Consider the following 72,089-nt stretch of genomic DNA (forward strand, 5'->3'; position numbering starts at 1 on the left):
GTTCATATGCATGAATAAAAGAGTCACCTTGATTTGTTCGCACAAACGGAGCGAGGTTGAAAAATGTTCAAATGCTTAAAGACGGGGTGCCGTGATTTTCAGTGATCCCCCCCCCCCCCCTAAAACATAATCAGGTATTATGGAGGAAGATTTTTTTCAAAAAAGTGTACAGAAAGTGTTCAAATTATTTTTTTATGTGGACACACCTCCAGTTCATTAAGTATACCTGGTTCTCACCTTAGCACCTCCTCCACCACCTTAGCACCACCCACCTTTCCTAGTCCCTCCTCCTCCTCATGCCCACATCTGTTGTGTTATGATAATGAGGGGAGGGTATATTTTTACTATGTCAGGGCTGTTTTTCTATTGGCACGTTTGACCCTCAAGGTTTCAGCCTCCAGGTAGAAACTCAAAATAGTCAGAGAAGACATAAAACACCATAAAAACACCACCAGGGGGCTTAATGAAGTTCTATCAACCTCATAGACACATGAAAAACAGAAAAAGTGCAAAACCATGGCACCACCTCTTTAATTTGTGCTCCATCGCACGCGTTGTGAGCTTGTAGATCGACTGTTTTCAGCTCATGACACCGTGACTCTTTGGTCTGAACTAGGCTTCCTAATCTGTGGGCCGGGGCCCACTGGTTTGCCATGAGAGCATTGCAAGTGGGCCCCCCAAAAGTCATTGTCAAACACTAAGATATGAATGAAATATAAGAACAATATCTTAACTTACTAAAATCTTAACCCTTTGAACTCCAACATCCAAAAATATCAGATTTACAGGCTCACAATGCGTCACAATGCGACACATTGAGAGCTTGTAGATCAGCTATTTTTATCGAAGAGATTTGATGTAGACGGAAAATGTGTCACCCTTGATGTCTTACTGTAAACATGTAAACATGTGATGTTTACATTTCTGACGAATAAAGTATTTAATCAATCTATCAATCAATCAATTGTTGTTGTCACCGTAATTAAAATAAACACATTCTAAAAAAGAAAAAAAAAAGCCTAGGAGATCATGGGCAAGTTCAAAGGAGTTCTGGAGCTAAATTCTGGAGCTTTTTGCATCTACCAGTGTGCAGACTTTATTCTTTTTCATTATACTTTGTTTGTCTAAGCACCTGGACTAACGGATGTGCGCGCACTATTCTTCATACAAGTTCAAAGGAGACACAGAGGCCCATAGAGGAAGAGGGGACAATGTTTGAGATGAAATCCGTGCCACGGGTATTGATCACATCATCAATCATGGCCTTTCACATGTGAGAGGCAGGGTAGCCGGGCCAGCCCAATCTCAGGGGATCAACTATGGCATCAATAGTAAGAAAATTCAGGAATGAAAATCGATGCTATATACCTTACTGTATTTCACTGCTAATATCAGTGATATTAGTTTTTTGTACACAGGCACGCACACACGCGCGCACACACGCACACACACACACGCACGCGTGCATCGTTTTATCTGCTCTGTTTTATTCCTCCTTTCGCTGCAGCGATACAGTATCTTCTTTATGGGTCACACATGCCATGCCATAATCTCATTTTCTATCCAATAATTTGTTTTCACGTTGATTCTTTGAAATAATAATAATGAAAGAAATATAATCCATAGTTGCAGCCCCACTGGACACTATTTGGAACATGAATGTTGTTAAATGTTAGTCTTCAACTCTAGAATCAAGTGTGTGTGTGTGCGTGTGTGTGTGTGTGTGTGTGTGTGTGTGTGTGTGTGTGTGCGTGCGTGCGTGCGTGCGTGCGTGCGTGCGTGCGTGCGTGCGTGCGTGCGTGCGTGCGTGCGTGTGTGTGTGTGTGTGTGATTTTAATTCCATAAGGTGGCTGTATGGTTGTATGCTACAGATCATGTGGGTCAGAACCATGGACAAAGCTCACCTGTCCACTGTACTACTCAGCACCATGGACAGCTCACAGCTCATGTGCTTTAGAACAGTGGTCCTTGGGGGGGTTCCCCAACTAAAGTAGTTAAAATAGCATCACAATCATTTTAACCACCATATATGGATATCTAGGTGCTACTGCTAATCACATGAAGTCCCGTAGTAATAGAAGGACCTTTGGTGAGCACTTTAGGGCCATGCAGCTGGCAACTTGTTATTGTTGGCAGAGTTTTTCTGGCATTAGTTATGCTGTGTCCACACACAGTGTGTGTGTGTGTGTGTGTGTGTGTGTGTGTGTGTGTGTGTGTGTGTGTGTGTGTGTGTGTGTGTGTGTGTGTGTGTGTGTGTGGTGTGCACGCTAAGTGTATAGGTTTCATTGGTGCACACAGTAGGGCGCAAAATCAGGGGCAAATTGGCTATATACACAGTATACTTTATATACATAGTGCATAGTGCATAGATATAGGCTGTTTCCACTAAGCAGCCCTCAAATCTAGAGTTCGGGCCACTACGGCCAAACACGTTGCACAGCCATTCCGATATGCGCGCGCACACACACACACACACACACACACACACACACACACACACACACACACACACACACACACACACACACACACACACACACACACACACACACACACACTATGTCCTACCGTATATACAGTACTGTCTGCCTATCTCTCTCACTCTGCTATATTTAGGGCCCCGGGGCCAACATGATTACTGTAAGACCAGATTAATGACTGGCTCTCCTCTCTGGTTCAATTGTGCTCTCTCTGGTTCTCTTTTCTCCTCTCCCCTGTTTCATCTTCTCTCCTCCTCCTCCTCCTCCACCTAACCCCCTTCTCCACCCTCTCTCTCTCTCTCTCTCTCTCTCTCTCTCTCTCTCTCTCTCTCTCTCTCTCTCTCTCTCTCTCTCTCTCTCTAGATGTAGGTCACCAGCAGGCATGCAATGCTCATTTGGTATGTTCTTGCACTCTATTTCAATGGCGTGACGCGCACGTCGCTTAAAGGAGAATTCCGGACAAATTAAGTGTTATCTTTGATGTCTCGTTACTCACCTAGCGACGTGAAAAGTGGCGTTCTTTTTTTCCATATATTCCCCTGTCGTCATTTTTTAAACCCCCTCCGTTGTCATAATGGGAGCGCGTGGGTAAGGGAAATTCGTCTATTATAACCGACGCAAAGTTGTTTTTTTCTCTACTAGTATTCATAGTAGAGTCTCATGATAGTCAAACATGCGTTGAAACTATCTGCGAGGCTGCCGTCAATGGCGAACGATTTAACACTGGTTGCTTGTTTCCAGATTCTGGCAACACGAGTTGCCAGGTTCTGGAAAGAAACAAGCATCCAGTGTTAAATCGTTCGGCAGTAGCGCTAGCCTCTCAGGCTAGCTACTCTCATGTTTGACTATCATGAGACTCTACTATGAATACTAGTAGAGAAAAAAACAACTTTGCGTCGGTTATAATAGACGAATTTCCCTTACCCACGCGCTCCCATTATGACAACGGAGGGGGTTTAAAAAATGACGACAGGGGAATATATGGAAAAAAAGAACGCCACTTTTCACGTCGCTAGGTGAGTAACGAGACATGAAAGATAACACTTAATTTGTCCGGAATTCTCCTTTAACACCTCCACTGCAAGTCACACAATGGACAATTGATATGCATCTAGGCTTATTCCCATGTTAATTCGCTAGGTGTGAGTCGGGAGCCTTTGAAAACTTTGTTGAGGTGCGAATTTAAAGTAGTTTTAAATCTATGCGTGTGCCTGCGTGTGCTCCTGGTCAAATAAGTTCCGGCACGGCGTGCAAGGCCGTCCAGTGAGCATTGCACCCCTGGTCACCAGTAGGCAATCATGAACATCTACTGTACTTTCACACAGATGGGGAGGGAGATTTTCTTTTCCATTTGTTATGTCTAAATAGACATACATATTATGTCAGTAAGACCCCGGGTTTGTGGCCACACACGGATTCTACTGTGCACACAACACACCCTTCTAATCCTCCACCTGACTGTCAAAGAGCTCCAGGCTGACCTCAAGAGGTCAGCACCACAAACTGCAGCCTTTCTGCCAGGCGGTTTATTGCTTTTCCCCCTTTATTGTTTTCCCTGAGGAGCCACGTGGAACACTTAAGGTCAGGAATATTCAGATGCCTCTGGGCCAGCTAGAAAATTAGGTTTTTGGGTTACAGGCACATTAATAATTGGAAATTATGCATCCATAAATTGGGACAGACACTCACTAGAAATGGATTGATGATGGGATTTAAAGTGGTCGTTCTCTCTTATTGATCAGTGTCCGGGGGGTTCGATCATGTCACCACACATGCATACACACACGCGCACGGGCGCACGCACGCACGCATACACACACACGCATGCGCAGGCACGCAGGTATATGCACACACGCAGGCAAGCACACACAGAAAACAACCATTTGTCTTGTGAGGATAATGTTGGTCCTCACAATACCTATGTCTTTCAGTGTGCTATACTTTTTCGGTTATTTGGCCCTTACAAAATACATGTACACACACACACACGCACACGCACACGCACACGCACACGCACACGCCCACACACACAAACAAACAGGGGAAATTTGTCCGGTTGGGCTGGCTACAAACTACATTATGATATCATCCAGAGGTTCGGGCGGCCGGTCTCAGAACTCATTAATGGTGTTCCGGGTCTCGGTATTCCGGGTGTTCCGGGTCTCCTGGTGTTCCGGGTCTCCTGGTGTTCCGGGTCTCAGAGACCTGGAACAATAGTTCCGGTGTTACGCACGCACGCACGCACACACAAACATACACACACACACACACACACACACACACACACACACACACACACACACACACACACACACACACACACACACACACACACACACACGTTTCACCAATGAAGGTGATATTGAGCAACGCATTTAATCCCTACAGTCCGTCACTATGTGGCTGAGCTGCTCATTGGTCAGCATTAGAAGACTGTGGTTGTACCGGTCTGCTCCCATGTGTGCATGTATATGAATACCACAATATGAAGAGTATATAGGGCTGCTATAGAAGCTGATCTGTGATCAGTCAGGTTAGAATGTATTACGCTGAGAATCAACCTCATGGAGGCCGCTTCCTGAGGGAGCTTGTTATTGAAAAGGCCTGTCTGCGCCGACGACATAGCCTTCTTTATTGGCGCTGTCGGGTGGAAACCTTGTATGTCCAAAACCGTTCCTTTTTAATTACTATTTAAAAAGATATATACAAAATAGTGAAAATAGCTGATCTACAAGCTCACAAGCTCGTTGTGGCTATTTTCGCTGCTTTTGTGCAGCGCTCGTGTATGATGAAGTAGGGCATTCATTTATGAGAAGAATATATAATAAGTTGAAATATGGAGATGCGAGATTTCTGAACCGACAGCAAGGATATGAAAGAAAGAACCTTGTTGCTTTTGATGGATGACTCTCCCTAGTCTTTCATATTTCCCCCTGGTCTGCTGAGGCAGATCTACATTCAGGTCAAAGCCGCCGCATGCTGTGCAGGTGAATTATAGAGCATACATATCTGTTCTGTGCTATATACGGTGGTCGAGGGTCTGCATTTAGATGTTAATGGTTGCCTTTAAGGCAAGGCATACGATAAGGTAAGACCTTTATTGATCCCGCCGGGGAAATTCAGGTGCCAAAGATAGTACAGCAGTTAAAAACAGGTTAAAGGGCCAGAGGGGGAAAAGGTAATGTACACAAAGCATGATGGAGAGACACACGGTCAAGGCAACACCATCATTAAGGTGGCAAAAGAAAAGGAAAAGTATATATATGTATAGAAATAAGATATGCAACTTGCAATATACAATATAGAACACTGTAGTGCAGTGCTACTCAACCCGCCGCCCGGGTTGAGTAGCAGACGGACTGCATACACACAAAATAAACAGGTACAGTGAAAATAATATGATGTCAAAATGTACATTTTCGAGTGGCCCCTGACCCATCTTAAGTTGAGTAGCCCTGCTGTAGTGCATAGTGCAAGACAAGTAAAAGTGAACACGCAGAAGCATACCATACCATACTGAAGTGCTTGTTTCTGAGCAATTAGTCCGCTGAGCGAGATGAGCGACCAGAGTGTGCCTCGTTGAGCCCCAACTTGGGGGTCCATCAAAGATCACATGGGGCATGAGGCCTTGGGCCCTATTTTCGCCAGTGCCTTACCCATTATTCCTTAACTTCTTTGGCATTTTTTACTATTTTTAAAAACATTTTCAAATAGTTCAAATAGCCAATCTACAAGCTCACAACGTGTTGATGTAGATCGGCTAGTTGAGCTATTTGAAAATGTTTTAAAAATAGTACAAAAAATGGCAAAGAAGTTTAGGGATAATGGGTAAGGCACCGTCAAAAATATGTCCCCCCCCCCCCCCCATGTTAGGGCACGGTGGCGCAGTCGGTAGCGCTGTCGCCTCACAGCTAGAAGGTCCTGGGTTCGATTCTTGCCGGGGACGCTGGGGGCGTGTCTTCTCCTCTGCGTCATCAGCACCCATACCCTAGGTGGGGTTGGCGAAAGGGCCTACTCTGTGTGGAGTTTGCATGTTCTCCCCGTGTCTCCTAGGGTAGTTAATACCCTCACAAAAACATGTAGTAATCCTGGTCGCTATACCGCCTCCCCCATGACGGCCGGGGCGCCTGATGGAGGGGAAGGGAACTGGTTGCATTAACGTGTTCCTTCCACGCGCTACGTCCTACCGGGGAAACTCCCCCGTCAGGTGATAAGAAGGTCAGTTGGCTGTCATGCATTGAAGGAGGCATGAGCTCGGCCCTGGGCTCCCTAGGCTGTGGGGGGAGTGTAGTGCCTAGGATCACTTAGAAAATTGGCACCGGGTGAAAAAAGGGTTACAAAATCAAAAAAAATATGTCCCCTTGTCTGTTTGCTGGTAGTCCCAAAAGTTTAAACATGTTGCATAAAATCATAGCTAACTCCCTCATGCAACATGGTTTTGGAGCACACTACATTGTTTATAAAGTGTTGCAAAATAGCAAAAACAGCCGCGTTGTGAGCTTGATCAGCTATTTTTGCTATTTGTCATATAGCCAAAGTGGTTAAAATGTAAAAAAAAAAATACAATTGTGGTAGGCGGGTTGTAGTGTCCACAGCCCTCCTATAAGACACATACTGAGTAGAAAAAAGGTACCATTTTGTCATGAGCATTAGTGAGGACCAATTATATGAAGATAGGTTGAAAAGGGGTGAAGTCGTCCTCTAATATTGCGTTGTTGCTAGCTTATGGTGAAGGGCTTTTCCCATGGGGTATAGTGCTATTTCTAGAAGCGGGGGAGCAGCGCTCAGGTGTCACAGTGGTAAAAGTGTCTGCCCACCACCACGGAAGGTCGTGGGTTCAAATCCACCTCGGTGCATCCGGCTTTGTCGAGCGTCTCTACACGAACACATAATTGGCCCGTGTTCAGCAGAGGGAAGCCGGGCGGGGAGGGCGATAATTGTAAATGCACGTAATCCTACGGGTTGGGGGGCGGTACCTGTCAGCAGGGAGTGTTGGGCCGGAGGAGTAGGACGAAGGCTAACGAAGACTAAATTGGGGAGAAAAGGGGAGCAGAAAAAAAGAAGTGGGGGAGCGAATGACCATTTGAGTGCACGCTCAATAAACAATTATTGACAGTGCACCTTGACAAATATGAAAACACTGCTTAAAGTGCCTCAAATTGCAAATAAGTACATTACATGAGTAAATTGTGAATGTAATACATTGGACCAGTGCTCTCTGAAGTGTTCACAGATTGATGTGTGCGCAGATGACAGCGCATGCTGTGGCAGGGTGCTGTGGAATCTCCCCTGCTGTAAGAGCACTCAGCCTCCACACTGCATGCACTCCATCTCTAACGTAACCTCGCTGTCGGGCACAAACCTTCTATGTTTCTTTCTTTCTTTCTTTCTTTTCTATCTTTCTTTCTTTCTTTCTTTCTTTCTTTCTTTCTTTCTTTCTTTTCTTTCTTTTCTTTCTTTCTTTCTTTCTTTCTTTCTTTCTTTCTTTCTTTTTGGTTGCCACATTTCAGCCAAACAGGAGAGAGTACCCATTTATCAGCTTCAGTGTTATAGTGTTCCACTTTTGTGTGCTCATTTTGTGTCATCACTTCCATTTGTACTTGTTTGTCACGTATGAGTTCCCTCTCCTGATTGGATACGATCGGTATCTCGACCTGAAAATGTATATTCTGTTAAAGAGCTGAAAAGACAAGGAAGGACAGACCCCTTTTACTGAAAAAAACACACTATAGCAATAATTACCGTCAATATAGACATATTTAACACTTGTTTTAGCAAGATAAAACCAAAACAAATCACATACTGCACCTTTAATGCCCTACTTTGTTGTTCAAGAGTCAGAACAGTATAGCAAAAAATAGCAGATCTACAAGCCAGGAACACCAGGTTGAAAGTGGTTAAGACTGTCTGTGGGTTTAACCAATGAAAAGTATTTACAAGAGATTATGACTAAATAACTACATTGGATCCATTGGAACACAGGTTCTTTTTTTTGTATTTATTGAAAAGTAATAGTTTTGGACTTGGAACAGGAACGATTATGCTAAAGAGCAGTGGTGTAAAGTAACTAAGTACATTTACTCAAGTACTGTACTTAAGTACAATTTTGAGGTATTTTTACTTTACTGGAGTATTTCCAATTGTCTATACTTTTACTTCTACTCCACTACATCTCAGAGGCAAATATTGTACTTTTACTCCACTACAATTATTTAAAAAATGTAGCTACTAGTTACTTTGCAGATATAAATCATTACATTATGAACATACATTAACCACTTTAGCCTTATTTTATACCTAGGCTATTTGAAAATAGCAGATCTACAAGCTCACAACGCGTCGCGATGCGACGCGTTGTGAGCTTGTAGATCTGCTATTTTCAAACATTTTAGTACTTTTACTTTTGCTACTTTAAGTACATTTTGATGCCAATACTTTTGTATTTTTACTGAAGTAAATTTTTGAATTCCTGACTTTTACAGAATACTTCTACATTGCAGTAAACATTTGAGTACTTTTTCCACCACTGCTAAAGAGTTATGGAAAAGAAAAGGTCTGTCTTTATTCATTTATTCAACACATCAGTCTTGGACATTATCCTGCACAATCTCCTTGCATAAATTGTACATTTCTAGATTATATATAAGGCCGATCTGTTACAGTTCACCACATGATACTATTTGAATGAATGTATTATGTATATTATTCATTTTTGGCTGCAACATTATAGCTTATACAAAACATCAATAACCAAGGAAGGTGCACATCTGAACTGTTCTGTATATCATCGGCCCCATTGGGAGGCTGCAACATTGTATATATTAAAACCTAGTCTACGGTTATTCAGAAAACTTCTTAGGTTTAGTTTTTACTCTTTATGAATTGAGTTGTCCTGGAATTGTATTAATCGTAATGATAGTAATGGTAATTATGCCCATTGTTATCAAGTATTATCAAGTATATGACATTAAACTTAAACTTTACTCAGAAAAGCACATCTGTACATGATGTTTTTACCAGGTTGCAACCTGGTCTACCTCTACACTCGCTAGTCGTGACTTTTGCGGCACTTTTTCCTCATTGGCTGGTCCTTTAGCCAATGAGGGCTCAATGTCCTCTCAGAATATAGGATCTAAAGACAACCCACAATACTGTGTTGTATCTCTATGGTCTGTGGTGCTGTTGCGTGAAAAAACAGTGTGGTCGTGGCCACCAAACAAACTATTGACTTGACTCCTCATACACACACCACACACACACACAGCGCCTCCTCCAACAGCGACCCAGAAAAAACAAGACAACGCACACAAGCCCTACTGAGGCACAAAAACTCATTTAGCTCCGTTCGTAAACTATTTACCATTTACCGCCATTTTGGCCATTTTTATTAGTCCGCGAGCGAATGGGTACAGGACCACGGGTCCATTTGGTTCCGTGCGGGGACGCTGGAGAGAGCAACCTGGTATAATATGACTGGGTCATATCTTGTTTTTTATATATGAAGAATGAATAATTGGTTCCTGGGTGTAAAAACGTGTCTATATTGTTGTGCCTGGCATGAAGCTGTGCGTCTGCTGTAATTGACACTTTCAGGTGAAACAGAGTTTTAAATAAAGAAGAGAATGTTCTGTCTCAGAGTCACACTGATACAGGAAGTCATCAGGAAGATTGATGCAATCTGGTCAGTGTGGTGAAGCTGTCTCTTAATTAGGACAAACTCCAGCACCCAGCATTGTCTAAACCAGCCTTTCTCAACTGGTGGGCCACATCCCACTGATGGGCCTCAGAGCACTTCCCAGTGGGCCGCGGAGGTGTTGGCCAAATAGAATTAAACTATTAATTAAAGGAGTAGTTCACCCAAAACAAATCTTTCTATCAATTAAACACCCAGCCTTGAATTAATGGATATTATTTTGTTTGTGTCGCATTCCTATGCCAATAATGTGATGACCGGCGGAGACCAAAATAGTCTCCTATTGAGCAGCCAGGCGGTCAACACATTATTTGGAATGTGACAAAAACAAAGAAAAATCTCCATGAATTCAAGGCTTCATGGCATGTGTAATTGATTGACAATAAGTAATGTTTTGGGTGAACTACTCCTTTAAAATATAGATTTCTTCATTGAGACATTTATTTTTGTCTTGCAGACACATTGCCATCATACTGTATGTTAATAAAATGTTGCTTTGAACAGGCACAAATACATGCCAATTAAATAGTATTGTGTACAAGGGTGATTTGCAGACCTATCACAACAATTTGCGCACTGTGGGCCAACTTCCCAATGTATTAGAAACACTCAGACAATATGGACAAACCTCATCAGAAAAAAAGATCAAGAGCATACATAATCAAACCATTGAATGACTAAATATAATATTCAAATAACACAATCTTAATTTAAAGGCACTGGAGAAATTTAGTTCATTTTGCAACCATGAATTATGCAAACAACATGACATTTTCTTGCTTTCTTTCCTACAAATGTAAAGGAAAATGACATTATTTTAATATTGTATTAAGAATTTCAAATGCCTTTTATATACTCTCAAATTTTCTTTGGCCTTATACACTAGATCCGTTTTCTGTTTCGCCTTTATATTACTTTTATCTCGGTACTCGTATGGCCCTCACCATCTTGACACATACCCAGGTGGGTAAGTTGAGAACCCCAGGTGTAAACCACTTCAGCACAGCTCGTGTCAGCGAGGTCACTTGCTGCTCAGAGCTCTGTCTGGAATGGAAGGTTCATAGTCAGGAAACCCAGAGATGTCTGCAAAAAAGTGATCCCACACACTGTCTGAAACTTTAAAAACATACTTTATTCAATAACAATGTGTCAGTCCTTATGCCGCATTAACACTGTCTGGAATACAAAAGACACAAAGCCACGCGTATCTGTCGTAGACTTATATTCTGTCATCGAATCGCTGCTAAAGTGTTGATTAACGCGCTTGTTGATGTGCGAGCGAGAAAAAATATATAGCCTGGGGTTAAAAAGAACAGGGAGCTGGCGGACGGAAATAATGAGTTCCAAAGTAACAGTTTTGGACACCATGCAGCGACGAGTCATCCAGTCATCCAACCAGTTCTTCAATATCTGAAAACTTTTACACTGTAACAGTGTTGATTTTGACAGCAAATTTTGATTTAGTTTTAGCCATAGTCTTTTGAATAAAATTCCATTTAGTTTTAGTCATATTTTAGTCGCCTGAAATGTTTTAGTCTTTGTCTAGTTTTAGTCGACTAAATATCATAAGACTATAGTCGACTAAATCTACAGTTGATTTAGTCGACAAAAATGTATTTTGGCGGTGCTTTGATGGCGTCGTAATGGCTGATTTTACACTTAAACTAGCCGATCTACAAGCCCACAACGCGTCGCAGCGCGCACGTTGTGGGCTTGTAGATCTGCTATTTTCAGAGTGCAGCACCAGAGCGCAACCAAACATAAAATGACTTGTCTTTTAGTTCTACTGGATCTTTTCTCCACTATAGTCCCTCACTAACATATTAGTCTAGTTTTTATTTGTTGACGAAATTGTCAATATATTTAGTCTTTAGTTTAGTTTAGTTTCAGTCATCGTACCTTAGTTTTTCATTTAGTTTTCGTCTGTGAAAAAAGGTAGTCAACGTACATTTTTCGTCATAGTTTTAGTCGACGAGATCAACACTGCACTGTAAAGTGTAAACCTTATGGGATCCAAACCCTGCAGAGTGTCAGTTGAACGGGCATTTGTGTGAACACTTGTTCACACGCCGACACGTAGAAACATGATGTTCGGTTCTCGCTACACTGACACAACAAATACATTTCATTTATTTAAGAATGCAGCCGGCTGTCTCTGCATGTGTGAATCTGTCTGTGACTCTCTGAAGGATTGATGTTGGCCGTACAGAGTTCTGCTCTAGTCCAGTAACTCTGACTATAGTCTGACATGAGTATATCTCTGCGCCTATCTGTCTGACTGTCTGACTGTCCGACTCTGTCTGTATGTCTGTCTGTCTGTCTGTCTGCCTGCCTGCCTGTGTTCTGGTAAATGCAACAGCTCAACCCAGTGACAGAATAAAATTTTCTCTTTTTATTTTTCTTTCACCTGGACAGAGTCAGTCTCTGTTGTCATGGCGATGCAACAAGAGCAGGACAGAGCGGAGGAATAATACGGATGGAAGGACGGACAGACCTCACTTCCGTTTAATATTTAGCTGTAATTAATTTTGTTATAATTTAGGTCTGTTTTTAAATTCTCAAGTCTCAATATTCCAGGTGATTTTAGTTTGAATTGAAATATTACTTTCATATGAAAACGTGAAGAACAGCAAACTAACATAATTGCATGTGGCTTAACTGGGTTGTTCTGAAGAAAACCAGTGATGTGGAACTTCCTCTCCTCTCCTCTCCTCTCCTCTCCTCTCCTCTCCTCTCCTCTCCCGTCCCTTCCCCTCCCCTCCCCTCCCCTCCCCTTCCCCTCCTTAGATTTGACAAGGTCCATGAATTTTTAAATCATGGATTCTCACTCTCAAGTACTACAGTGAAGTGGCTCGCAGATAAATCTTTTAAATGGTTTTGATGGAAAGGGCAGTAGCTTTGACATTTTTCTGTAGTTATCCTGCAGTAGCTCAGGATAAGAACTGCTTTTCCTTTCAGAGGTTAGGTAGAGGTATCATTTCACTTTCATGGTCAAAGGTGAAAGGGGTAAAAAACATAATAAATAATAAAAAGTGACATTTGTCACTTGTGGCACGCAAAACCGTGAAATTCTTTTGGCTGTGCATTGTGGACGGTCCCTTCAAAATGTGATTCCAATTTGGACAATGCGTTCATGATTTTCTTTCTTTCTTTCTTTCTTATAAATATAACCCTCTCACAAATAATGGTAGCCAATTATAGCCAATCGGTATGGAATATCAAATAGCTGATACACGTATATCACGCTTCACAGTACAAAAGGGTATCGCAAAGCTGACAGGTCCCTTTATTGAACAGAGATGAGTTTTCTGAGGACTTAAACCACACCATGGGACACGATGACAAGGACACCAAGATCTGCTTTTTTCAGAGAAGCTGAACAGAAGCCACCTACACTAGCACTTTCAGGAGCACAGTCAGAGGAGAGGGACTCGATGACACAGGCAGAGACAGTGTCATGGAACTCTTCTATACTTAAGTAAACATTGTACTGTAGGTACTTTTACTTTACCTGAGTAGGTTAGACTTCTACTCCACTACATATGCAAATGTTTTGCTTTTTACTCTACTACAATTATTTGAAAACTTTAGTTGCAGATTTAGATTAATCCATTCAATCCGGGAACGCATCTGTGTCATTTTAAGATTTCTTTGGCGTTTCAAAAATAGCAGATAGACAAGCTCGTATGCGGCACCGAGCGCCGCACTACAAGCTTGTAGATCTGCTATTTTTGAAAAGGGTTAGATCAAAAATCTTTGAAAACATATATTTTTTATGCAAACATTTGTAACTCAAATATTTGCTTTTGGGGTCCCTGGAACTAAATATTTTGAGATGGGGGTCAGCGGCCAAATACGTATCATTTTGGTGGTCCTTAACATGAAAACGTTTTTTTTTTCATTTGGTACTTTTACTTTTTATTATTTGCATATTACATACTTTGATGCCAATACTTTGTACTTCTACTCAAATAAAATGTTGAATACAAGGCTTTTACTTGTAATAGAGTATTTCTACATTGTGGTATATTGATACTTTTACTCAAGTAAAACATGGGAGTACTTGTTCCACGACTGGGGGTGGGCATGTCAAGAGGAGCTGGCAGATATAATGGAAGCTGTGATTGGTTGTGATGGTGAAGGACAGGAGGGTAGAGATACGAATTGCTTTCATAAGAAGGTGTTAAAATGGCATCAAGTCTCATAAGGATGAGAGAATGGAGATCGTATCTCTATTATTGAGATGAAATGTGCAATAAAGCAAAATCACTTAAACAGTCAAGCCTGCTGAGGGTTTGGAGGTAATGAATCGCACGCACGCGCGCGCGGGCACATACACACACACACACACACACACACACACACACACACACACACACACACACACACACACACGCACGCACGCACACACACACACACACACACACACACACACACACACACACACACACACACACACACACGCACACACGCGCACACACACACACACACACACACACACACACACACACACACACACACACACACACATGCTAGCTCTCATGCATCAATGAAGAGACTTACAGAATATGATGGATGATCATGCGTGCTTGCGTGTGTGTGTGTGGTGGGGTTAACAATTGACAGTTCAAGCATATGTAGAGAAGACTCTGGAGCAGCTCGGACAATTGAAGGTGCTAAGTACAAAAAAAGTATTGACTGACTGACATTTCAATGCCACTGCATCTTCCACAGAGTCATAAATAGCAGCGGCTAGGAAGGCATTCATATATACAGAGGTAGCGAAGCCAGTGCTCTCAATAAGCCAATGTTGGCTCTCTTTAATAAGGTAAGCACCCTGTTCTGCACGTGGCAGTCTCTGGAATGCGTCAATCAATTATCATTAACACTAGGTAGGCTCTGAATACATGGACAAACAGGTAGAAATTGAATCAAAATACAATAGTTAGTCCATATTGACGTACAAATTAGATAAAAGAATGTGAACATACAAAAATAGGGGCCAAATACATCAGGCCAACATACAAAAATAGGGGCCAAATACATCAGGCCAATACACAGTTAAATATATACAGTGAGCTTTAAATATACAAGAGAACACATACAAGGGGACGCACTCAGTGTATTAAGAAAACCTCAGTGACCGTCTACAGGAAACATGCAAGGCTCAAGTCTTCATTTAGGCAATGGGTTCTGAAGTGTCATGTATCCTAAATACTTCTCTGCGGGGCAATTTATAAAAAAGCCTAAGCACTCACCACCCCGTCTCTGCTTCTCAATGCAGCATACACCAGCGGCAGGGATATTTAAGAACATCTTTCTCAAACACTGGCATATTCTGAAAAGTGATCCCAAACTTGCAAGTATCTGCGCTGATCCTGCTCTCTTTTCTTTCAGATGCTCCAGAAGCCTCAGAGACCATCTAGTCCACTCAAACATGAATGCACCCTAGCTCACCCCCCACTTGGCTCCCTAATCCCCCACAGGGTTTCGTTAAATGTGGCAACTGTGCCCAGTGCTGAAATTCCTCAAACACAAAATTATTCACCCACCCACGCACTGGTAAAAAAATGTCTTCATCAACTGTAACTCAACTTATGTGGTCTACATGCTTAAATGCCCTCGTGTGGCTTAGCCTACATTGGCCAAACCATTAGACTATACTTAATAAGTGCATTGGAGAGCATAAAACCTCTATCCGCATTCAATAGCCTTGATTATGCCATGGCCAGTCATTACAAACAAGCTAATCATGTTTTAATCTAATTTGTATGTCAGGACTAACTATTGCACTAACTATTTTGATTCAATTTCTACCTGTTTCTACCTGTTCACATGTCCATGTATTCAGAGCCTGCCTAGTGTTAATCATAATTGATTGATGCATTCCAGAGACTGCCACATGCAGAACAGGGTACTTACCTTATTACAGAGAGCCAACTACCATTGACTTATTGAGAGCACTGCCCTCGCTACCTCTGTATATGCCTGCCTAGCCGCTGCCATTTATGACTCTGGGCCGAGGAAGATGCAATAACATCGAAATGTCAGTCAATACTTTTTTTTACTTAATAGCACCTTTTGTACTCAGTCTGCAGACTGAAATGCACATACTCTTTTGAGTAGTACGGATATACTGGCAGGCTGCTGTAAATCTTCCTTCCTTTTTAGGTCAGACCTTCCTTATATCCTTAAACATTGTTTGAAGGTGCCTTGGAAGTAAATAGTTCCTTTAAAAACCATCTGCACGGATTTAAATTTGACAAGGTCCATGAATTTAAAAATCATGGATTCTCACTCTCAAGTACAGTACGGTGAAGTGGCTCGCAGATAAATCTTTTAAATGGTTTTGATATAAAGGGCAGTAGCTTTGACATTTTTCTGTAGTTATCCTGAGTAGCCCAGGATATGAGAATTGCTTTTCCTCTTCAGAGGTTAGGTAGAGGTATCATTTCACTTTCATGGTCAAAGGTGAAAGGGGTAAAAAACATAAAAACATAATAAATAATAAACAGTGACATTTGTTGCATTTGTGTCACGCAAAACCGTGAAATTGCTTTTGCCTGTTACCACACCATGGGACACGCTTTTTTTCAGCAAAGCTGAACAGAAGCGACCTACTAGCACTTTCAGGAGCACAGTCAGAGGAGAGGGACTCGATGTCACGGGCAGAGTAGTACTTTTACTTTGGTAATTTACATATTACACAATTTGATGCCAATACTTTGTACTTCTACTCAGATAACATTTTGAATAGGGCTACTTTTACTTTTACATAAGTAAAACATGTGAGTACTTCTTACACCACTGCCCCTGGTCTACCATTCACTAAATATCACGAGGCAATAAACACAGTTTGCCAGACAGTGATTGCATGGTTTCTATATGAGTGGGATTTAATGAGTGGCTGTAGAGGATACAATAATCCCTTCACATTAAATATCTGGTACAAGAAATCCTCTGGCAGAGCCCTGGGGATTCTGCGATCTCTAAAAGCCACTCTCCTTGCCTCTTCTCATGTGTGCACCTAAATCCATGGGATTTCACCCAGGACTGGTGAAACCTTTTCCTGCAGTCTACCAGCCATGGGGAAGTCCAATTTGACGGTGGCACAAGCCTGTTCAATGCAGTGACTCATCCTTGTGAGTTGACAAGACCCCCGTGTTCAAATCGGACTTTATTTATTTATTTATTTATGACTCATGTTGAAGTGTTAGCTGTCAGATCAAACTTAATATAAAGTATTATTAATGTAATTGTGATGTTTTACATTCTTTTTGCCTAATAAAATGTTCTTTCAATCAATCAAAACCTAATATATGACAATATGTTTAGTCATGTTGAAGCTCATTAAGGTGAATACAATAACATTGAAAAAAGAAAAAAGGAATTATGCATCTTCTTTTTTTTTTACCAAATAAACATGATCATTATTTTTACGAATTCAGATAAGCATTCCGTTGTTACGGGCCCCCCGACCCCCACAGACAAACAACACTGAAAACATAGACAAATTATAGTCACTCAACCCCTGTGTGGGTGCTAGAACCACTAGAGGCACAGCACATCTACACTTTATACAATAAATGAAGACAAGGAAGCCAGCAGGAGATTGTGGATTTACTCATTTACATGGGTCATAGTCATACAGAAAGCACAGTTTATGGACAGGTGTTTACGGGTCAAAAGACCCCAATAAGAGGCTTCTCCAATGGGCTTGAGGTGCTGAAGCACAGGGCACAAACCCTTGGGGGGGCACCAAATGGCGTGAAGAAAAACAAAAAACGGCAAAACTTAGGGTCCAAGCACCAGGCACCACGAAGGGTTAATCCGCCCCTGAGCGCTGGTTCTGCAGTTGCAATTCCTAGACATAAAGTTGGATTGTGTAAACAGAACAGATACCAAACCATAAGTTGAGTTGTACAGTATGCCTGGTTGGCCTTAGAAGGGTTGGAGCAAGCCAAAGTGTGTTTTTGATTTGTAGTCATTCCCAGTGGTGTAAAGTAACTAAGTACATTTACTCAAATACTGTACTTGAGTACAATTTTGAGGTATTTTTTACTTTACTGGAGTATTTCCAATTTGCAGTACTTTTACTTCTACTCCACTACACCTCAGAGGCAAATATTATACTTTTACTCCACTACAATTATTTCAAAACTTTAGTTACTAGTTACTTTGTAGATTTTATTATTATTACAAAAGATACATTTCCCACTTCAGCCCTATACACATTTCAACCATTTGAAAATAGTCGATCTACAAGCTCACAATGCGTCGCGATGCGACGCATTGTGAGCTTGTAGATCTGCTATTTTCAAAAGATTTGTTTACATGTATACAAAGATTTGTATACATGTATACAAAACGTGTGAAATGGGACATTTTACATAATGAGTACTTTCTACTTTGGTACTTTAAGTACATTTTGATACCAATATTTTTGTGCTTTTACTAAGTAAATTCTGAATTTCTGACTTTTACTTGTAACAGAGTATTTAACCAATATCTGCATAGTACTAGTAGCATTCTATAAATGACCTCAAATTCCAGCTATGCCTGGGGTACTAGTGGTCTGGCTGTTTTGCTGGGGATTTGATGCAGAGGAAGTTCCTTCTCTCCATGCAGTCCCTGGTCTCCCACTGGGTGGTGTGGTCTTTGGGTAGGGTTCCACAGCGCCTCCCCCAGGCCGGACAGAGTGGCAGGTTCTGGTACCGCTGTGGTTCCCCGTCCACCCAGAGCCACTCGCCCGCCAGGAAACGCAGAGCTGTCCACACCTGGGGACAACATGGAGAGTAAAGGAGGTCAAACATCTTCCCTCAAGTGTTACTGTGCTTTAATTAGGACTCTTAGATTAGGCTTAGATTTAGTCAACCTTACTATTATTTTCCAAGCTTATGCTGGCTTGTTCCTATGATATCTTTATGTTATTTAATTAGACATTGTTTTAGATTCTGAATGAAACACATTTTATTGCCAAGATTGCTGTTAGTGTTAGTGTTAAAGTTACCGTTCGGGTTAGGATTAGAGTTAATATTAGGGTGTTAGGGGTACAAGAAATTCACCTTAAATGGATAGTTCACTCCCAAAATGACTTGTTTTCCATCAATTACACACCCCATGGAGACTTGAATTCACAGCTTTTTTTTTGTTTTTGTCGCATTCCTAAGCCGATAATTTGATGACCGGTGGCAGCTCTGGTAGGAGAGACAAAGTGTCAACTTTGTGTCTCCTACCGGAATTATTAGCATCTTTCCGCTGACCATCAAATTATTGGCTTAGGATTGCGACCAGAAAAGGAGGTCAAACATTATAGATTTAGTCAACCTTGCTGCCATTTCCCCATGGCTGTTATTATGCTGGCCCGTTCCTATGACAACCTTAAGTTGTTTAACACATTGACTGCCAGAGTTTATTCATAATGTACTCACCCCTGTGCCAGCAATTTGCGTGTTTTTTAATTTTTTTGTTTTGTAATTTTTCATTCAAATACATTCTCTGATTGTGTTGTCAAGCACCTACGATTGTTCCACCAGTAGAGAGCAGCACATCCAAACATTGATCACCTCGCTCACCCCCTCCCAAACAGGCCCACGTCATATCCGGTCATTCAAAGGATGTGACGTTTTCGACAATTCCCGGCCCGCTGATCGGCCTGAAAACGACGTGATACACTACGACGATGGCTGTTAGTCACCCGGACCAAAGAAAATAGAAGTTGAGCTGTCCGTTTGTCTTTTCTACCGTGTGAAAAACCGTGTTTTTCCTTATTCTGGCCGAAAATCACCGGAGAAAAACAACGTGACCCGGAAATGATTTTTTTTTTTTACATCCGGCTCCGGGTGAGTGTGACGTAAGTGGAAAACGAAAGTGTTGATGAGAAATAAACACAGCCGTGCGATCACAGATTAAACAATGAAAATTCAAAAGAACGTGTAAACAGGCTCTTATGAATCCTGGCACTCAAGCGATGGATTTGAAAGAACGTGTAGACGGGATCTTGGCACTGTATGTGTTAATAAGACATCATTTTAAATTCAGATTGAGAAATGCTTAATTGCAGAGGATTGGTGTTAAGGTTACCATTATGGTTTGAGTTATCGTTAGGCTTAGGAGGTACAGTACAAGGGATTTGACTTAGCGTTTGCAATCCAACATAAGGCAGTTATGTTGTTATCCAGTATTTTGGAAAAACAACCCTCTCTCTATACCCACAATGTGATCCCTCAACCCAAATCCTCAAACCTCATTGGTCGTGGCCTCCTGGATCTTGTCCCTGGCGTTGCGGTGGTCGTCCTCAGACTGCAGGCTCACCAGGTCATACTGGTGGTCACGGTAATGATTATGTTGGGTGGGGTCGACGCTGCCGATGGCCCTGCAGTGATCCAGAGCCTCCTCCCATGTCTTGTTCTCCTTCACCAGGATCAGGTTGTCAACGACACAGACGAATGGAAGTAGTTCAGAGCAACGTGAACTGTACCACTGGTTAGTGTCAATGGAAAGGAAGCCACAGTCGTCATGGTTCGGCTCCCCCGGAGCCCATTTTCTGAAGTCTGAGTTGGTTCCAATCCACTGCCAGATGTCACTTCCAGATGTCCTAGGGGGCATATGCAGACCAATCCAACCATGAGTGAAAATGTTATTGTTGCTCTGTGTGACAGTGGCTAGGACCATGTACTTCTTCTTACAGCTCTCCTGGGCATCAAGCCAGGACATACTTCTCTGCTCATGATGGACACGTTCCCCATTAGTGCAGTAGGAGTGAACAGTAAGAGAACATTTATCATTGTACCACATTGTATTACGGATACCGGTACAGTTCCTCATTTCAGGCTCTCCCTTTGCCCAGTCTGTGTCACTTGAAGCATCGCCTCTGTTGAAAATAAAACAATAATCAGTATAGGCTAATCAAGCTTACATGACTGTTCCGCCTTGCATTCAGGAGTGTCAGTGTTGGCTATGTTATTTTGTGGTGTTATGAGCCAGGTTACTTCACTACACTAGCAAATACTTGTATGAGTTTCTAGAACTGTTTCACGACAACTAGCTTTCACCACTTGACCTATTTTATACTTATAAAGATTTTCAAAGATAGTAGAAATTCACAATGCATAAGCTTGTTTTGCTCTTAAAAACTACTTTGAACATCTTTGAGATCATTTTTGGAAAATCCTAGACTCATTTAGAAGATTTAGGAAAGTTTTAGAACATTTCGCCTATAATGGCATGCCTAAAATAGGGACACCAGGTTGACATAGGTTGAGAACAACACTAACCTTTCGCCTGTCCACCTCCAGACAGAAGCGTCCCCAGGGTCTCTGTACAGACCGATCCACACACTGTTGGCTTTACCCTTCACCAACTCAGTCACCAGGTCTTCTCTCTGACCCCTAACAGAAGCCAAGGCAGTGAACTTCTCCTTGCAGTGCTGTTGAGCGTCAGGCCAGCTTTTCTTCTCACGTACATAGTGAAATGTTTTCATCGAGACAGACGCCTCTAACTGAAGATCAGCAATGATGATGAGGAAGAGGGAGAGGGAGAGGGGGGTCTTAAATGGGCTCCTCTTCACCATTTTCACAAATTGTTTCTTCAGTTCAGTTGTTATAATGTCTAGATGAGTCCTCTGTGTGTCTTGGTTGGTTTGTTTGTTTGTTTGTTTGTTTGTTTGCTGATGACCTCCTCAATCAGTCAATAGAAAGTAGCAGGTATGATGTGGAATCAAACAGTGTTGAATGCAGGCAGCTGTTGTACAATCTCTATGAGACCGGGTGGTAGTCTAAGTAAAGCAGGACTCACAGAGCAGGATAGAGATGTGGTTAGTTGTCTGGTGAGGAGCAGGCTGTCACACTTGTCTTATGACAGCTACTTACCTGGACACACCCACCTACATGTACCTTGATACCAGAGGTGGGTAATAAGTACTTACAGTACATTTACTTTGGAATGTATTGTACTTGTAACAGTAGTTGTAATGCAACATTTTAGTCAAGTGAATTTGTGAATGTTACTTTTACTCCTTTTGATATGGGCCAATTGTAACAGTAGTTTTAATGCAACATACTTTTTACTCAAGTATATTTGTGAATGTTAATTTTACTCCTTTAGATATGTCCCAAATGTAAAGGAGTAAAAGTAATTTGACTACATTCTGATTATTCATTCATTCAAAAAGGCTGTTGGCTCTTGCATTCTCATTCACTCACATTGTCATCCAAAAGTTTGCCATTCAAAACAGATTCATTCAAAACTGTCCTGACCCCATGCTTGGGTTGGGTAAATCAGCATAATTCAAATGGAGCGATTAGAATTTACTTGGTCGCCAGATGTCAACAAGACAAGGCCTTGTGCTGCCATGCCTTTCTTAAGGTGCGTTCAGACCTGAAGATTGTTTGTTTGAGCGGCGCGATTACATACAGAGTCAATGCAAATTGTGCGGGATTGTCTGACAAACCAGGCAAGTGTGACCTCCAGGACTTGATTCAGACGCTCCATCCGCGCCATTGGACTGGGGATGAAAACCTGACGAGAGGCTGCCAGATGCTCTCAATGTGAACAGAAGGCCTTCCAGAAACGTGATGACAATCACAATTGCATGGGTTGCCCTGACAATGTCCAGAGGCAACCCATGATGCAACAGGAAGACATGGTAGATCATGATCAAGGGACAAAGTAGGCCATCTTAGAGAAATGATCCAAAACTATGCTAAGGATGACTGGTTTCAGTGGCGTAGCCAGAACGCTAGCCGAGGCTGGGCCTAGGGAGACGCAGGTGCGCGCGCGTGCATGTGCGCCCGGACCGTGCGCGAAAATGTGCGGTTATTAGCAAATCATCATGCTTTTTTGGCGGGTTTGTGACGGATTTCGGGTACCTATATATACTCTGTTATCAAAATGGCTGAATATGACATAAAACTAATTAAATTTAAAAAAAATATAATTTGGGGGTGGGCAGAAAAACAAAATGGGTGGTCCCAGGCCTACCTATGCCCACCCGTGGCTACGCCGCTGACTGGTTTGCTCTCTGAATCAGAATCAGAATCAGATTTATTGTCACATCACAAGTTAACAGAAGTAAAGAAGTGGGTTAAATTTGTTGTTGTGCATAATTCCCATTGTATCGTTATTTCCATAGAAGAAAGAAAGGGAAGAAGAGGGGGGGGGGGCAGGGGGGGAAAGGAGATCAAACAAGAGAAAACTAAAAGTAAGTAACAAATTATCTACATATTTACATATAAGATGTAAGGTGCGTGAGCATAGCAGCAGATTGTGCATGATATACTTATGGACGTTAGTTAAAGGGATATTTCACTTTTTTTTTTATTGGGTCATTTTATCCAATCCAATCCACTTTATTTATAGAGCACATTTAAAACAACAGTGTTGAACCAAAGTGCTGTACACTCAGTAACACAATACTAAAATAAACAATACAACACAATAAACATGACAACATTGGCTAGAGGAAACAACAGCTTCTCAATCTGAACTTTCAAACGCCAAAAACAAAAAGCAAGGAACAAATTATCTACATATTTACACAATGGTACCTGAGATAAGATGTAAGGTGCGTAATGGAGTTGGAAGTTACAATAGTTTGTATAGGAAGGGGGCATGTCTGATAAAATGTATATCAAATATCTATACTGTATCAAGCTACTTAAAAACTGTCTCACAAAAGCCTGAGTAGACGATAAAATGACCTACTTTTTTTCTAAGATCAGTGCATACATGGGATTAAGGTGCAAAATGTCATTGCGTGCCCTGAAGGAGGGCAAACATCATTCAAACATTTGTCATTCAAAACGGTCCTGTCGCCGTGCTTGGGTCGGGTAAATCAGAACAATGGAGGGATTTGTATGCACTTTGCATGCACTTGCATGCACTTTTTAACCAGACCTTGTGTCCTTATGCCTTTGCTACAAAAACACAAATGCTATGGACATCATGAAGACATGGGTAGTGATGCAAAACTCACTTTGTTTTTAGGTAATTTGGTGGAGAGTCCCTTGCCCAGAATGACTTAAAGGACCTTTAGAGCAGTGGTTCTCAACCTGTGGGCAGGGACATAATTTTGGGGGGTCCCCAGATGACAGTTTAAGGACTTTTAAGACCCTTTTAATACCTAAAAAAAGAGAAAAAAATACCACTACAGCAACAAAAGTAATCAACAAACTATACTATTACAATTGGTGAACATTGGCCAAATTGTAAAATAATATAAGAAAGAGGCAAACATTGTGAAAATAGCCTATCTACAGTAAAGCTCACAACACCTTGCAGTGCGAGGCGTGAGCTTGTAGATCTGCTATTTTCACAATATTTATCTGTGGAACGTAGTGAAACTAAATGTAATACCTACAATTCCAAGTGCTTGTCAGGGTGGGTGGGGGGTGGGGGGGGTTGAAAAGAATGATTATTTTGGGGGGTTGCGGCCTAAAAAGGTTGAAAACCACTGCTTTAGAGAGAATTGTAAAATTGGTTGTCAAGCCCTGCGAGCTAATAAAAAGTAAGGACTTGGGTACAGTGTGTGTGTGTGTGTGTGTGTGTGTGTGTGTGTGCGTGTGAATTTTAATACAGCTATATGCATATTTTTTGGCCAAATAATAACTCATTATTGTAACCTCCTGATCCCCATTCTGCTTCTGTTAATGAATTGCCAACTCTCACACTTTAGAAACTCTCACACTATAAGAAAATTGTTCTTCTTTGAACACAGGCATGCACACCTCCAAGGCATTTTTCTTCCGTCATTGACATTAAAAAGATTAATCCCGTGAGGTAAATTAAGCTTCAGCTTCACCCAGCTGATGGCTGGTCAGATGGCCATGATGAGCAGAATAAATATGTTCTACTCTTATGTACCTGCACACAAGATATACTGTAACAATAAAGAACACATCTCCTTGAGTCTGGCCTCCCTTACTTATTTGCGTTACTTGCGTATTATGTAAATATCCAGGGTTTACCATGAGTCTGTCTTGGCACAACCGGGAGTCAACTGGTGTTTATGGATGGATCAAATTGATGAAATATCTAAGTATTCAATCAAGCAGAATTGTTTTAAAGTTAAATATCATTTCAATTAAACTGGTATCTTAAAGGGATAGTTCACCCAAATAACGTATTTTCTATTTTCAAATTATTGGCTTAGGAATGCGACAAAAACGTAAAAATCTTCATGAATTCAAGACTCAGTGGGATGAGTAATCGACAGAAAAAAAGTCATTTTGGGGGTGAAATATCCCTTTAAGGGTCGCCTGCAGAGTTCAAGACAATGCATTATTCATGAGTTGCATTGCCACCTGCATAGAGACACACGGCCGGAAGCGGAAGGCCTACAAATTCACGCCCACTTTTGAGACAGCGCCGCTACTCGAGGTCCGTTAGAACGATGAACTGCACCTGCCAATGCATTCCCTATGAGAGGATATGAGAATTAGTCTACTTTTAAAATTATCCTGCATTAACTGAAGACAATATTGATTTAAATAAACATATGTATATATATATATATATATATATGTATATATATATATATATATATATATATATATATATATATATATATATATATATATATATATATATATATATATATATATATAAATATATATATATATATATATATATATATATATATATATATATATATATATATATATATATATATAGATGGATCGATGAAGGGATGAGGGTCTATAAAGGACAGCTGGTCAGCCTGGTGGATGGCACAAGTTTCCAGAGCTCATCCGGAGATCAGAGCACGTGAGGAGGGAGAATCCCACTCCACTCCACTCCACTCCACTCCACTCCACCGCTCAAACAGACTCCCTGATGCTCCTGCTGCCAGGGAATCTCTGCTGCCGGGGAAAGAGATACCCAGCGGCTAGGAAACCTCCCACCCTCGCTCCGCTCTCACCACATGTTACACATCAAAAACTCACACAGTGTGCGTGCGTGCGTGCGTGCGTGCGTGCGTGCGTGCAGTGGTGTAAAGTAACTAAGTACATTTACTCAAGTACTGTACTTACGTACAATTTTGAGGTAATTTTTCTTTACTGGAGTATTCCCAATTGTCTATACTTTTACTTCTACTCCACTACATCGCAGAGGCAAATATTGTACTTTTACTCCACTGCAATTATTTGAAAACTTTAGTTACTAGTTACTTTGCAGATTTAAATTATTACATTATAAAACATACATTAACCACTTTAGCCCTGTTTTATACATGGGCTATTTAAAAATAGCAGATCTACAAGCTCACAACGGGTCGCATCCCGGCGCGTTATGAGCTTGTAGATCGGCCATTTTCAAACATTTTAGTACTTTTACTTTTGTGCTTTAAGTACATTTTGATAGTAATACTTTTGTACTTTTACTCAAGCAAATTTTTAATTCCGGACTTTTACTTGTAACAGAGTCGCCTACTTCTTCATTGCAGTATTGATACTTTTACTTAAGTAAAACATTTGAGTACTTTTTCCACCACTGCGTGTGTGCTTCCTGGGAGCTGGTTGCTGTCATGTTTCTCTCAGCAGACTGGTTCTGCTGAATACATAAGGTGTGTTTGGGTTGTCACTCAGCTTGCTCCCTCCAGGGAGGAGGGTGGTGCAACTTGTATAAACTGACAGGATGTGGGCTTGGGTCCACAAAGCTTAGAGAGGCTGGGGTTGCTTGTTCAAACCCCTCGGTGTGTGGCTAATTGATGTGTGAAATTAAGTCAAATTTCCTGAAAACACAAAAGGATTCCGAGGTAATTATCCTCCTGGCTGGTAATGACACTTTTAACTGAGCCGGCATCCACAATGTAATGATGTCTTCATTAAGCCCTTGTGTTACGAAACTTTCTTCATTTGTTGAAGACACCACTGGTGTACTCAATAGGAATTATGTCTCACTCCCTTAGACTCCCACTGCTTGGACACCGTGGATGTAGAGAGCATTTACACTAATATTGATCATGAGGGTTTATTTGAAAAAGAGATGCGTTGCCTCCCATTGATTTTCTCTTACAACGTACAGATTGGATTATTCTTAACCACTCGAACCCCAGTGTCCATATTCTGGGGGGGAACATAAGCCAAGAATAGCGAATCTACAAGCTCTTTTTGACGAAGAGATTTAGTGTTGATGGAAAAAGTGCTCAAGGTCCAGTTCTCTAGACTACAACAGGGGTTTAAGTTTAATACTATTTGTATTACGTTTACTGATGAAATTTACTATTAGGATTAAGGATGAGATTTACAATAGATTTTTAAAGGGAATGGAGCTCAACTTAAATACCTCAATACAAAACTTTAGAATTCTTTGAATAGTGACATCTGACTATCTATAGCTACATGGGCAACTGGTGACCCTCACCTTCACTTAATGCGGCCCACAGGTTAATATCGGAATACTGATATATTATTGATTTCAGCTGTTACAATTCCAAACATGCAAACATGACCCGCTTTAATTACTTCAGTCTATATTAGTAGCTTAATGACTAGTATTAAAATTCTATGGTCTTTTTTATGTCCAATGTATTTGTATTTAGGTTCATAAAGTTAACATGAGTATAACATACAATGCATTTGAAATAAAATAAAAATTTTACTTTTCAGGATTCCAATAAAAAAATTGCAACAACAAAAACATCTGGATTCCAATTCAAAAATAGAAAAAATAGCAGATCTACAAACTCAAAACACGTCGCAGCCCGACACGTTTTGAGCTTGTAGATCGGCTATTTTTGCTACTTTTTTGTGTCATAGAATGGCCCGACAGTATATGCAATGTGGCCCTCTGGAGTGAGTGTGGAAATATAGTGGCCCTCTCCAGCATCAAAGTAGCCAAACCCTGATCTATAGAATCTTCCCGATAAAGTGTCAACTTTCTTGATTTAATTGTTTCAAAACATTCAGTTGGTAAGCTTCAACCCTTTGTAAATGTCATGCAATACCCTCCTTAGAGTGGACTAATTTCATCCTCCTCATATGAATATTCCTTTTAGCACATTTCAATGGTATGTGATAGTGATCCTGACTTTGACCAACAAGCAGTGGATATGATATGATTTAATAACAGAGCTTATAAACCAGATATGGTGACACGGACATGCGATAAGGTTATTAATCGTGAAAACAAGAAAACGGCCAGCCCGCAATAATGCAGTGGTGGAAAAAGTAGGCCTACTCACATTTCTTACTTAAATAAAAGTATCAATACTGCAATATAGAAATACTCCGTTACAAGTAAAAGTCCGGAATTCAAAATGTGCTTGAGTAAAAGTATAAAAGTATTGCCATCAAAATGTACTTAAAGTGTCAAAAGTAAAAGTACTCATTATGCAGAATGTCCCATTTCAAGTTTTCAAATGTATAACAATCTTTTGAAAATAGCAGATCTACAAGCTCACAATGCGTCGCATCGCGACGCATTGTGAGCTTGTAAATCGCCTATTTTAAAATGGCCGAAATATATATAGGGCTGAAGTTGTTAATGTATGTTTAGTAATGAGAATCAAAATCTACAAAGTAACTAGTAACTAAAGTTTTCAAATAATTGTAGTGGAGTAAAAGTACAATATTTGCCTTTGAGATGTAATGGAGTAGAAGTGAAAGTACAGAAAATTGGAAATACTCCATTAAAGTAAAACATACCTAAAACCTTCAGTAAATGTACTGAGCAGAGCATTACTTTACACCACTGCAATAATGTCCATTCATTGATGTTCACCCAGAAAGGCAACAGACAAGTTTTGACCTGATCGGTCTTCCTCAGCGTTGTCGTGTGCGTTAACAACCCATTAAAACCCAGGGTTACGTATGTAACCCCGGTTTTATTAGTAACGTAAGTAAGGTACTTACTATGAGATATCATCGCCCCCTGGTGATCACACAGAGCACACAAAGACTCCCGAATTCTGATGATCTGATGATCTTCTTCAACAAGGTCGACACGATTGGGACCTCGCAGACCGATCTACTCTGTCTGTGATGACAAGGAGGAAACCACAAGCTTCAAGTGCCAGAGGGAAGGAGCAGAGCATGCGTTTTCCACAGCAGAGCGTGCATGGTCACCAGCCATGAGAGAAGCACCAACAGTGTCGCCACTGTCACCATGCAGCAGCGGAGGTGACGAAATCGACACCATGCAAAACACCAAGAGACTTTGCCACAGCAGGAGGACCAAGCCACAAAGAGACATGCTGCACGTGAGAGCCACTGAACACTGGAACCACTAGCCAAGTGGAGATCGCTGTCAGAGACATAACCAAATGGACCCGTATGCCAAGTGAAGATGGAGGAAAGAGCCATGAAGACTGGAAAACTATATTCGATATCTAACTGAAAATATTTGATCGTACTGCCTAATCTCTGGCATATCAACGTCTAGAAGGGTGAGATACAAGTAATCGGTGAAAGGCCGTCCGTGGAATAACGGTAAATAATCTGTACTTCTGTACAAAATCGGTGAAATGCCGTCCGTAGTCAATCGGTAAATAATCTGTGCGTAACTGTACAAAATCCGTGGAAGGCGGAGAGTGAGAATCAATCCGCGAAAGACGGTCCGAATTGGTAAATGAAACCGTATGGGGCCCTCAGCCTTGAGAAACAGAGATTTAACATACAAACAGATATAGATTTGACATTATGAGTGAGAGGCTTTCAAAGCTTTCAAACCTAAAACTACCAGATCTATTATTCTGTAATTTCATGTGAGATGTTTGATATCTATCTGAATTAATTAATATAGGAATTTTAGATAAAAGCTGATATCTAAAAAAAAAAAAAAATTGTCAACTGGGCATTGGCCACTAATGTGGAAATATTTGTTTTGACTGCATAGTCTCTGGCCTTTCAACGTTTAGAAGGGAGAGAAGTATTGATACGCGTATCCACCCAAAACAATTAGCCGGCGTGCTAAAGGGCCCTTTGCCTTGAAAAACAGAGATTTAACGTCCAACCAGATAAAAGATTTCACATATACTAAATTCTAGACAGATGAGAAAAGAACTCTCAAACCCAAACAAGCAGAAATACTATTCTGTAAGATAACTGTATCAACATGTAGGTAGTAAAATGTCTATTGATTTGTCATTCTATCTCCTGTCGTATGTACATGAATACGATTATTCATGTACAAAAACAAAAAACTCTGGAATGTGATGGATATTTGAGAATGCCAACCTGTTCTTCTATCACTTATGTACTATCTAACTGTATCTGAACCAAGGAGGTTTAAACTCACAGCAGGGGTCTTTAGTCAACCACTCTACACATAGTCAGGGGATATTAGCAGAAAAATGTCCAATCTTGGAATAAATTCCTTACCAAAAAAAATCTTCACCAATGTGTTTGTAAAAGTGTCTAGTAACACATCTCACAAAGACTGAAATGCAGTTTCCCTAGGAGAATTTTTGACAGCTGCTGAAAGTTGGAGTACCCACCATAACCTTATGCAGGGGGAAAAAAAATCTAATTTTAATTCTGTTTTAAGTAGCGTGAGAGGGGGCAAACTAGGGTGTTTTTATGATTCTGAATCCATTGCAAGCATTTGTTTTGCAGCAAAACCACTCCTTGGGCTAAAAACAGCCCAATCTCAATAGGCTTTTTACACAAAAAGTATACCTGGAAAAGGATGGCTATGGTCGTTTTTAGCCCAAGGAGTAGTTTTGGTGCAAAAGAAATGCTTGCAATGGATTCAGAATCATAAAAACACCCTAGTTGGTCTACTATAAGAACTGTGTAAGATAGGTGTTCAAGAGGCTTGTGCCCCGAGGGGCTGCAGGAGGGGCTGCTGGAGCAGGCCTGGAGACCTGCTTCTCATGATCTGTATGCTGTTTGCTCTGCTGAAATCTTCAGAATAAATGATCTACAACTTCACCTGAATGGAATATTATTATTGGCCGGGTTTCCCAAACGAATTTGAGCTCGTGCGTAGCCTAGAAGCTGCGTAAGAGCCTCCACGCAGCTGCGCAGTAGCAACCCCGCTACGCACTATCTTCGTTAGTAGCAGCTGTGTGTGCCCTACGTGCCATCTAAACTGGCTTCAGGAGACTCCATCGTCGTAGGTTCTCAAGCGCACGGCGTTACGTGTGTGGTAAAACTACATTCGCGAGACAGCATGCGCGTAAAGACCTCCTGGACCAAGCCTACGTAAAGCCTACGTAAACTACGTAGTGCTGTCCTACGCTACACAGCAGTTTAAACTCCCTTTGCGAATATATACAGTGAAATGGATCATAAAAATACCAGAGCCAACTGTCAGATGTCCTGAAGCAGTCCACTCCAAATACAACTTCTGAATAATATATTTATGAATAAATTACAGCGGTGAGGTGACATCTGCAAGGTAAATAAAACACTAAAGTGTCCCCATTATGCAAGTAAATTAAATATACTTAAAATACCAAAAGTAAAGGAATGCAGAATGTCCCATTTCCCAAATTTAATATGTATTAAAATCTTTTGAAAATAGCAGATCTACAAGGTTGTGAAGCGTCGTGAGCTTGTAGATCTGCTATTTTCAAAAGATTTTTTAACCATTCATAAACATGGCGAGCGCAACAGCTGTCACTTTGTGAGAGGAACTGGGGACTTTCATCATAACGTTTAACTATAAAACTTCGAAATTAAGGAAACATGTTTAGCTCAGCATCATTTATATACCTTAGTTAACTTGGCATATGCTTAATATTTTTATCAGACGATCAGATCATCCGTGAGAGTACAATTTGTAAACTTCGGGTTCATGCATAGAGGATGAAGCAGCGTAGCCCTGGTTCAGAGCGTTAGTGAGTTCCCCTCTAACGCCCTGGAAGACCCCCTCTAGAAAGATGCAAAGGTCAAGGGAGACGACCAGTTAGCCGCAGAGCATATCTCCTGCATCGACACCCCTTTGTAGAGGGCCCAAGATGCAGCTACACCCCGAGTAGAGTGGGCCCTCAGTCCCAGCGGGACAGCGGCACCACTACTCACATATGCCAACCGAATCGCCTCCACGATCCATCTGGACAGAGTCGGTCTAGATACCGCCTTCCTCTGACCCCGGCCAAAGGAGACGAAAAGCTGAGACGACTCACGGCCGACCGCCGTCTTCTGACAGTAGAGCCTCAAGGCCCTCACTGGACAGAGACAGTGCAACCGTCTATCCTCTGCCGAAGCGAACGGCGGAGGATGGAAAGCCCCCAGTTCCACTGGGGCCCTGGCAACCGCGCCGGTCTTAGACACAAACGTCAAGTTGGGTTTCAACAAAACCCTCTTGCCGTCGTCTGAAAACCACGTGCAGTCCTCGCTCACAGAGAGCGCCTGCATGTCAACAACGCGTTTTGCCGTACAAAGGGCCACCAGGAGCACCGTTTTGAAACTCACGATCTGTAGATCTAATGTTTCAAGAGGCTCAAAGGGGAGCCGACACAGTGCGTCCAGCACCACAGTCAGGTCCCACTTAGGGAACAAAGGTCTGTTCACTGGCCTAGCACGCTTGCGCCAGCCATTGCGTGCCCATCGACTGGCCATTGAACCCATCATGGCAAGCGGAGATGGCTGCCAGGTACACCTTGATGGTGGAGAAGGCCAAATCATGGTCCAACCTGTCCTGCAGGTAGACCAGAATGCTTCTCACAGGGGCCTGAAAAGCCACCACCGGAGGTGATTGCTCCAGGCACCAGGTCTCAAACATATTCCACCTAACGTCGTACTGACGTTTGGTAAAATCTGCCCTAGCCCCCTGTATAGTGGCTACCACTGCAGGGGGCAGGCCTTGCGAGGTCAGACTCGACCTCTCACGGGGTAAACCCACAGATCCAGAGTCTGGGGGTTCTCGTGTCCGCCTTGTCTCAGAAGGTCTCTGAACAGGGGGAGAGGCCACGGCTCGTCGTAGAGGAGGGGAGAGATCTCCGTCCTCCACGTGCCCCATGCTGGCGCTACCAGCAGAACCCTCCCACCTTGGGTCCTGATCCTCTCCACTGTCAGACGGATCAGACCCAGGGGCGGAAAGGCAAAGAAATAGACCGCTCGGCCACTCGTGCGCCAGAGCGTCTACTCCCAAGGACTGGTCCTTGGCCCTGATCGAGAAGAACCGCGAGCACTTCGCGTTCTCTCTGGACGCAAACAGATCGGCCGAACCGGGCCCAGATCAGATCCACGGCCCTCTGGTACAGCGACCAATCCTCGTACTGGAGCCCCCCTCTGGACAGCAGGTCCGCCCCACTGTTCAGGTGGCCCGGCATGTGGGTGGCGCGCAGCTGTGCCAAGCGCTGCACGCTCCAGAGCGTCAGCTCGCGTGCTAGCCTGTCCAACACAAGGGAACCCAAGCCTCCTTGTTTGTTGACATAACACATCGTTGTGGTATTGTCCGTTCCGACCAGGACATGACACCCCACGATGTGGCTCTCGAAAAGTTTGAGAGCGAGGAAGACCCCCAGCAGCTCCAGGTAGTTGATGTGGGCTCTCCTCTGGGAGGAGTCCCACAACCCCCGGGCTGAGTAGCCTTCGTGGACAGCCCCCCAACCTGAGAGGCTGGCGTCCGTGGTGATCACCTTCCAGGACACTACAGCGCCTATCTTGACCCCTTCGGCCAAGAAGGTCGCCTGTGTCCACGGTTGGAGTGACATTACACAGCGTGGTGACACTACCACCTTCCGAGAGCCCATGGAGTGCGGTATCCTCAGAGACCGCATCCATCTCTGGAAAGGTCTCATGTAGAATCTGCCCAGCCGGATCAGATGTATGGCCGAGGCCATGAGACCCACGGCTTGCATGCATGTTCTGTACGTGACCTTGCGCCCCAGGCGCATGGAGCGCACACATGCCAAGAAGCTCGCTATCCTATCCTGGGACAGGCGCGCCACCATCGTGGTGGAATCCAAGGATATCCCCACGAAGGTGGTTTGTTGGGATGGAATCAAAACGCTCTTCTGAGCGTTGATTGTGAACCCCAGGGACTGCAGGTGCACAATGGCCATCTCCGTGTGCCGCGCTACCTCTTCACTCGACTCCGCTGCCAGCAGCCAATCGTCTATGTACGTCGCCAGACGCAGACCCTGCCAACGCAGCGGAGCTATCGCCGCCTCTGTGCATTTCACGAACACCCGGGGGCTCAGTGACATGCCAAAAGGGAGCACCGTGTACTCGTACACCTTGCCTTCGTAGCCAAAGCGCAGGAACTTGCGGTGCTGCGGGTAGATTGGGACGTGAAAGTAGGCATCCTTGAGGTCTATACTCATCCACCAATCTCCTTGACGTATCGTTTGCAACAATGTCGCGGTTGTGAGCATTCGAAAGTTGAAGACCTTCAGAAACCTGTTCAAGCCCTTGAGGTTCAGAATAGGTCTTACGCCCCCCCCCCCCCCCCCCTTTCTTTTTCACCAGGTAGTACTCCGAATAAAAACCCAGTCGGTTCTGATCCGGAAATAATTCCCTGATTGCACCCTTGCTCAGGAGAGCCAGAACCTCTTCCCTCAGCGTTATGGCCGCTTGGCCTGACGCTCGGGAGAACACTACTTTGGTTGTTAGTGGAGGTATGCTCGAGAATTGCAACCTGTATCCTTTTAGCACAGTACGTAGCACCCAAGGATTCGGTCTGCAAGCTTTCTATTTGGAAAAACATTGAGCGAGAGGATTCAAGGGGAAGGTGGGGGCTTCTGACGTCATAGCGAACACTGAGGGCTCATGAAAGTTTTGAAAGCTCTTTGTTTAGTACTTAGCGTTAGCTTAGCTTAGCTTTAGCCGTGCGCCTCGTGGCGAGAAAACTGAGAGGATAGGAAAGAAAGTAATAATAAAAGTAATAATAAGTTGAAAGGAACTCGGGAGAGTTAAATAACTGAAACTGAATTACGAAAGCGCCCATAGAGTAGCACGGTACTTTGGGTTGTGTTGGATTTCTCCGTAGTGCTAGTTCGGCTCCGTGCGCAGTCGCGTAAGCAGAGTGGAAGAAGAGGACGAGTCCATATGACGCAGTGGTATTTATACCACAACCGGTCGCCGGTGTTTTGCGTCACACGACCCTATCCAATAGGAATTGGAATTCGGGAGTCTTTGTGTGCTCTGTGTGATCGCCAGGGGGCGATGATATCCCATAGTAAGTACCTTACTGCAGCTTACGCAATAATAACCGGGACAGCATCTGTGTCATTTTATACTTTGGCAGATATACAGTACAGGCTCATAGTGTGTCACTTCGTGCTGCGCTATGAGCTTGTAGATCTGCTATTTTGTGCAAATCTACTGTATGACATGGCCAAAATACGGAAGCCGGGTTGGAAAGTGGTCAATGATTGCAGACAGAGGAAGAAAGCGTGTGTAGGCTGTCACGTCACATGTAGATGGATGGGAGCGCATTGAGATGCACTCAGCGGCAATCTAAAGTCACATTAATCTGCAAAAAGAAAAGAAAATATTGTCTCTTTCGGGTAAAACCTCATCCAAAACTGTTACTTTTCAAAGTAGCAGGTCGACAAGCTAAAAACAAATCTAAGGGTTGTAGATCTGCTATTTGCGATGCTTTTGTGTGACGCTGTAGTATGAACAAGTATAGGGTGTTAATTTATGAAAAAAACACAAAAAGTTTGAATATGGAGATAAGAGGTCTCTGCCTGCGACAGCAACGATAGGCATGAAAGTACCGAATTTGAGGTTGAATGCAAATGCTAGCGGGTGGCAATTGCTATCCCCTGGGACCCCAAATGACACCCCTGAATGAACAGTAATGTAGAGCCATTTTCACATATGAACTCCAGACAATGGCAGCAGAATCCTGGTGGATACATTGTTGCACTTTCATTATGTACCGTAACACGCAGGAGAAGACTGTCAGACGTGTTAAATGGTGCATTTACTGTATATAGACTTTATCGAAAGCGCTTAACAATGCACGCTTCATTGTGTTCACTTCTCACATATAGGCCTACTCCGTTTGGCATGGGTTAGCAGCTCCTACTTAAAGGGATATTTCACTTTCAAATAAACTTTGGGTCATTTTATCGTCTACTCAGGCTTTTGTGAGCCCCCCCAGACCGTTTTTAAGTTGCTTGATTCAGTATTTTGATATTTGATATTCATTTTATCAGACACGCCCCCTTCCTATACAAACCCATTATAACTTAAAACTCAATTTTTAACATGTTAGATTTATCGAAAACACCCGTCCTTCTGGTGACTCACACTGCCCTCCTAATACGTGAGGGGGCCGTGTTTTTTCATTTATTTATTAATTTTTTTTATTGTATTACATTCTTTTCATTTTCCCCAAAAAATATTAAAAATAAATGAAAAAAGTTATCGAAAAAACACGGCCCCTTCGCGTATTAGGAGGGCAGGGTGAGTCACCAGAACCAAGGACGGGTGTTTTTGATGAATCTAACATGTTAAAAATTGAGTTTTAAGTTATAATGGGTTTGTATAGGAAGGGGGCGTGTCTGATTAAATGAATATCAAATATCTAAATACTGAATCAAGCAACTTAAAAACGGTCTAGGGGGCTCACAAAAGCCTGAGTAGACGATAAAATGACCCAAAGTTACCCTTTAACCCATTCAATCCGGGAACGCATCTGTGTCATTTTTAGATTTATTTGGTTAAAAATAGCAGATATACAAGCTCATAACCCGGCACCGAGTGCCGCGCTATGAGCTTGTAGATCTGCTATTGTTTGGAAAAATCGTGAATATATTTGAATATATGTATTTTTCTAAAGTGAACATTTGTAACTAAAATCTTTGCTTTTGGGGGATTCTACAAATGTCTTCTAAATCTTAACAGGTTTCTGAAAAAGAATGATTAAACTGAATTATTAGTTAAATAATTTTTTTCTATATCAGTGGTTCTCAAACTTTTTCATGTCAAGGACCACCCAAAATTATTGGTCCGCCGACCCCCCCATCTCAAAATATGTTGTTCCAGGGACCACCCCCAGAAGCGAAGATTTGAGTTACAAATGTTCGCTTTAAAAATGTATATATATTCAAAGATTTGCACTTAATGTTCAAGATTTTATTTTTTTAAGTTCATAGCGCGGCACTCTGTACCGCGCTATGAGCTTGTTGTATATATGCAATTTTTTTATAGCCAAATAAATCTAAAGTCAGATGCAATCACAGTCTAAATGGGTTAATGGCGTATGGATGAAATGTAATATTATAATTTTTTTGTATTATTAATTTCTGTCCACAGAACAGATTTGAAAATAAAATGTGCACAGGGCTAAGGACCAATCAAAGCTCAATCAGCATTATTTGAGTTGGGCAATATCAGGAGGCATTACCTGGGGTAGGATATCATCTCTGTCGGGTGCAAACCTCATAAATCCAGAACTGTTACTTTTCAGGATTCAAATTCAAAAATAGCAAAAAAGATAGCAGGCCCACAAGCTCAGTTTCGAGCTTGCAGATCTGCTATTTTGGAGGGCATTCATTAAGAAATAAATCACACCCAGTGTGAAGTGGGCGGTGTGGTCATGGCCACAGTGGTCATCATAGTGATGGAAGCTCACTTCAAAAAAAAATTGATTTTTGGAAGTGCATAATCCTATTTATAGGTTATTAATGTCATCATGTGTCTCGCTAGCCAATCACAGTGCTGAATAGAGTCAGCCAATAGAGTCAGCCAATCACAGTACAGCTAGGGGGGCCAGCTGGGCCAATCACAGTGCAGGAAACTAATACTAATGAGGTGTCCCAACCCCACTTATAGGGGCGGCTACACCGCCCAAAAACTATATGGAGATAAGAGGTGTGTGCCCGACAGCAATGATATCATCCATGCACGTACACCAGGAAAGACCAACTTGATCTTTAAAGGATGGCCAAACACTTTGCGTGTTGTAATAAGTGCAAGTTTAAATGCCATTTACAGATCAAACATAATAAGTATATGAAAACAGTGCAGGAGAAATGTAACCTTTTTAAAATGTCATGCCAGGTTCAGTAATTAAACGAAAGAAAGGTTTTAAAGAGCATGAGCTGAGAAAAAAACTGATTGCTGTATTTGTAATGATGATTAAATTTGTATTGGATTTGATAAAAATGACTTAATGAAGCACAAATTTTAATTTGGTTGAAATTAATTACTTTTGAAAAGCAAAATAAATCTCTAACTTAAAATTTTGCTCTCTCGGCTGGAAGATGTGAGTATGTGATGTTTCTCAAAGTCGGGTCTGGGGAAATCCAGGGGTCCAAATTAATTCCGCAGGTCTGTAGCTTTGAGTGTACAAATAGAACCAAATGGACCCATAATAAGGGTCCATTTGTTTCCCTTTGTTCACTCTCTGAGCTCTCCCAGTACAAAGAAAGAAGAATGACTGGGTGCTCACGGAGGAACAAGTGGTATTAAAAGTGTCCGTGGTGCTCCTGGATCCAGCAGGATACAAACATGAAGAAAAACTGATGGCCCTGGGCACTCAAACATTTAAAAGAGGTAGAACGTGCTTTATTAGTTAAAATACCCGATGAAACCCGTTCTCCTCTTTCAAATGTTTGAGTGCCCGCGGGTCATCTGTTTTTATTCATAACTCTGAGTACAGTCTAGATCGGGGTCTCAGAGATCAAATACATCATATCAAATGGGGGTCCGTGGCCTAATGCATATGAAACTGGGGGTCCCTGAAATGAAAAAAGGTTGAGATTCACTGATCTCAGTTTCCATTTCAGCTGGACTTTCAACAAAGCAGAGAGAGAGAGAGAGAGAGAGAGAGAGAGAGAGAGAGAGAGAGAGAGAGAGAGAGAGAGAGAGAGAGAGAGAGAGAGAGAGAGAGAGAGAGAGAGACAGACAGACAGACAGACAGACAGACAGACAGACAGACAGACAGACAGACAGACAGACAGACAGACAGACAGACAGGTCCTGTGGGCTGTCTGTCCATCGTGGGACTGCTCATGCATTGCACGTTTTGTTTTTAGAGCAGACACACATGTCAGGCCAACAGGCACAGGAGGAGGAAATGATGTCACATGGGAACTCTCCTCCATGGGGAAGTTACCATGGCGACAGGGTCTGTGACAGACAGCCGATGGGACGGCCGTCACAGTTCGTCCGAGAGGACTGAGGAGGTTTGTCCTGAGGTGGAAGACAGACAGGCAGGCAGGCAGGCAGGCAGGCAGGCAGGCAGACAGACAGACAGACAGACAGACAGACAGACAGACAGACAGACAGACAGACAGACAGACAGACAGACAGACAGACAGACAGACAGACAGACAGACAGAATGTGTGTGTGTGTGTGTGTGTGTGTGCCGCAGCCGCAGCCTGAAAACCCACCTCTTCAGGAAACACTACCCTTCCTCTTTGCCTGGCCTACTTGTTGTTAACTAGTTGTACGAACGCTTGTTTTATTGTTGTATTGTTTTATTGGATCTTGTTTAGTCGATACACTTATTTGTTTTAGCTCCTGCTCATTTAATTGAGCTATTTTGTCTCATCTGTTTAAGGAAATGGGTAGCTGATATATTGCACTTTTACCTTTGTGCTAGGTATACTCTTGGTTGCTTGTTTTTGCAGAAAATGCACTTAAGACTTCTGGTGATTAGTAGTTTTCGTTCCCTACCTATGTTGAATGCGCTTAGTGTAAGTCGCTTTGGATAAAAGCGTCTGCTAAATGACTGTAATGTGTGTGCGTGTGCGTGTGCGTGTGCGTGTGCATGTGCATGTGCATGTGCATGTGCATGTGCATGTGCATGTGCATGTGCATGTGCATGTGCATGTGCATGTGCATGTGCTTGGGGGGTGTCATCTTGGTCTCGCCTGCAGTTTCATTGCCTAGTCTCAGACCCAGAGACCTGTGGGTTTTTTCTTTTTTACATTTCTCTGAAGTTGGCTACTGCTGCTTTCAAGGGGAATGAAACCCTATCGGCCAATTTTAAAGTTTGATTTTCTGTAGGCTGACCAAGCTCACTCCCAGGACTCACAGTGATGCAGGCTCACTCCCAGAACTCACCTAGCCCCAGGGAGGCTGGGATGGCTCAGGGTAGAAGACAGACTACCAACTTGCAGTGGGCCTTGTCTTCAAGATACTCAGGGGATCAGTGCCCGTGTATCTGTCAAACTGCTTCACCAGAGTGAGAAACACCCACGGGCACAACACCAGAGGGAGCTCCACTGATCTCGGACGCCCCACATTCGGCACAAACACAGGGATGAATCCATTCTACTATTCTGCCATCAAAATGTGGAACACCGTACCGCCAACCATCAAACTTTACGACTCCCTATCCTCATTCAACACCTAAAAGAGCACCTGTCGCAAATTGCAACAGGACCTAGACCCCCCTGTTTTTTGTAAATACCTTTTATTGCTCTTGGTATTGATGATGATTTGAATTGTATTGTATGTCTTGTATGACCTGATTATAACTTGAATACATAGGACCACGATGCTTGCGTAATTATACTTCAGCTGCAGCTAATACTATTAATATTGGGTGTGATAGATGTAGGTCTGCCAATGTGCAAGCATTAACACTACTAGTGTCAATGCTTGTGGCACTAACAGTAGCCTTGCCAATATATTATTTGATGTAGCAAATCAACATCTTATTTACAACAAAAATCATTGTACAGTAATACCTCCCCATTTGAATTATGCTGATTCTTTTTATTTTGTGAAGTATATATTTGTTGTTCCATAATGGTGTGACTGTAAAATAATGTCCAAATAAATGATCACCCATTGCGAGATGGTAAAACCTACCATAATCAGATTTATAAAACATAATGTAATAAGATTTACGTTTTAGTTACCGTAATCAGATTTATAAAATCTACCGTAATAGGTCAGAGCTCAAAACCTCTTCTGTAGCTTGAAGCAGTACAGCAGTATGAAATAATTCCCATTTAAAATTGGGCTCAGTGGCTGAGCCTCAGTCTTCAACTGGTGTTGCCACTCTCCCAACAATCTGGGAACCCATCGTCAAATAAAAAGGAAAAACAGCACCCTCTGCAGTTTTTCACTTATTAATTTGGCTCTGGGCGGAGCTGTACGGAGGACCCGTGCTCAGGGAAACCGGGGTTTTGGTCTGCCCTCAGGCTTCCACTTCCGGTGGTGCGACTATGCTTTCATTCCCACTAACAATATTTCTCCACGGAACACTAACACCATTTCTCCCAAAGAACACGGATCGTTTTGGTTATAAGCCCACTTGTTCCTATGATGAAAGATGCAACTAACTTTCCGTGGTTTTGTCGGCTCCGAGGACGCTATTGTTAAATGAGTTTCGGTTTGTTTCCAGTGGGGAACGAGCCGCACACACGTAAATCCCGCCCACTACATTTGATTGGGTAAAGCACGGCCTGCTTCCTGATCTGATGGCACGCCCACTTGTAGCCAATGTGCACGGGTTGTCAACACGGCTACCGACAGATTCAAGCGCAGCGATGGATCTGTTCTTGAGAGATTACTCTCCCAATGATGTGAACCAATAGAGCACCGAAGTCCTGACGTGACTCGTTCATCCCCAGGTTTGCGGAAGTAATTTCTCTATGGAGAATAACATTGGGTCATCTTAGAATCGTCTCATATAAGAATTGTGGTCCAAAAATAAACACCGCGTGTCGGCGTTATTGTCAGGGAGGGGGTTCTGTATCGTTTATGATAGTCAGTCACTTATATTTGATACAGTCTGTTTCTGGCGAAAATGTAACTAATTCGGCGGATGTAACATTAGCGTTTTCTCACCGTCAGTTGATGCTTCATATCCATAAGAGTCAACACGCCGGGGTCATTTGTTTATTTTTGGAACACAGTTCTTATTTGACGCGATATTAAATACGTCTATGGGATTCAGAACGGGGGTGGAAAACTGCGAACCAGGTAGACAAACAAAGGATGTGTAAATGACGTCAGACTTCGGCGGTCTATATGAAAGTCATCCTGTCACTGTCCAAACCTTCAACAGCAGCCACAACACAAAATACATCGCCCCTTCAATTCCACATGCAGCCACAAACACTCACTGAGTCACTGAACATGATTCATAGCCGTCAATCAATCATTGTGGATTGTTTTATTTTTTATTTTTGAACGGGCGATAGCACGTTCATACAAGCACATATCAGGCAAATGGCCAAAAGGGGGAGTTAACCTCTGAAGCTATTTAAAGAGAGGCGGGGCGTCGGTGAAAAAGGGGCGGGGTTGGGTAAGTCTGGTTGGTCGGTTGGAAAAAGGGGGTGTGTTTGCTAAAAAATTGTCTGAAAACACGTCATCATTAAATGTCCGTCCACCGATTGGTTGTGATATTTCCCTAACAACCAATCAAACACATGACTGTCCCTTCGGGCTATGGAATCTAACCTCCTGTTATTCTCCTGGATGAGGTTCCACACAGGGTCACACAACATGCCGCCTCCCTCGTGGCGCGCGTGTGTGTGTGTGTGTGTGTGTGTGTGTGTGTGTGTGTGTGTGCGCGCAAGTATTGTGAACCGCGGGAGAAGAGTCAAGTTTTCCCAGCAACAAACTTTTCTACATGGACTTTATTGAGATGATTGACATTATTACACGGTAAAGTATCACCAAACGTCTTGTTTGACAACTGTATGTTAGGTTATACTAACGATCATGTTCACGATTGTCCTTGCCGTCGTGTGAAATGTTACTTAGGCACTTATAAGTTAAATCATTGTTCAAAGCAGATCTCTGAAAGTTTCCTTAACAGCGTCGGATACTGACTTTGCATTGATCAAACATGGTTCTTCTCCGTCAACCTCAACTAGCGTTACATATCAAATCATTTGCAATTGTAATAGCCTTAAATCAAGACTATGGTAGATGTATTTGATCGAGTCTGACTTTTACTTTGGTATCTACGAGAGTCTTAGCGACCACCCCCATTTTTTTGCCCTGGAATTTCACCATTAAAGACCATATTTCTCCAAACATGTACACGTATAAAATATAAGGTGCTTACCCGCTTGCCCCAAATGTTAACTAGGTGTCCGCTGTATTTGTGTAATGTATTAGTCCATATTTTTCAATAAATAAGTGTTTTAATTAATCCCGTCTGTTGCCGAATTCTGTCGGAGGTTGGGTGGTAGTGACGGGCGCATCTGGTGAAAACCGGAATTACACTCAATGTAAACGAGGAGGAAAAATGGCGTTCGGCCACAGATGGGATTAAAACACTACTTTATTGAAAGATATGGACTAATACATTGTACAAACACGCCGGACACCTAGTTAACATTTGGGGCAAGCGGGTAAGTACTTTATATTTTGCATTTGTACATGTTTTGAGAAATACAGACTTTACTGGTGAAATTCCAGGTCAAACTGGAGGGGGGGAGGGGGGGTCGCTAAGACTAAAGGCAGGGTACAGACTGTAGGACTTTAAAGTGGTCGGGGAGTCGTCTGATCGTTAAGCATTACACACTGCAGGAGTTTATTTCTTGAAATCGGCTGTCATATATCGTTGTGGTTTTCACACTATACGATTGATCAACGACTAGGGATCACACACTGTAGGGTAGTTCACTAGGATGCTATCCAGACCCGATACATACATTTGTTTTTATTCCAATTCATTTTAACCGACGTCTCATGAAAACGTGCACAGCTCCCGTGATATGCACGAGACCGAGACAGGACGCTGATTGTTGAAATTAAATCATTAATTCTCTATTTCTCTGTATGTATCTCTCTCTCTCTCTCTCTCTCTCTCTCTCGTTTTTTCTCTCTCTGAAACAAGTCAAGAAAGCTTAAAAGTGCGCAATGAAACTCAGTAACAGCGTTGCCATGTCCGCTTATTATAAGCGACTTTGGGCTTGTTTTTCTGTAGAGTTGCTTGTAAATATTGGTTGTTGCGGGGTGCGTTTTTTGGGCTTATTTGTGTAGTTGCTTATTTGGCCTTGTTTCCTAATGTTGTTTAAACCAGTGGTTTAAACCAGTGGTTTAAACAACACATAATATGTATTTGTCCGCAGACCCCCTTCTGTAAATATGTTGTGCCATCATAGACCCCCATACAAGATTTGTGTGGATTTGGAAAATATTCCACAATTTTCTCAAGATTTTTCTTTGAAAATAGCTGCGACGCGTTGTGAGCTTGTAGATCGGCTATTTTCAAATATCCAATGTATTTGTAAATAGGTTTTAAGTGCTTGTTTTCATAGACCTGGTTGCTTATTTCTCTCGCAACATCTGGCAACGCTGTTCAGAGACGGCGTGCACATGCTGCACACACACACACACACAGACAGAGCTCGCTCTCGCTCTATGTCTCTGTCTCTCTCTCTCTCTCTGTACAATTCCTCTAAAATAAATAGCCCACCAGGCTCGCTCACTCTCCTTTTGTTTTATAATGTTAACTTAATACAGGACTGCACGATAATATTGCGGTAGGGACTGTTTGTTGTGGTCAGATCCAGCGACGCTCCCCTAGCCACGGTGGCTGTAATGTGCTCTCATTGGCTGTAGCGTGGATCTCCTCGCAGACCCTTTCATACTGTATGATACTGTCCGATCTCCTGTCTGCGACAGGGCCGAATATCTAACAAGATAGATATTTGAAAACGGTCGCAAAGCCATCCCAGAGCGGATGATCGCGGCCAGATCGTGTCGCGGTGCCTTTCACACACAGCGAGCATTATCTCGCAGATCAAAGGCCGATCTGCGTCAGATCGGGAGGTTTTGTCGGCGAGCGCCAAAAAATTTCGGCGACAGCAATATCGGACCCAATCTCCTGCAGTGTGTACGGGCCCTAAGTCTTGATCAGGCTACCATTTTTATTCCATACATTAAGCTGCCAGCACAACAACGTACCATTAGTGCCCCCCCCCAACTGATTTTAACGCTGTATTCTCCTTTTCAGTATTACTTTTCAGAATGATGTATTCAATGGAGGAGCTGTGTGCTCTGGTTAACGTGAAGTGTGTCAGGGGCAGACATGATGAAGCAGAGGCTGTGATAGAGAGCAGTGAAAGCAGCGAGGAAGGTTTGTGGAATTTAAAAATAGGAACAAGTCGGCTACAGTTTATTGGAGGGACAGCGAGTGCATTTTCCGGCAGCGGCTGCTGCCGGTGGCGGCGGCGGCGGCGGCGGCTGGAGCTGCCGGTGGCGTCAGCTTTGGGAGTGTGCTGCGTTTGTGTAACGCAGTCCCCACTAATATTATTTACGATTCTGTGCCTATCGGTACATAACTCGGACGCCGCTTAGTCGAATAGCAGACCATCGGCCGGTCGTCGCGGGCACTCGCGCCTGGAGGCGCTCGGGCGCGACTCCTTGGCCTCAAGGTCTGCTGATTCGGCGCGGCTCCGTCATGGTCCAAAACTATACTTTATCGGCGGAAAAAGAAGTTGACTGCCGCTCCTCCACCGGCAGTTCCGCGACTGCCGCTCCTCCACCGGCAGTTTCCGCGGCAGTTCCGCTGCTCCGCCGGCAGCTGACGCTCCACCGCCGGCAGTCACTGCCGGGAGCTGCCGCTCCTCCACCGGAAGTTCCGCGGACGTTCCGCGGCTGTTGCCGCTGCCGGAGAATGCACTCGCTCCTTCTGGTTTATTGACATGTTCAGTGTAATATTAAACTGTTTTTTCCATTTTTTTCCAAGATGACCAGGTTGATTCAGGCTGTTCTGGTATGTGATGAATCAAAGTATTTTTTTAATCATGAATAACAACAATTAGCTGATGTCTTCTGTGTACTAATATTTTAATCTGTATCTTTCCAAGATTCACTTGAATGTGACCAAATTGATTATGACGGTGCTGGGTCAGCTGATGTGATTACATCTGGAAATTAAAGTAGGTAGTGTGTTTTTGTGAATTACAATGTACATAGACTGAGACCCACATCATGTGTGTTTTTGTATTGTTGCACCTGCTGTACTAGTTGAAAAATGTGTTATTAACCCTGACAGAAATTGTCAATCTGTATCTGCTGTAGTATCTTCACAATAATGTCAAAGTATTTCATTCATGTGAGAACAACCACTTATTTATTTGTCTTGTTTTTCATCAGGAGAAGAATCGGTTGGAGGATCAGTGAAGGACTCATCAATTGGGGAGATGGAAGGTTTGACACACACACACACACACACACACACACACACACACACACACACACACACACACACACACACACACACAGTACAGAGATCCACTGGTAGAGGAGAAGTAATGTTTGTGGTTAAACAAGGATTAAGAGCAAAGGATGCAAACTCTTGGCTATGTCATCTTCAACATTGCATTGACTGTACATTGTGTTTATTTTGTTTTACCAGATGCGCTTGATTCATCATGGACACTTAAATTAGAGCTGGATAATTCTCCTGGTGCTGCTGAATTCAGAGGTATTATTATTATTATTAATAGCTGTATAGAGCCTTTCATACAAAAATGCTGCTGCACGTGCTTCTCAGAATGGAGCAAGTAATTATAAACGGCACTAAATAACAAACAGTGATGCACACATGTGATGCTTTGCAATATTGTGACTGCTGCATATTTGCTATTTGACATTCACTCACGGACAGAAACATGCATGACGAGAGAGAGACCCTCACACTGACAGTGTGACATGTCATATTTTGTTCTTTTTTTCTGCAGGAGAAGGAGTTGATGTGGAGAATGAAGGAGTTGAGGATGACCACTCAAATGGGGAGGAAGAAGGTTTGTGGAAAAATAACAAATGCCTGGAAAACTAGGCTTAGGTCAGCCAGAGGAAAGGGTGCAAAATCTTGCGACACTGAATTAACAGGTACGTGTCAACGTTGCATTCAGTGTGTGTGTTTGTCTTTCTTTCCCAGATGCACTGGATCTAACCTGGACACATAAAAGTGACCAAAATGGTGATCCTCCTGGTGCTGCTGAATCCAACAATGAAGGTATTCTTATTAATCGCTGTATAGAGCCTTTCATGCAAAAGAAATGCAGCTGTAGGTGCTTCTCATATCAGCAAGTTGTTGAAACGGCCCAAAATAACACAAACAGTGATGCACACAGGTGATGTGGTGAATGCTGCATGTTTTCTAGTTGAAATTCTCCCTCCCAGACAGAAACATGCATGACAAGAGAGAGACCCTCACACTGTCAACATTTCATATTTTCTTCTGCAGGAGAAGGAGTTGAGCATGACTCAAATGTGGAGGGTGAAGGAGTTGAGGATGACCACTCAAGTGGGGAGGAAGAAGGTTTGTGGAAAACTAAGAAATGCCTGGAAAACTAGGCTTAGGTCAGCCAGAGCAAAGGGTGCAAAATCTAGCGACACTGAATTACAGATGTGTCAACGTTGCATTCAGTTTGTTTGTCTTTCTTTCCCAGATGCACTGGATCTAACCTGGACACCTAATAGTGACAAAAATGGTGATTCTCCTGATGCTGCTGAATCCGGCTATGAAGGTATTATTGTTAATCACTGTATAGAGCCTTTCATGTAAAAGTAATTCAGCTGTAGGTGCTTCTCATATCGGCAAGTAATTAAAACGGCAAATAACACAAACAGTGATTCACACAGATGATGTGGTGAATGCTGCATGTTTGCTAGTTTGAATTCAGTCTCTCTCACAGACAGAAACATACATGACGAGATCGAGACCCTCACACCGACAATGTGAGAGCCTTTCATAATTATTTTCTGCTGTTCAGGAGGAGAAGGAGTTGAGCATGACTCAAATATGGAGGGTGAAGAAGGAGTTGAGGATGACACAAGTGATGACACAAGTGGGGAGGATGAAGGTTTGTGGAAAACTAGGCTTAAGTCAGCGAGAGAAAATAATGCAAAATCCTAGCGACACTGAATTATGTCAACATTGCATTCAGTTTGTGTTCCTCTTTCTTTCCCAGATCCACGTGATCGAACCTGGACACCTGAACGTGACCATAACAGTGATTCTCCTGGTGAATCTGAATCTGGAAATGAAGGTATTATAATTATTAATATGGACACATTGATGCACACGTGCGTAATGTAGTATCGTGCATGCTGCGTGTTTGCTATTTAACTTTTCGTTCAACTACACATCCATACACACGTACACTTACAGTCACAGGTGTGCACGCGAGGGGGCTCTATACACAAGCACACAGATACCAATCTGGGAACCCAAATGAGAATGAAAAACAGCGCCCTCTGCTGTTTGTAATATCTAACTTGGCTTTGACGACGTAGCACCCGTGCGCAAGGAAACCGGGGTTTCGGTCTGCCTTCAGCCTTTCACTTCCGGTGGTGCCACTATGTTTTCATTCCCACTAACAATATTTCTACACGGAACACTAACACCACTTCTCCCAGAGAACATGGATCGTTTTGGTTATAAGCCCACTTGTTTCTATGATGAAAGAGTAAGTTAAAATGTGAATATCTTTCCGTGGTTTTGTCTGCTCCGCGGACGCTATTGTTAAATTAGTTTGGGTTTGTTTCGAGGGGGAAAGATCGACGGACACGTGAATCCCGCCCACTACATTTGATTGGGTAAAGCGCGGCCTGCTTCCTGATCTGAAGGCACGCCCACTTGTAGCCCAGTGCGTACATGTTATGACGAGCCTTCACGACAGATTCCAACGCAGAGCAGAATCTGTTCTTTAGAGATTACACACATACATACAGGGAGGGAGGGAGAGAGACTCACACACACACTAAGAGTCCAAATGACAATAATTTTTTTCTCTCTTTTTTTGTAACCAGATTTAGGAGTTGAGGTGGAAGAGGACTCCTCTCGTGGTGATGCTGGTCTGGGTAGGCCGAGGAAGAGGAGAAATCCAGAGACCTGGAAGAACAACATCCAGAAGAGGCGGAGAATGAGTGGCAAGTCATATCTCGGGAAGAAGAATCGAGAGTCTGTGTTAAAGGAGGAAAGAAAAATGGGTGTGTCATGCCAGTCTGCAGCCTGCCACAAGTCCACTAAACTGCACTGCAGAGAAGCAGAAGAGTCTAAGCGAGAAGAGATCTTCAAGTACTTCTGGGAGAAATTAGACTGGCGTGAGAGGAAGATTTATGTTAGATCGTTGGTAGAGGTGAGCAGTGTAAAGCGACGGCGGACAGGAGCAGAGAAATCCAGGAGGTCAGCATCCATTTTCTGTCACCTTGTCGTAGATGGTAGAAGACTCAGAGTGTGCCAACGCATGTTCCTGTCAACCCTAGGCTTGAAGCAATGGTCTTTTTTGAAGTGGATAGGAAGAAGAGGGAAAAGCCCTTCAGAGGAAGATAAGAAGAAGAGGGTGACTGTAAGGAGAGAGGAGGTGGACTTCTTGAAGACCTTTCTTCTCGACCTTCCAAAAGTTCCCTCGCACTACTGCAGGACCTCATCCTCTAAGATGTACCTGGAGCCTGTGTTCAAGTCCATCAATCACCTCCATGCAGAGTACACTCGTTCCAGTGCAGAAGATGGCATTCAGGCTCTGTCAAGGCAAGTGTTCACCAGAACGTTTAAGGACTTAAATCTGTCCCTTTTTCACCCAAAGAAAGACCAGTGCGATAAATGCTGTGCGTTCAAGGCTGGGAACATTGATGCTGCCACATGGAAGGAGCACTGCATCAAAAAAGACACTGCACGAGCCATGAAGCAGAAGGACAAAGAAGAGGCAGGCGAGAAGACCTTGGTGACATGCATGGATCTACAGGGGCTCCTGCTCTGCCCCAAGCTACAAGCCTCATCCCTCTATTTCAAGACCAAGCTCTGTGTCCATAACTTCACCATTTATGAGATGACTTCACATGATGCATCAAATTACTTATGGCACGAGGGTGAAGCTGGTATCTCTGCCAACGAGTTTGCATCATGCATTGTGCACTTTCTCAAAGAACATCCCTCTTATGAAGAGTACATCCTGTGGAGTGATGGCTGCGGCTACCAGAATCGAAACCTGCTCCTGAGCAATGCCCTCCTCAAGTTTGCGACTGAGACACAGAAGACTGTGACACAGAAGTACCTAGAAAGAGGTCACACACAAATGGAGTGCGACTCGGCGCATAGTGTGATCGAGAGAAGACTGAGGAACAGAGACATCTGCGTTCCAGCCGAGTATGTTGCTGCCATCCGGGGAGCTCGCTCCAATCCCAGGCCATACCATGTGAAGTATGTGGACCACAACTTCAGCCATGTGAACCTCTGCAAATCCATCCGCCCAGGAAAGGTCGCCGGGGATCCCACCGTGCATGACCTCCGAGCAATCAGGTATTTGAATACATAATGACATAGCTGTGGAAACCATAACAATAAACATTATTCTATGTTCAAAGACGCAATACTGTGTAATCAGTTAAAACTTGACTTTTCTCCCCTGTCACTGTCCCTCTCTTCATGACTTCTATTCATCCTAGGTACAACGTGGATGGCAGTATGGAGTACAAGATCAACCACTCGGACGCCTGGAAGCCCTACGAGTCCCCATCTCTGAGAAAGAAGAGCAACATCACCAAAGTGGCCCCACTGTACACTTCCAGGCACACCATTAAGGCGCTGAAGTTCAAACACCTGCAAGAAATGAAGCTGGTGTTGCCCAAAGATTTCCACGGCTTCTACGACGCCCTCTGCCATGAGGAGTGATGACCACCACCTGGAATCGCACACTCTTCTCTCCCGCTCTCGGTTTCTCTATATAATCGCCTATCACCATTTGGAATCACAAAATTGATTTAATTACATTCTTGCTCTAAGGTGGGATCGTTACCACCGTTCCACTGGGTTCCTCCCTGCCTGGACACAGAGGGGTTTATGTTGAAAAGTGTTGGTATTAATCTCAATGGCTGCGGGTACATGGACAGTTTCATTCGGAATGAATACACTTCTATTCGGAATGAATGAATGGATGAATTCATTCAGAATAGAAATGCTCATGTAAACACCTCAATTGGAATAGAATATTCCATTCCAGTCTGACCCGAATTAATTTTCATTCGGGTTAGGAGGGGTGGTATAGACCGTTTGAATCGGGATATACCAATCGGAATTGACCATGTAAACACTTTATTCCGAACGCTCCTCTCTGTTTGGAATACATGCATTCCTTTGCGCATGTCCGTGCTTATAGTGCTGTCAGAATTGTCCAAAAATGACCTATCAAATCTCTAATTCGGCCACGGTCGCTCCTGCGGGATAAAATGAATGATTCTATTCTATAGTGTCATTTAATAAGCCATGGTTAAGCCCAGACTTGTCCAGAAGAACGGACACTCCAAGGATTGCTGGCCTAGGCTACACTTATATGGATCTTTTTCTAAACGGGTATTTTAGTCCTCAGTTTTTAAAAAGAATCCCTGGCCACATGACAAAGATTTTCTTTTTTTAATCCCTGTCCACACGTAAACGCAGAAACGCATTGATCAGCTGCAAGTTTCAATTTTAAATCAGATTTTACATTTATTTTATATATGAGGGGCCAAATACGTATACATTTAATCACATGTTAAGGCCCAATACTGCAATAGCTGCATTGTTTTAATAGCATACGTGAACAAAAATAAATGAACTACATTATTAGGGCGCAGCTGCATCGAAAACAGATGAGTTTTACTTAATCAATTCATTACATGGGCAGCCGGAACGGTCGTCCCAAAACTCTACGCCCCACGCACCTTTTGAGCGGGCCATCCACGGCCGCTCCATGGTCGCTGGATTTTGACCCGGGGTCAAATTTGTTTTAGGGCGACAGACTTCGCATTCTCCGTGTGCGTACCGCGCGCTACTCGGCGCAGAAAGAGGGTTTTCGTCACAGTGAATGAGTTACAGCATGTTTCAAAGCTTTTTCATAATAATACAAGAAAAACTCAGCATAATGAGTAGCTTTTACTTTCTACTTAAGTATATTTTGATGCCAATACTTTTGTACTTTTGCCATAAATGAGCGTGCCTTGTTTCATAGACTGTAGTGTTGCTCTCTCTCTCTCTCCATTTATTATTATAATGACCATGAGCGGTCCGGTGTTTATGTATTATTATTTATTATTATAATGACCATGTGCGAATGCGCGATGACGTCATCGTACCTACATGAGAAATGTGACAAATAGTATAGGCTAGCCTACGTTTTACCGTGTCTGGTACCAATACAAAAAAATAAACTGGTCTGAACTTGTAGATATGCTACTTTTGCATTAAAACGGCGATAACAAAGGAACACAGGCTTGTACCGCATACAACGCTGCCTGGCCAGGAGTCGGTGCGTTGCTTACCGGCCTGTGTACGACCGACAGACCTCCGCCGCGGAGGCACAAGGGGGCTATTCATTGCCTCCTCCCATGCCCACCAGGGGAAGCTCTGCTCCGGGTAGTGGCCCCTGGTCCATGCCCGGGCGTAGGCGGGAACCACTTTGCGCATGTCAAAAGTTATATTCCGAATGAATGCTTTGGTCATGTAAACGAGGAATACTTTGACCTACCCGCGCCGCGGGTTGACCCGTGGGTCCCGCGGGTAACGGGTCGGCCCTGCTCATCACTACTACCTGGAGTCCAGCACACACACTTAAATTGACATGATGGTTTTACAGTGGTTAAAAAATGTCATGTGTGTAGTGTTAATGTTCATCTGTACTGTAGAAGAGTTTGTCCATTTAGGGCAGTGCAATGTCTATTCAGTTTACTTATTTATTTGCCCATTTCAAATATGATAACAAGCAGTGTGTGTGTTGGCTAATGTTTAATCTAGCAGAACAGTCAGTTGTTGGATTTCTAGCCGGTGTTGCCTAAAGATTTCCACGGCTTCTACGATGCCCTCCGCCATCAGGAGTGATGACCACCACCTGGAATCGCACACTCTTCTCTCCCTCTCTCGGTTTCTCTCTCCCTCTCTATGATCACCTATCACCATTTGGAATCACAAACTTGATTTAATGATATTCTTGCTCTAAGGTGGGATCGTTATCACCGTTTCACTGGGTTCCTCCCTGCCTGGACACAGAGGGGTTTATGTTGAAAAGTGTTGGTATTAATCTCTGTCTCTCTGTCCCTCTCCCTTGTTCTGTCTTATGCCATCACTACCTGGAATCCAGCACACACTTAAATTGACATGATGGTTTTACAGTGGTTAAAAAATGTTGTGTGTCGTGTTACTGTTGGTCTGCACTGTAGAAGATTTTGTCCATTTAGGGCAGTGCAATGTCTATTCAGTTTACATATTTATTTGCTTATTTATTTGCCCATTTCAAATATGATTACAAGCAGTGTGTTGGCTAATGTTTAATCTAGCAGAACAATCAGTTGTTGGATTTCTAGCTGGTGTTGCCTAAAGATTCCCACGGCTTCTACACTGCCCTCCTCCATCAGGAGTGATGACCACCACCTGGACTCGCACACTCTTCTCTCTCTATGACATCACCTGGATGTCATAGCCGGATCGTTACCACCGTTCCAATCGTTCTCATGTTCCTCCCTGCCTGATCACAGAGGGGTTTTATGTTAAAGTGTTGGTATTAACAATTGATACTATAGAAATGTTTGACCATTTTAGGGCAGTGCACTTTGTATTCAGTTATTTATTTATGTATTTGCCTTATTTATGTATTTGCCTATTTCAAATATGATCTAATGTTTAAGGTTTTAATTCATGTAAAAATGAGTTGTTGGATTTCTGGATGAACGTGCCACTAACTGGAGCCAGTGTCAAATAAATTATAACATTTGGGGGTTAACAATTCTGGGCAATTGTATTTACTACCATTTTACTATTGGCGCAATAGTTTTCCTTCCAGCCTAAAGTTCACTCACTGTATTCCTTAATTTGGTCATCACTGTCTGCCAACATGTACTATGTAAAGCTGCCTATAGAGTATTATTGTTTCTGAAGCACCTTATTTAGATTGGGTATAGCAGGGTGTGATGGTTATTAAACACTATTAGGAATTGATTGAATTATTTATTTGCAAGATTTTCAATAACACAGGCAGTACAGTCAAAGGTTAATGCTATTGGGATAAGCCCTAGGGCAGGGGTCTTCAACAGGGGGTCTGGGACCCCTCAGAGTTACTACAGGGGGTCCGCCAAATCTTTGTGTGATATGATTTATTTTTTACCTTTACCACTTGAACCCTAGCATCCCTTTTGAGGAGAACTAGCCAAAAAATAGCAGATCTACAAGCTCACAATGCCTCGCCGTTGTGAGCTTGTAGATCGGCTATTTTTGGCAAAGAGGTAGGTGTCAAGGGGAAAAAGAACAGTAAACGTAAACAAAAAAAGTTGAATCTAAAACACAATTTTGTACTATATAGAGGGGGTCCCTGCTTCATCTCTCTCAGCTAGGGGGTCCTTGGGCTGAAAACGTTGAAGACCCCTGCCCTAGGGCTTGTTTCCACTGTAATCTGTTGTATTCAATTCATTACAACACAGCTGTTTGTATTTAGATTGTTTTGGCCAAAAGGTTTTTTGTAATCATCCATTTCACCTTTAGAAATTCAGAAGGATAGCTTTGGATGTAGCCTAAGTTTTGAACCAAGGGAATCACCGTTTTGTCAATATGAGCTGATAAGACAGCTGACAGTTTTCGTTGCATGGCAACCATTGCAACAGGTCGCATTACGTCAGTCCAACGGCTTGACGGCATGCTATAACTTCCAGCGTTTTAGTTGATTGCCACTGGTAAAGTAAAATCAATCAAGATGTAGTCCTTATGGCAACTACATGAGCTCTGATCTATTGACAGTTAGCCTGGTGACGCGAGGTAAACTGACAACTGACTGCACTACCTCGTCACATCGGAGTTTCCGTTGCATGGCAACCAGCATGACAACAGGTAACGTTACAACAGTCGATTGACGGCACCGGCCAGCATGGTCACACTGTAACTTGTAGCTTGTTTGTTGACTGTCAGAGTTAAAATTCTAAGTCCCAAGATGTTGTGCTTACTGTATGGCAACGCCATGACAAGATGTAAGGCTTTCATGTTAGATTCATTAGAGGAAACTCCGATGTACGACGTCTCATAAGAAAACCCTGTAAGTCCATTGAAAACCTTAAACTGTTGACTGATGATTGTGTACAGCTATATTTTTATTCGTGGTGCTAAATGTGTCTAACAACAGTATTTTAGGTTCATTTGGCCTGTTAGTTTCTGAAAAAAACAGTTTTTACATGCTCCTGAAAAATTATGTTTTTGGAGATAAGTGTTTTTCATCGGACAGCGACGATATGTATATATATTTGTATTTATACAAATATATATATATATATATATATATACACACATATATATATATATATATATAATATATATTAATATATAATATTACATTGCTGAATTCTGTCGTATAAAGTCAACCATATCTTACTTCCGTACTTCTCATTGTTTTTACACAAATGTATCTTTGCAACTAATGATGTACTGCTACTTTCATGAGCCAACAACACTGTACAAAGTAACCGCTCTGCTATTTCAATAAAAAAACCTCTAGCCACAACTCATCTAAATTAACTCTTTTTTCTTTTCACTTGCTAGCACTTTAGCTTCCACACATTTAGCTTGTTTCCATTTCCTACTCATTCACCTAACTACCCTCATTTGCTCACATTTGCATACATTCCCAACTATGTTATAACAACCGATAGCAACCACAACAATCACATACATAGCACAAATCACACACATTAAACACACCAACAATCCACCATCTGCCATACCAGCCTGCCCTCACAAACCTGCATCCCAAAAACATCCAGCCACTGCCAACGCTCGTTCACCATGACATCTATGTCATTCTTTCTTGTTATACAAGGGACAACTTTGAGAAAGATTGCTCACCACTTGCATTTGCGAGAGATAATAATGATCAACATTTGGGTAAATAGCCTGCTCATGGACTCTTTAAACTTAACCAAATATCTTTCACAAAATCCATCTCTCTGCAGGTCACCAGAATAGGCTACTTTTAGTTGTGTGTATTTGAATACAATTTCATTCAGACATACAGTAACAAAATGTGTTTATTCCATCATGACTAGTACCTGCGATCAATTTATGGCAATAATATCAATCAAAACCATGGACAGAATCTCACAGACTGATACACACAGGTGTTGTATAGGCTAATCTCTGTGTCCTCTTTATGAAACATAGCCTACCTATACATCCAGAAATATTTCACTAAATCAATGACTTACTGCCTGTAAGCCATGTTTGTCCTCTTAAAAACACTGGATATAATCCCACATTTTGTCAATTTGATGTCATACGCACGCACACAAGCACGCGCACACACACACACACACACACACACACACACACACACACACACACACACACACACACACACACACACACACACACACACACACACACACTCAGGTTCAAGAGTTATAGGCTAAAATAGGAAACGGCCTGTTGTAGCACCACCATGAGGCCGAATTGAAAAATGTCTGGACTGGGAGTGTGCGTGCAAAGTTTCATAAAACAATCGGTCCAGTGGTGGCCGAGACTAGCTGCTCACAGACAGGTAGACAGACACCCTAAGGAGGCAAAAACATGATCCCCGTCCCTGTCCGTTCTAAGGCTAAAAATGACAATTCAAATTAGGACAGAAAAAAATATGACAACAGGATTAGGTGGGGTTTCAAAAGAAGAAAGGGGCGAGGGCAGCTTTGATGTGAGTTGAAAGTGAGTTCCACAGAGAGGGGTCAGCATCAGACAAAGCCCTGTCACCCCAGGTTCAATGCTCGGTCCTGGGGACAACAAGGAGGTTGGCATCATCAGACCTGTGGGAACGGAAGGGGATGTGATGGGGGAGAGGGTCAGAGAGGTTGGGGGAGTTTGGTTGTTGAGGGCCTTGAAGGCGGTGTGTCGAATTTTAAAATGAATTCTGTGTCCGACTGGGAGCCAGTGAAGGTCATAAAGGACTGTTGTGATGTAGTCCCTCGAGCGAACTGTTGACTGTTGACAAATGCTTCCGTCATTCAGTCTGTGCAAAAGGGAGTAGTCTTGCGTGGCCAGACTGTTGCCTCCCACAATTTTCAAATGTTTCCGGCCATACAGTCTGGGACTCGGAAGCTCTGATCATGATTAAAATACAAAGCGGATGTGAAGCCTCCTCCCCACTTCCGTTTTGTCTTTACAGTCACGCAAATGCCTAATATAAATCTAAATCATCTAAGCATATATAGCTTGATGCTAAGCAGAAATGGAAATTCAAAAATAAAAATTCGGAGGGTGTAGTTCCAGACTCTATATAGCATTCAGAGATTGTCCCTCCCCCTCATTCGTCTTTGCAGTCATGTACATTTGTCCTACTGTAAATCAAATTAGTAAATCAAATCTTTCATGTTTTTTTTCCTAAATTGATGCCTTTTTTATTATAATAAAAAGGACGATACAAAGCTTGCTGCTTAGCGGAAATGTGAATTCAAAAACACATTTTAAAGATATTTCAAAATATGAACGTATATTATGAACAGATGAGAGCTTCCCTTCTCTACTTTCAGGGGGTGTAGTTCCAGACTCTATAGCATTCAGAGATTGTGGAATAGTTTTTGGCTACGTGAGACTATGTGTGAAGGTGTCTCTGGAGCAGGTCCAGGTGAGAAAGCGGACAGCGAAGTTTTGTACATGTCACAGGGAAATTGGCATTCCAGGGAAATTGACAGGGGAGCGCTAGTTTTATAGGCGCGGGGCGGTGCTGCGAGGCGGGGCTTTGATGCGAGGACGACGACCACAACAACAACATAGCAACCAGGAAGCTACGCTAGGGGAACGTTTGCCCCAAGTGCCACTCACTGCACTAACATAGCCCGCCAGGCCCGCCCCCTTGTGCTTCAACTGCATGGAATGAGGCTGTGTGTGTGTGTGTGTGTGTGTGTGTGTGTGTGTGTGTGTGTGTGTGTGTGTGTGTGTGTGTGTGTGTGTGTGTGTGTGCGCATGCGTGTGTGCGTGCTCGTTTGTGCATGCGTGGTGCGTGTGTGGTGTGGGGCTCATGTCTGGCTTGCATTGCCCTCTAGCGTTGATTCTACAGAATTGCTTGAGGCGCGGTTAAAACAAGCGTACCCCTTTCAATTTCCCTGGAATGCCAATTTCCCTGTAACATACATACCGATGATGTCAGACAAAATGGTCTCAATCAGTATTCATATTCATATTCCTCTGATTTTGATCTTACGTCTCCAATCTGGGAACCCATTTAGGGAAAAATAAAAAAATAATAATTTTCCTTTGTTTTTGCCTCTGGAGGCACCACCTCCTTTTTTGTGTAGAGACAGGAACTCGGTTTGGCTCCTCCCCATTCTTAGTCCACTTCCTCACGGGTGCTTCTGTGTTTATTCCTACTAACAACACTACATGTTTAGGGCAGTGGTGCCGACAGATTCTGCTGTTAGAATCTGTCTTGAGAGATTAGGCCGACTCTAATACAGCACTCTGTGTGTGTGTGTGTGTGTGTGTGTGTGTGTGTGTGTGTCCGTCCGTCCGTCCGTCCGTCCGTCCGTCCGTCCGTCCGTCCGTCCGTCCGTCCGTCCGTCCGTCCGTCCGTCCGTCCGTGCGTGCGTGCGTGTGTCGAGGTATGAAAACTGATGGTTCTCTGGATACCAGTAAAGAACTCTTCTTACTAATACCATCATACACACACACACACGCACGCACGCACGCACGCACGCACGCACGCGCGCACGTGCGCATGCACGCACGCACGCACGCACGCACGCACGCACGCACGCACGCACGCACGCACGCACGCACGCACGCACGTACGTACTTGTGTATGTGTGTGTGTGTGTGTGTGTGTGTGTGTGTGTGTGTGTGTGTGTGTGTGTGTGTGTGTGTGTGTGCGCGCGTGCATGCGTGTGTGTGTGTGTGTGTGTGTGTGTGTGTGTGTGTGTGTGTGTGTGTGTGCATGTGTGTGCATGTGTGTGGGAGGTATAATCAGACAGGTATTCATTTAAAGCTATAGGGCTTCTAGGAGTCATATAGCTGTAAATTAGTACCTGTCCTCCCCCTCTCTCCCCCTATGATCTCTACTATGCTCTCTCTGTCAGATGAGGCAGCCATCCTTGCCTTAATGCATAGAGACAGTAGTGTTTCTGTATTGAGGGGAGGGCGTTGGGCCCTGAGGCGGTGTGCCTCTCATATAGGCCTCTGATTCTCCTCAGGGAATCCATCACTCATGTCTGTAAGTACCTCAGGGTTCACATTGATAATGAACTCAGCTGGAGGGCGCATGATGAAAGTTACCTGCTCCAGTCTGCAACAGCCAATGCATCACTTAACTACACTATAGGTTCTATGGAGCTGAACAGAAGATTATGTTACTGTTTTACCATGCGTTCTTCAACCACTTGTGGGCAGCAGGTAGGGGTGCCCACCTGATGTTAACCTATAATGATATGCCCAGAATCGAGACGCTATGGTTCATGTGGTTAAACAGCAGTCCCAGTCAGATGGGGTCTTGTTAATCTTCTTTGATAGGCTCATCTAAGTGAAGGAACACACTGACTTCAAACCTCCACAGCCTGGGGCCGCTCATAGCCATGTAATGGGAATGGCTTCAGGAGTCAACCTCGAGGAAAGATCCGGAGTCCCTAAGGCATGCAGCTGGAGGCTGTACACTGCAGAAACCTGGCGATTAGTCACCCCATGGAGACTAGAATTCATGGATATTTTTTTGTTTTTGTCGCATTCCATAAGCCAATAATGTGATGACGCAACGGTCATCAAACCGCTGCCTACCGGTCCACTGGTCATCAAATGATTGGCTTAGGAATGCGACAAAAAAAAAATATATATCCATGAATTCAAGTCTCCATGGGGTGACTAATCGATAGAAAAAACTGCCTTTTGGTGGTGAATATCCCTTTAACTGCTGTACTGTCTTTCATCTTGTATCTGGTCACTGGAGCCAGCCTGTCTCTACCTTTCCAGTGGATCATTCCAGTGAGGTGGAGCGGGGGACCTGCTGCATCGGTACCAGCCTGTCCTCACCTATGCCCATGCAGGCTCCAGCTTCGCTATGCAGTGTCGACCTAACCACGTCAGCCCTACTTAGTCATACGATGGTGTCGCATGGCTAAAATGGCCAATCTACAAGCTTGTAGATCTGCTATTTTTGCTATGTTTGAATATATTTGAGTGTTGTGAATCACCGACAAGGTTGAGAACCACTGTTTAAAGGGTCAAAGTGTGTTTTGAATGTTTCTAAATGATGTCCAGGCTATGTTCATTCAGTCTGGACATTGTCAACGTTCATCTCAGTTTTCCATCAGTCTCGGTGGTCCGGTGTTCCACCGTGTCCTCTCTGTTTAGGGTCAAGTAGAATTCACATTTATTTTGTGATTCAGAGGTTTCATTCCAGTATTTGATATCATTTTATTTTCTTCGTTTTTTGGGATCATTTGGCTGTGCCAGATTAGTTGCTGTCTCTCCTCAAGCCCTGGTGTGTGTGTGTTTGTGTGTGTGTGTGTGTGTGTGTGTGTGTGTGTGTGTGTGTGTGTGTGTGTGTGTGTGTGTGTGTGTGTGTGTGCGTGTGCGTGCGTGCGTGTGCGTGTGTGTGTGGGCAGAGCTTAAGGAACAGACTCTTATCTTGGCACTGAAGGGCGGCTTCACAGTAGGTAGGAGTGAGGGTCACTGTATTGGAGAGTTTGATGGCTCACTTTTAAATTTGAAATATTTAAAGGCATTGGCCAAGTTATGTCCTGTATGCATTACTGGCTCTTTGTTTGTCAACTCAAAGTATGTTTTTGCTTCCAACTGATTCTTTCCCCCCCCCCATTTTGGGAAATCTTGGCTTGTTAACGAACCTCACATACTATCATGTTGGTTGATCCGTTTCCCACAATTACCCACACATAGAATTAGATTAAATAACTAAGTCATATGCCAATTTCAACCTGGTGTCCTTATTCCAACCCAATCGCCAGAGGAAACGTCACTGTACATTTCTCCAGAAACGTTCAATGACAACATTCTGTGCCACAAAAACTTTACATTTGAGGTACAGTATGTTCAGGGTTTAGCTTTATGGTTAGGTTTAGGGGTTAAGATTAGGGTTTAAGGTTATAGGTTTAGGTATTTTTTTTTAGGTTTGGGTTAAGGTTAGGTCATATAGTTTCATTATAGGCATTTTTCTTTTATGTCATAGTCACAAAACCCATCACATTGTGAGGTTGTAGATCAGCTTTTTTTTTGTCTCTTTCGTACAAAAAAGTAGTATACGGCTTAAGTGGTTGATGTGTTTGATTATAAATTCCAAGTATTTCAAGTATCTGTTGGGTTTCTATGCCAGTTCCTTGTAGCGTTGGCTCAAATAATGTGTGAAAATGTTCAGTCCATATCTCCCCATCCTGGATGAGCAGCTCTTCAGGTTCATGAGTTCCTCTGCTCCCAGAAGGATTCTATACTCAAGATATACAGAAGTATGCGTCTTTTTGGTTCTAATTGTAGTTTTTTATTTGTCTTTAAGTGTTGTATAATGCTTGCATGTACTTCTTTGAGGGGTCTTTTTTTGTCAGGTCAACAGCCTTAGTGATTCTATTTTATTGCTTTTTTTGCACATAGTATTCATTTAGCATTATTTGGTGTTCTATTGATGAAGTTCATATTTTGGACAGCCTTGCATTATGTTTTCAGCCAGTGGCACACAGTGGTGAAAATATGACAGGGATAATCACTTAACCATTGAGCCTTAACCCTGGGTGTGTTGAAGGGCTGGCTGGGTTTTTGTGTTGTGTTTGAAAAAGACAGGGGTTTGGTTGTGGTGCTTAGGGTTGGACTGTGTAGGAGGAGGGTCCAGAAGGGCTCCATGCTGTCTGTGATCATACTGTATAAGTATAATCTACAGTTCTGTTGCCAAGAGATGAACAATAATTGAACCTTTCGCAAAGAGTCCCCTCTCACCCGACTGTTGACAATGTAAAGACTGAGGCCCTCACGCACGCCTTCTCTCTCTCTCTCTCTCTCTATCTCTCTCTCTCTCTCTCTCTCTCTCTCTCTCTCTCTCTCTCTCTCTCTCTCTCTCTCTCTCTCTCTCTCTCTCTCTCTCTCTCTCTCTCTGCCCCCTCAGACAGAATCCTCAGCTGCTGCTTCTGCTGTGTGTGTGTGTGTGTGTGTGTGTGTGTGTGTGTGTGTGTGTGTGTGTGTGTGTGTGTGTGTGTGTGTGTGTCACAGCTCTGTAAGTCCCTCCATAAGACAAACAACACCAACTGTCAACATGAGATGAATCCAACAGTACATTTTCACAAGTGCATGTGAATCCATGCATACTATTAACAACAATATGTAGGGTGTGGATATTGATTAGTGTATTCTCAACCAATCATATTACTCCTCTCATAACCTGACATGTTCCCTGTAGAAGCTGCCCATTGAAGATCATACCATCATAATCTTTGACTGGACTTCTTGGACATAATGTACGACTTATGGGGGGGGTGAACGTGAGGAGTAGGATGGAGGCTCTAAAACAAGGGATACAAAAGAAAGAAAAATGTGGTTTACATCGTAATGTTTACTCATTTCATCTTCACATAAGGGAACAATTTGCTTTAGCTCTAAGGGCAGTTTATTTTTTAACAGCATCGCTTTGTCTTTTCAGTTTGGAGGCAGCTCACATTTCGGTCTGTTCATATAGTCTAAGGGGGCATCAGCAGCCAAGAAGGGGGGGGGGGTGAAAACGAGCGCTCCTTTTTCAATTTCCCTGGAATGCCAATTTCCCTGTAACATATATACATAATGGGCACATCATAGGCTTATATGCTGTGCAGTCTGATGTTGGATAACGAGGCCAACAATGAATGGCAGGTGAGCCTTTGTTTATCATTAAAATAGCATTTGATCAAATAAAATACAAATTACAGCCAAACTACAGCCCCTGTTCTGGGGAACATTTGGCGAAAGCAGCACCTTTACAATGCATCGCGTTGTGGACCATTGCTGAAAGTCATTCCCCTATACTCTTCGTATTTCTTGTCTCTCTCTCTCCCTCCACTTATTCCGCTATGACTGTCAATGGCTTAAAAATGCCCCCAAAACAAAAACAAAACATTTCTGTCAACGAGGAACTTCCCCAGCAAACGAACTGGCAGTCGCACTGGGATTTCCTGACAGTATGGGGATGGAGGTGGTTGAAAACACAACTGGTGCTGAGGGCTGCATGCCAGCCTCGCTATTAGCTATTCTGTCAACTATAGAAGTCACTGTTTTCAGCTCTTTTTTTTTGTGGTTCCTTCACATCCAGATAAACTATACAGTGTGTTGTGAATTCAACCAAACCATCCACAGAAATGGTGTTTGGTGGCAGAGTTCCCTGAGGCTGTCGGAACCCTGAACAAGGACAAGGACAAAAAAAAACTACTGCATTCAATCTGTAAATGCCCCCTTGTAGTTTTGGTTCACACATTCTATTAATCCAGACACTAAATCCCCCACTTCCCCATATTCTGCACATTTTCCATTGCTGCTACAGTGTTTTTACCTGAACTATTGCTAACTTTCCTAGAGGCCGGCCTCCTCCAAGTGAGACCAAAGACAAGGGCATGGCACTGAGTTGAACATGAGTTGGACATTTTGGCGACGATACACAGAAATTATCTGATGAAGTGGTTTTTACCTTTATTTGTTATTGTCTTTTTATTTTCGTATTTTTACTCTCTAGGTCGTCCTCGGACCAGCGGCGTCTCCAGTCATCTCAATCCTCCGTACAGCCACGTGGGTAGGCGTGGGATAGGTCCTCATGATCGATGCCTGTGTGTCGGCTCCCATACCACAGATTTGCTTTCTGGAAGCTTCCGGTGTCTGTGGCAGTGACAGGCCAGCCTCATTCTCCTGGCTGGCAGCTGCTACAATAACTTTTCTCTTCTTACACTTGGATGCTTGTTGGTAATGTGTGTTCTGGTTGATGTTTAGTACTATGCACATAGTATTAGCACCCATCCAGGTGCTTCTGCAGGGCATGCTTCAGGGTCCAGCATTCACAACCATAAAATAGACTCTCAGAGAAGGTGAGCTTGATATGTCGGGGTAGGCTGGTCTTCCACACACTGGTCTTAATGTTCAGAGCCCTCCATGCAAGAGCATAAGCCCACGTATTTTAAGTCATTGACCTCTTTCAGCGCAGTGCCTCCTGTTGTCATCATAGGTGGATGGTCCACGGTATTATATCCTCTATATTATATATTATATTGGGGCTTACTGTATATATTATATCCCTAATATTGTATTATTGCAGCCAGTATACTATTATTATTATATTATTATTATTATTACTATCATTATTATTATTATTACTATTATTGTTGTTGTTGTTGTTGTTGTTGTTGATATTGATATTTATGTTGATGTCGTCATCGTTATTATTATTATTATTATTATTACTATTATTATTACATTTATTGTATTATTATTGTTGTTGTTGTTGTTATTATTGTTATTATTGTATTATGATTATGATTATGAGTATTGTTATTGTTATTGTTATTGTTATTGTTATTGTTATTGTTATTATTATTATTATTATTATTATTATTATTATTATATTATTATCAGTATCATCTTATTATTGTTGTAAGTACATTCTTTGCAGAGTGTGTCTTGCAGAGCTAAATTAGCTCCAGCAAATTTTGTGTGCACACTGTCACTAGACTCATGTAGAATCCCACATTTTTGTTCACAACATATATTGTACTATAATATATTGTGAAATATCTAACGTTTACTTTTTTAATGCAAGTCAATGGGGCTCCGATTCCCCAAATTTGGGCACAGATGATGTCATTGGCAAGACTCTTTCAGAGCAAAGCAGTCTGTAAGGAAGTGATTTGCGGTTGAAACGGGCTGAATCCACGCCCAAATATGGAATCACACATCATAGACAACTGGTGCCACAGACTGGCCACATGAAGTCCAAACTCCATGTGATGTCACACTGTTGGTACTGCCAGCTCCCACCTGACGTTGTATGGAAGTCCTGACTGCCCCAGACCATACTGAATAACCGCTAGCTTACATAACGTCTTCAGACTAGGATGTAAGTACAGGATGTAGACGTAAAGGTCGGGTGTGTTGAACCCTCCAAAGACGATGATACGATCTCCCACCATGCAACAGCACATTTTACAAATCGATGAACTCGGGCCTTTCCCCTTGGGCTCGACCTTCGTCCAGGAGAAGGCCTCTGGGTTAAATTTCCACAGGTCATTGAAGCTCTGATTCAGGTTGTAGCCACAGAATATGTACAGCTCTCCATTGTAGGCAAAGGCTGAATGACACAACAAGCGTCCTTCTGGAAGAGGCTGTGCACAAGGCGTGCTCAGCCAGCAGTTGGTCTCTGGGTCAAACACTCTAATATTGTTGTAGTTGTCCTCGTGCCCTCCGCCCCCAAATACAAACATTCTTGTCCCGATGATGGTAGCAGAGTGATGTGATGAAGGGAGCACCGGAGTGCCTCTGGTGTTGACGAAAGACCAGGCCATCGTGGTGGTGTCCAGCTTGTAGATGTCATTAGTGCGACCATTCAGCTGTGTGTGTCCTCCGTAAACATACATGACCTTCCCCAGGACACAGGCCGAATGGCCGTACCTCGCCTCTGGAACGGCGCCAGAACTCTTGTTGCACTTGACCCATCTGTGGGTGTCGACATGAAATGAATAAAGCGTGTTGATCAACCCTGTGTACGTCAACCCTCCCAGGATGTAGATAACGTATTCTATCAGCACAGCTGTGTGGCCCTCGCACATGGAGGGCACCTCAAGGGGACGTTCTCTTTCAGACGTCACAGGGGGCAACTTCATCAAGCGCAAAGACACAGGGTTGAAGATGTGCACGACCATCTGATCTGAGTTGTACAAGTGGGTCTCACCGTAACGTGACCCTCCAAAGGAGTACACCTTATTCCCAACTGTCACTGCAGCATGGTCGTCCTTCTTGGGTCCTTTCATGTGCACTGCCCAGCAGAACATGTCCCACAACAACACAACAGCTGCTAAAATCTGGATTTTCCAAATTGTACTCTATGATTAATGCAGAGCCGTTGCACATGCTACCACTTAACATTAGTTCAGTGGCACAAATGTCACGCAAAGTTTGGTCAATCCGAAAAGCGGACGGGTTGGGTTGGCCACTCAAGGAAGCGCCCGTTGAGAATAAGGCAAATGGGTGTCCACTGCCCAGCGCCCCAAATAGGGATGCCAGGTTGAAAGAGGTTTATGAATGTATGGTTGCAGACAAGAAAACACATGTCTATAACATGTGTCATATATGACATAGACGGACGGGTTAAGGGTAAATAAGCACAAAATAACAGAACTTGTGTTACACTATAGTTTGGCAATTGCCATCCCCTGAGACCCCAAATGAGGAAATGAGGAGAGAGACAGGGCGGAGGACAGATGGAATGAATAAGGACTAGTATTTAATCATTAGACTGCTGCCATCAACCTGTGTGTGTGTGTGTGTGTGTGTGTGTGTGTGTGTGTGTGTGTGTGTGTGTACGTGTACGTGTACGTGTGTGCGTGCGTGCGTGCGTGCGTGCGTGCGTGTGTGTGTGTGTGTCTGTGTGTGTATGTGTGTGTGTGTGTGTGTGTGTAAATAACACAGTCTACCACCCAAAACACTGCGTATGCCCATATGGCTCATTATGGTCTCACACACAGCATAATTGTGTGTGCAATATTGTGCACATTTACACAGATTAAAGAGATCTACTTAATGTTGTTTTTAAGTGAGCTGCTCTGAGCTATTGTTTTACAATAGAACCTCCTTCTACCCATTCACCCGCTACAACTAATTTGACGTGATACAAAATATATACCATATACCATAATTAATATACCATTAAATAATTTAAACTCCTCTCTTCAAATTTGAATATTCTCATATTGTGTTTATCAAAGCAATGGTCACTGAGTTATGGCCATTTGAACACAGCTGTAACACTGCTGTAGTGTCCCATATGTGTGCAATTTAGGGGGCACACAGTCTAGGTGGCACAGTCGGTAGCACTGTCGCCTCACATTCTCCCCGTGTCCCCTAGGGTAGGTACCCTCCCAAAATACATGCAGTAATCCTGGGCTCTATACTGCCTCCCCCTGGCCAGGATGGCAGAGGGAGAGTAGCACCCAGGATTACAGCCTAGGCAATTGGCACTGAGAGAAAAAATGGGTTACAAAAATATTGGGATAGAATATATATATATTTTTTAAGTGTGTAATTTAGGTTTTTGCCAGACCCAGAGGGTCGGCCTACATGAGGCTCTGCCCCCTTTCGTCCATACATGGGCGAAAAAGACCGGCTGTATAAAAGGGACCCTTTCTTCTCCATACATGGGCATAAAAGGGACACAGGCTGACACGTAATACGAAGTCCGTCATACGAAGTCCTTATAAAGTACTAGGAATTTATTCTGGGTCTGGCAGAACCAGGTCTCCTGGTCTTGTTTGGTGTGACTATTCTCACGGCAGGCCCTTGTACAGTGTTTGTGCCAAGTTTGGTGCAGATTGGAGTAACTGTGTGCCTTAGTATAAGATCGCATTGTTTTGACTTTAACACACTGAAACACACGTGACCTCAAGTACAAGTGAAGGTTGTTCAAAAATATTTAAAGTTACAAAATTCAATAACTAACTGAAACCGTGTTTAAAAAACAAACTGCACAAGTCAAATATTGTGGGTGGATATGAAATATAGCATCCAATTATATATTCTTTCTGTAACTGTAACTTTTTCTGAGCTTTTTTAATCTTGCCCCTGACAAATATCCCATTTAAAACACATGTAAAACTAAACTCAAAACTGAACAAAAAAAAAAAAAAATCTAAACCAAAATAGCAAACCCACTGATTACAATTAAACTGAAATTGAAAACTAAATCAATATTATAATAACCTTGGTGTACAAGTCTGTCTAAAACAAGAACGTTTTTCTGATCTCAATACCAAGGACACATTCTTGGTACTGAGAACGTGGCTAGCATCTTTATTCACCATCATGAAACAGGGAGTGTTGTTCTTTTGCAGTCGATACGACACTCATTTTCACGTTCATTAGATGCAAACCGATGTTCAGCACACTGTTCACCAAAACACACTCTGTGTGTGTGTGTGTGTGTGTGTGTGTGTGTGTGTGTGTGTGCGTGTGCGTGTGCTTGTGTGCGTGCATGCATGTGTGCATTACGATACTTGTGAGGGCCAATGAAGTTTCCCATGTATTGTACAATTTGAGAAGTGCAGTTGGTACAACGTAAGTTCAGGAGGGAAGAGAACGGCAGATAACAATCTCCTCCCCCATGTAATCGCCTCCAATCTGGCTGATATCAACTCCTCCCAAGCTCACCTGCCTTTGATCACCTTGATAACAACTCCTCCCTCATCTCCTCCCACCAAGCTAATCAAGGGTTGTATTTATACATGAGCCATGACCACCGTCACTTGTCAGTCGATCCGTTTCTCGCATGGAAGCAGGACGCACACAAGCTCAGGCTCACCAACGTGTTGCTCCGTCGGCCGATTAAATAAGAGTTAATTACGTACCATAAATCAGAAACCAAACATTTCTCCTCCTTCAGCCCACAACACCAGGTGCCAGCTTGTACTCCAGCGACGACATCGCCAGGATCCAGCGTTCACGTGTGAGATCAAACACTGACCATACAGTTCCGTAATCCCGTGGCCACCCACTTCCACACGTCTCATCAGCGACCCCTTTTGCGCTCGTTTCGCGGCAGCCCCGATTCGGCACGTTACTTACAACGCTACTCAGTCCAGCCCGGACCACCGCGGTATTTCGAGTCACCTCCGCGCCAGAGAAATTTTCCTCCCGCTCCGCCATTCAAAGCCGGCTCGCACCACGGGACCTCCACTCCATACAAGGCTCTGCTCTACACCAGCGCGCCGCGGTGACGTCACTCCCAGACCCAGAGCAGCGACACCCAAAAAGCTAAGTACCTCCTCTAATCACTCGTCACCCCCCCCCCCCCCCCACTCCACCTATCTATCATGGATTGAATACTTAACTGTGGCAACAGTACAGTGGTACGCCCATACAATGTCGTTTCCATTGTGGCCCTACATGTATTCATCAATCACCAAAACATCTACAGATCCCTTCAATCAGTCACCACTCCTCCCCTCATTTCCCCACAGCCTCCCATAGCTTAATTCATCCACCAATTGGATGTTTTTCATCACAACGTGTGAAACACCATTCATTTGTTCTATCCGAATAAACAGTGTTAAAAGGCTAACACAAAGTCCCAAGGGCTTGTTTCCATCAAGGTCCTACAGTACATCCAACATCCATACATCTACACACCTCTCCAATAATTAACCACTCCTCCCCTTACTCCCCTCACAGCCTTGTTCCATACCTTAATTAATCCACCAATTGGATGTTTCATCACAAATGCATGGAACACCATCCATCTGTTCTATCCAAAACGGTTATAAGGCTACACCTTTTAACAAGCTCAACACTCCTCCCCTCATAGCCTTCCACAGCTTCATTCATCCACCAATCGGATGTTCTCCATCACAAATGCATGGAACACCGTTAATCTGTTCCATGCAGATACAATGTTGATTATAAGGCACTGCCTTTAACAAACTCAACACTCCCCCCCCCCCCCCCCCCCGCCCCCCATTACCTTCACATTCTTCCATAACTTCATCCATCCACCATTTGGATGTTTTTCATCACAAATGCATGGAACACCGTTAATTGTTCCACGCAGATACAATGGCGATTAAAAGGCTACGCCTTTTAACAAGCACAACACTCCTCCCCTCACCAGCCTTCCATTGCTTCATGTATTAAAAAAAAAAAAAAAAAAAAAAAACGTTCGTTCATCACGATGCACGCAACACCACGCATCTATTCTATCCAAAACCCCCCCTCCCACCCATACTCTCACACTAGCATTCATACCATGCATATTGCCGCACCGCTGCTACTAACAGTGTTGCTCCCTCCATTCCGTGCCATGCTAGCATCATGCTCCCATACTAGCATCCATACCTCACACACTACCAACATCGCTCCCGTGGCTATAGCTGCTAATGCTATCGCTACAATGTCCCTACTGAACTGTACCAGGGACATACTATCCCTCCATCCCTTCCCAGCCACTCCTACTATCCAGTGCTCTTGACCATCTAAGCCGCACACTCCACGCTTGCGTGTAGTGATGACCTTAGATGATCACGCCGGCACCCACCCACATGCCCTTGACCATCTAAGCCGCATACTCCACGCTTGCGTGTAGTGATGACCTTAGATGATCACGCCAGGCACCCACCCCCATGCCCTTGACCATCTAAGCCTCACACTCCACGCTTGCGTGTAGTGATGACTTTAGATGATCACGCCAGGCACCCACCCCCATGCCCTTGACCATCTAAGCCGCACACTCCACGCTTGCGTGTAGTGATGACCTTAGATGATCACGCCAGGCACCCACCCCCATGCCCTTGGCCATCTAAGCCGCACACTCCACGCTCGCGTGTAGTGGGGACCTTAGATGACCATGCCAGCACCCCCCATGCTGTTCGTGTCTTGGACATCTAGGCCACACACTGCACGCTTGCGCGTAGTGATGACCTTGGATGAACTTCGGCACTCAGCATCATGGCCGTTTATGCCGCACGTCCCATGCCTCGCATGCGACGCGCCCATAAACGACCATACTCCAACAGCGAAAGATGTTGTTCGTGCCTTGGTCATCTAAGCCGCACACTCTACGCTTGCGCGTAGTGAGGACCTTAGATGACCATGCCAGGCACCCACCTCCATGCCCTTGACCATCTAAGCCGCACACTCCACGCTCGCGTGTAGTGATGACCTTAGATGATCACGCCAGGCACCCCCCATGCTGTTCGTGTCTTGGACATCTAGGCCGCACACTGCACGCTTGCGTGTAGTGACGACCTTAGATGAACATTCGGCACTCTGCATCCTTGGCCGTTTATGCCGCACGTCCCATGCCGTGCATGCGACGCGCCCATAAACTACCATAATCCTGGGTTTATTCAATAATCAATAAACCTAGTGCCCCTACATCCCCTCCCCTACATCCCTTCCCCCACATCCTCTCCCCCCCTACATCCTTTCACCCCTCTCTCCTACATAATCTCACCCCTCTCTCCTACATCCCTTTCAGCCCTCTCTCCTACATCCCTTTCAGCCCTCTCTCCTACATCCCTTTCAGCCCTCTCTCCTACATCCCTTCCAGCCCTGTCTCCTACATCCCCTTCACCCCTCTCTCCTACATCCTCTCGCCCCTCTCTCCTACTCCTCTCGCCCCTCTCTCCTTCTCCCTACCTACCCCCTACTCCCAACAACGGGACCCCCTACTCCCAACAATGTAACGTAATGCAATGTAATGTAATGTATGTACTCCCTCTCTCCTACATCTCTTTCACCCCTCCCTCCTACATCATCTCACCCCTCTCTCCTACTCCTCTCGCCCCTCTCTCCTCCATCCCTCCTCCCTACCTTCCCCCTTCTCCCAACAACGGGACCCCCTTTTCTCCCAACAACGGGACCCCCTTTTCTCCCAACAACGGGACCCCCTTTTCTCCCAATAACGGGACCCCCCTTTTCTCCCAACAACGGGACCCCCTTTTCTCCCAACAACGGGACCCCCTTTTCTCCCAACAACGGGACCCCCTTTTCTCCCAACAACGGGACCCCCCTTTTCTCCCAACAACGGGACCCCTTACCCCCTACCCTCTAACCCCATCTTCCTCCCACAGCGGCACTACTCCCAACAACGGGACCCCTTTCTCCCAACAACGGGACTCCCTTTCTCCCAACAACGGGACCCCTTTCTCCCAACAACGGGACCCCCTACTCCCAACAATGTAACGTAATGTAATGTAATGCAATGCAATGTACTCCCAACAACGGGACCCCCTGCTCCCAACAACGGGACCCCCTTCCCCCTACCCTCTAACCCTATCTTCCTCCCACAGCGCCACCACACACAATAACCTTCTCTCCTCAGTGGCACCACACACAACCAATGCATTCCCCTGTTCAATTAATACAAACCATTCTCTCCACAGTGGCACCACACACACTCAATGCATTCCCCCGTCTCCATTCCATTCCTAAACCGTAA

General features: G+C 43.4%; 1 protein-coding gene across 1 annotated transcript; it reads left to right on the plus strand.

Annotated features, from left to right (window-relative positions):
• Positions 1–45,784: 45,784 nt before the first annotated feature.
• LOC308083663 (uncharacterized protein) lies at positions 45,785–50,154 on the plus strand (the record flags this gene model as incomplete). The annotated part of the gene is made up of 11 exons (XM_080425979.1): positions 45,785–45,884; positions 46,102–46,155; positions 46,364–46,432; positions 46,689–46,751; positions 46,889–46,966; positions 47,198–47,272; positions 47,403–47,480; positions 47,727–47,816; positions 47,925–48,002; positions 48,766–50,052; positions 50,141–50,154. The coding sequence occupies exons 2-11, from the start codon at positions 46,149–46,151 to the stop codon at positions 50,152–50,154; spliced, it is 1,839 nt and encodes a 612-aa protein (XP_080282105.1). The 5' UTR covers positions 45,785–45,884; positions 46,102–46,148.
• Positions 50,155–72,089: the final 21,935 nt, after the last annotated feature.

This window comes from Gymnoscopelus braueri (assembly GCF_963280865.1).
Source record: "Gymnoscopelus braueri genome assembly, chromosome: 4".
Classification (NCBI taxonomy): Eukaryota; Metazoa; Chordata; class Actinopteri; order Myctophiformes; family Myctophidae; genus Gymnoscopelus; species Gymnoscopelus braueri.